The sequence below is a fragment of the Muscardinus avellanarius genome (genome assembly GCF_963383645.1).
Source record: "Muscardinus avellanarius genome assembly, chromosome: 11".
Classification (NCBI taxonomy): Eukaryota; Metazoa; Chordata; class Mammalia; order Rodentia; family Gliridae; genus Muscardinus; species Muscardinus avellanarius.
In genome coordinates this window covers 52,535,376-52,607,464 of record NC_137797.1, presented here as the reverse complement: position 1 = coordinate 52,607,464, position 72,089 = coordinate 52,535,376, and the positions used below count along the sequence as shown (strand labels likewise).

General features: G+C 40.6%; 2 protein-coding genes across 3 annotated transcripts in view; both read left to right on the top strand.

Annotated features, from left to right (window-relative positions):
- Nucleotides 1-16,037: 16,037 nt before the first annotated feature.
- Nucleotides 16,038-57,910, top strand: NUP107 (nucleoporin 107; the record flags this gene model as incomplete). Its single annotated transcript, XM_080705151.1, has 26 exons — nucleotides 16,038-16,231; nucleotides 17,079-17,222; nucleotides 20,585-20,729; nucleotides 25,716-25,819; nucleotides 26,806-26,933; nucleotides 27,799-27,847; nucleotides 32,737-32,808; nucleotides 33,195-33,283; nucleotides 36,263-36,341; nucleotides 40,409-40,522; nucleotides 41,249-41,339; nucleotides 41,695-41,771; nucleotides 44,909-44,968; nucleotides 46,221-46,366; nucleotides 46,478-46,526; nucleotides 47,539-47,608; nucleotides 47,912-48,030; nucleotides 49,256-49,294; nucleotides 49,578-49,728; nucleotides 49,853-49,965; nucleotides 51,538-51,640; nucleotides 52,168-52,328; nucleotides 53,193-53,318; nucleotides 55,590-55,703; nucleotides 57,288-57,455; nucleotides 57,803-57,910. The coding sequence occupies exons 1-26, from the start codon at nucleotides 16,160-16,162 to the stop codon at nucleotides 57,908-57,910; spliced, it is 2,691 nt and encodes an 896-aa protein (XP_080561277.1). The 5' UTR covers nucleotides 16,038-16,159.
- Nucleotides 57,911-63,065: 5,155 nt separating this feature from the next.
- Nucleotides 63,066-72,089, top strand: part of SLC35E3 (solute carrier family 35 member E3) — a gene marked incomplete at both ends in the record, with an annotated part of 12,707 nt that continues 3,683 nt past the window's right edge. Inside the window, 3 exons of one of the 2 annotated variants that reach the window (XM_080706249.1) lie at nucleotides 63,066-63,467; nucleotides 64,279-64,389; nucleotides 65,548-65,706. In XM_080706249.1, the coding sequence (XP_080562375.1) occupies nucleotides 63,066-63,467; nucleotides 64,279-64,389; nucleotides 65,548-65,706 (672 nt within the window). The remainder of the gene's footprint in view (nucleotides 63,468-64,278; nucleotides 64,390-65,547; nucleotides 65,707-72,089) is intronic. The other variant, XM_080706250.1, reaches the window with a different exon arrangement.

Below are 72,089 nucleotides of genomic sequence, written 5' to 3'. Positions count from 1 at the left end.
GGAAGGCAAGAGAGCCAACTTCTGGAATAAAACTCAGCTCTTCCTTTTCTTTCGTGCTGACCAGTTCTTGTTTGTCTCTAGCTATATACCTAGGGCATTGCATTAGGAATGTCTTAGAAGGTGAGTTTCTGCCTGGCAGTTCTGCAAGGGCGTCAGAGGTCACTGTCTTGAGCTTTCTTCTTAGGGCAGCCTCTCGTCATTCAGCAAAGCCCAGGCAATTACAGAACAGAATGAAGTAGCTTAGACAGCAGTGACACAATGCAGTCACTGCCTTCAGTTCCCGCAAGATGGGCAGCCTTCTGCCACAGCAAAAAGAAGCTCATCAATCCTTTAACCAATGCGCTTTAGACTGAGAATAGTTTTCCATAGTCACCCCTCTGTTTACGCCAAAACTTCTCGCTCCTATCTAACTGTACAGATCTCAACGTTTAAATCATGGGTCAGGCCGGGCGTGGTGGCGCACGCTTGTAATCCCCGTGCTTGGGAGGCAGAGACAGGAGGATCGTGCAGGTTCGAAGCCAGCCCCGCGCGCTGGCTTAGGAAACCCTGTTTCCAAATAAAAAATGTACAAATAGGTCTGGGAGTGTAGGCCGGAGGTAGAAGGGCTTCCAGGAACCCCAGTACCACCAAAAATAAATAAATAAATAAATAAATAAAATAAATCATGGTTCAGTCACAAGAGGGTAACCTGAAATAAGACAGTTTTACTTTCCACCCTTTTGCTTCCTTCTTCAAACATAGTTTGAAAGAATTAAAGTATAAAACAATTCTTTAAGGGCTTTTCCTGCTTTTCTGCACCACAAGATTTACATGATAAAGATGGCATTTGATGCTATGTCCATATTTGAAGGTATCACCACCAGCCTCACTAACATGCATAGTGAAGGAGGGAGGGAGCAAGGGGCAGTGGGATGGGTTGTAGAAAAAAAATACACCAAGTGATGTGTACATGTGTGTTTGTGTTACTTAGAGCCACACGACCAGGTATAATTACAGCACCAATAAAAGTGTTAAAAAAAAAAAGAAAAAAAGCTGGGCGTAGTGGTGCACGCTTGTAATCCCAGCATTTGGGAGGCTGAGACCTAAGGATCGCGGTTCGCGGACAGCCTAAGCTAGTTAGTGAGGCCCTCTGCAACTCAGTGAGACCCTGTTTCAAACTAAAAAAATAAAAAATAGGGCAGGGGGTGTAGCTCGGAGGTACATGCCCCTGGGTTCCATCTGCAGACCTGCAAAAAAAAAAAAGGTGTTTATAAAAAAAGCTAGGCATGGTAGTACACACTTGTAATCCCAGTACTTGGGAGGCTGAGACAGGAAGATCATAGTTCTCGGTCAGCCTCAGCTACATAAGTGAGGCCCTCTGCAACTTAGTGAGACCCTGTTTCAAAATAAAGAATAAAAAAATACTTCTGGGGGTGTAGCTCAGGGGAAGAATGACTCTGGGTTCCATCCCCAGAGCCACAAAAAGAAGAAAAGGAGTTAAAAAAATCATTTAAGGTGGTATAGAGTATTGGATGTATCTATACATGATAAAATAAAAATGAAACCAGGGCCGGGTATGGTGGCACATGCTTGTAATCCCAGCATTTGGGAGGCTGAGACAGAAGGATTGTGGTTCACGGACAGCCTCAGCTACTTAGTGAGGCCCTCTGCAACTCAGGGAGACCCTGTTTCAAAATAAAAAAAAATTAAAAATAGGGCTGGGCGTATAGCTCAGAAATAGAATGCCCCTGTGTTCCATCCCCAGTGCCACACACACACACACACACACACACACACACACACACACACACACAGTAGATTTGGCATGATGGTACACAATTGTAATCCTGGTACTGAGACGGAAAGATCACAGGTTTGTGACCAGCATCAGCTATTTAGTGAGGTTCTCCACAACTTAGTGAGACCTTGTTTCAAAATAAAGAATAAAAAGTAGGGCTGGGGGTATAGCTCAGAGGTAGAATGCCTCTGGGTTGAATCCTCAGTAACACACACACACACACACACACACACACACACACACACACACACACACCACAAGGGAAAACAACGAATGTAAGCTATAACCTGATCATACATATGTAGATATTCTTGCTAGAATGTTTGAAGCATTGAACGCAGTTATACTGATTAAAAATGATCCAGTCAAGCTGAGTATGGTGGCGCATGCTTATAATCCCAGCATTTGGGAGGCTGAGACAGGAGGATCGCGGTTCGCAGCCAGCCTCAGCTACTTGGTGAGGCCCTTTTCAACTCAGTGAGACCCTGTTTCAAAATAAAGAATAAAAAATAGGGCTGGGGGTGTAGCTCGGAGGTACATGCCCCTGGGTTCCATCACCAGTGCCTCCCCCCAAAATTTGAGAACCACAGAGAATAGATAAAAGTAAATAAAATAGATATAGTTCTTGGCTTTTTGGAGCTGAATAAAATAGCAACTTCTTGAATATTTAATATATGTTGTGCATTATAACATTAGCCAGTGTTTCTTGAGTGATGATTATATGGTAAGACCACTCTAGGTAGTTTTTATATATGTTAAGTCATTTTATCCTCGTATGAAGAGCTCACTTGTGCAAGGTTGCACTGAGTAGTGGGGGACCCAGTATTCACTCCAAGGAGCCTGTTCTGTGCCACCTCTCATCCGCTACACAAGTATTATTTAATTCTCAGTGCAAAGTTTTCAGGACAATATTCTAATCCTCTTAAAGATGACCTAAGTGGAAGTTTTGCCTTAGGCATTTATGTTCTGCTCTAATTCTAGGAAACTGCTCTGCGAGGCCTCCTCATGCCTTGTCCATTCCGAGACAACATGACATTCTGAGAAGGAACAGCCAGGTGTGGTGGCACACACCTGTGATCCCAGTACTGGGGAGGGTGAGACAGAAGGATGGTGAGTTCAAGCCCAGACTCAGCAACCTGGTAAAACTCTCAGCAACTAAGCAAAACCCAGATATAAAATTAAAAATTAAGCCACACCTATAATCCCAGTGCTTTTGGAGGCTGAGACTGGAGGACCACAGGTTTAAGACCAGCCTCAGCAACCTAGTTGGACCATGTTTCAAAACAAAAAGGGCTAGCAGTGTAGTTCAGAGGTAGAAGAAAGACAACTAAAGTGACAACCAGGCTCCCCATTTAATCTTGGACTCCATTTGGTCTGAGAGTAAAGTATTTTTCTTCAAACCAAACACCTTCTCCTCCCAAAAGTCATGTCTGAAAAGATGTAATGTAATCAGATCAATAGCTTCCCACTATGATCACTGCAACCACATCTTTTTCTACAATACTGTCAGTGTCTCAGCTGGGCACAACAGTGCATATCTGTAATCCCAGGACTTGGGAGGTTGAGACAGGAGGATCACAGGTTCCAGGCCAGCCTTAGCAACCTAGCAAGACCTTCAGCAACTTAGCAAGATCTTGTTTCAAAATAAAAAATAAAGCGAGGCATGGTGGTACAAGCCTGTAATCTCAGTACTTGGGAGACGGAGACAGGAGGATCACAGGTTCAAAGTCAGCCTCAGCAACTTAACGAGGTTCTCAGTAACTTAGCAAGACCATGTTTCCAAATAAAAAAATGCAATAGGGCTAGGGGTGATGTTCAGAGATAGAATGAATGTCAATGCCTCTGGGTTCAATTTCTAGTAATAAATAAATGAGTAAGTAAATACAGGAGCTGGTATGCTGGTGCACACCTGTAATCCCAGCTCCGTGGGAGGCTGAGACAAGGAAGATCACAAGTTCAAGGCCAGCTTAGGGGACTTAGTGAGACCCTGTTTAAAAATAAACAATAAAAAGGGTGAGGGGTGTGGTTCATTGGTAGAATTTTTGTGTGTGTGGTACTGGGGTTCCTGGAAGCCTTTCTACCTCCGGGCTACACTCCTAGACCTATTTTTATATTTTTATTTGGAAACAGGGTCTCTTAAGCCAGCCTCTGAACCTGTGAGATCCTCCTGTCTCAGCCTCCCAAGCGCAGGGATTACAAGGGTGTGCCCCGACACTTGGCTTCATTGGTAAAATATTGGCTTAGCATGTGCAAGCCCTTAGATTCAATTCCCAGTACCATCAAAACTAAAACTAAAACTAACAACACAGGAGAGGTAGGGTTGTCACTGTATGGTTTGGAGGGGAGTGAGGGAGAAGGCCGACCTGAGTTCAGGTCTGGAGTTAGAATGTGTTATGTATATCTGGTCTCCTCACAGTGGATGGCTCCAGTAAGGCACTAGTTGTGTGAGTCTGGAATACAAAATCAAAGTATGGGCCAGACTGTAGTATGGGGGAATCTTTTAGGATATACTTGGTAGTTTGAAACCTGAGGATAGTGCAGAGTTGAAGAAAAGAGGGCTGAGGTCCAAATTTAGGAGATTATCATTTTAAGGGAAAGGCAGATTTTTAGATCCCACTGAGGATTCTAGCCAAGAGACGCCAGAGAGGATTAGAGGCCCACTAATAAAAGTCATGGTATGCGGCCGCAGGAGAGTGGCGAGTGAGAGTGACCAACAGAATCAAATGTCCCAGAGGTGATGAGAAAATAAACTTTTACTCGCAGAAACCATCGGCCACCTTGTTTAGGACGATTTTCATTTAGCAGTGAAGGTTGAAGTCAGACTGTTTAGGCCATGTTGAAAATGAAAGTGGAGATGAGAAAGAACACTATTCTCAAACGCTTGGCTAAATTGCCAGTGATGTAGATTAATAACTTTTATACGCAAAAGTGTTCATATTGTTAAATGAATATACAGATTGTAAAACAGGGAGAAGTATCATTTCACTCCATTTATCTGTTACTACAATAGAAAAGGCCACCACAAAGTGTAGTGGCACACAAAAAAAATGCACAATGTATCATGAACTCTATGGATAACTGGTGGCTTCTCTTTCATTTGTGGAATTTTGTTTTTGTTTTGTTTGTTTGTTGATGTGGTGGTGGTGGTAGTGGTACTAAGGATGGGACCCAGGGGCATTCTACCTGTGAGCTACACCCTCAGCTCTATTTTATTTTCTATTTTGAAACAGGAGCTTGATAAATTGCTGAGGTCCTTGCTAACTTGCTGAGGATGGCCTCAAACCTGCCATCCTCCACCTCCCATATACTGAAATGCTATAATCTCAGTACTCATAATCCGCAGGCTTGTTTTTGCAGTACTGGGGATTGAACCTGAGGGCACTCTACCTCTAAGCTCCATCCCCAGCCCCCCACCTCCTTTTCTTTATAATTTTGACTAAGGTCTCACCAAGTAGTCCAGACTTTCCTGGAATGACCTTCCTTCCATCTTCCCTCCCTTCTTCCCTTTTTTCTTTTTCTTTCTTTCCTTCCTTCTCTCTTCCTTTCTTTCCTTTCTTTTTTTGTGGTACTGGGGGTGGAACCCAGGGGCATTCTACCTCTGAGCAGCACCTCAGCCCTATTTTTTTTTACTCTTTCCTTCTTTCTTTCTTTCTTTCTTTCTTTCTTTCTTTCTTTCTTTTTTTTTTTGCGGGTCTGGAGATGGAACTCAGGAACATTCTACCTCCAAGCTACATCCCCTGCCCTATTTTTTATTTTGAAACAGGATCTTACTAAGTTGCAGAGGGCCTCACTAAGTAGGTGAGGTTGTCTACGAACCGCGATCCTTCTGTCTCAGCCCCCAAATGCTGGGATTACAAGCGTGTACCACCACGCCTGGCTTCCTCCCTTCTTTCCTTTCCCTCTCCCTTCATTGCTCTCATCCTTTCTTCCTCCTTCTTTTCCTTCTCTCCATCCCTTCCTTCCTTCCTTCATTTTTTTTGTTGTTGTTGTTTTGTTTTTTCATTTTGTTTTTTGGTTTTTTGTACTGGGGATTGAACACAGGCTCGTTCTATCTCTGAGTTACACACTTAGACCTATTTTATTTTTAATTTAGTACAAAATAAAAAGTTGCTGAAGGGTTCATTAAATTGCTGGGGCTGATCTTGAACCTGAAGTCCGCCAATCTCAGACTCTCAAATATGAAATTAACAGGCATACACCACCACACCCAGCTTAGGCTGTGCCTGTGTGTATGTGTGTGTGTGTGTGTGTGTGTGTGTGTGTGTGTGTGTGTGTTTACTGGAGATTGAGCCTCCTGTTTACACCCCTATCCCTTATTTTATTTTATTTTGAAATAAGGTTTCACTAAGTTGCAGAAGGCCTTGGCTAAATTGCTGAGGCTGGCCACAAACCTGGGATTCTCCTGTTTCAGACTCCCTACTACTGGGATTTCAAGTGTGAGCCACTATGCCTAGCTCTAACTTTATCTAATTAGTTCATTCATTCATTCATTCATTCATTCATTCATTTACTTTTGGTCCCGGAGATTGAAGCCAGGGACATTCTCGTTCCAAGTTATATTACCAGCCCTTTTTATTTTTTAATTTAAAATAGGGTTTTGCTAGGTTGCTGAGTGTCTTGCTACATTGCTGAAGCTGGTCTTGAACCTGTGGTTTTCTTGTATCAACCTCCCAAGTACTGGGATTTCAGGTGTGCATTATCACACGCAGCCGAGCTGGGTGATTCTTGATGATGGTATCATCTGATGAAACTAAACATGGAAGTATTTAATGGAATCATGGGAATTATTTTATTTTTCCATTTTTCTTATGGTTATTTTCTTAGCTTTCTATAAGAGGCATGTATATTGTACTTACAGTAAGCAACCACTAATATCTATTTTTAATGTACCAGAATAGAAGTTTGGCTAGGAAGGCAAAGAAAGAAACTACAGCAGTTAAAAGGAATACCAATGAAAGGATAATTCTTTGCAGGGGGTTTGAGGAGGGAGTGGGTTCAGAAGATTTTGAAAGTGACCTAATGTGCTATCTAAAGTGATTAAGAAGCCAGGATGGTGGTGCACACTTGTAATCCCAGCATTCAGGTGGCTGAGACCAGAGGATCGTGGTTCTCGGATAGCCTCAGCTACTTAGTGAGGTCCTCTGCAACTTAGTGAGACCCTGTTTCAAAATAAAGAATAAGCCGGGCATGGTGGCGCAGGCTTGTAATCCCCGCGCTTGGGAGGCGGAGACAGGAGGATCCCACAGGTTCAAAGCCAGTTGCGCTGGCTTAAGAGACTCTGTTTCCAAATACAAAGTATAAAATAGGCCTGGGAGTGTAGCCCAGAGATAGAAGGGCTTCCAGGAACCCCAGTACCACCAAAATAAATAAATAAATAAATAAATAAATAAATAAATAAATAAATAAAGCAGGGAGTGTCGCCAGGTGTGGTGGTTCACACTTGTAATCCCTGTGCTTGGGAGGCTGAGAAAGAAGGATTGCACAGGTTCAAACCCAGCCTCAGCTACTTAGTGAGGCTCTCAGCAACTTAGTAAGACCCTGTTTACAAATAAAATATAAAATAGGTCTGGGAGTATAGCCCGGAGGTAGAAAGCCCCTGGGTTCCACCCCTGGTATCACCAAAAAAAAAAAAAAAAAAAGTCAGGGGGTGTAGCTCAGAGGTCAAATGCCCCTGGGTTCCATCCCAAGATCTGCAAAATTAAATTAAATAACTAATTAATTAAATTAAATTAAGTGATTAAGAGACTCAAAACCTATGTAGTGTTTCTGTCACGTGGCCTCAGAAATTGAGTTAAATATGCTTATCATGAGCTGGGTATGGTGGTACACACCTGTAATCCAGTACTTGGGAGGCTGAGACGGATCGCAGGTTCCAGGCCAATGCATGGTAACTTAGCAAGAAACTGTTTCAAAAATACAAACAAAGCTGGGCATGGTGGTGCTTGCAATCCCAGCACTTGGGAGGCTGAGACAGGAGGATTGCGTTCACAAACAGCCTCAGCTACTTAATGAGGCCCTTTGCAACTCAGTGAGACTCTGTTTCAAGACAAAGAAAAAAAGAAAAAAAAACTAGGGCTGGAGGTTAGCTCAGAGGTAGAATGCCCCTGGGTCCCATCCCTAGTACTGCAAAATAAATAAAATAAAATTATTAATTAATTAATTTAATTAAATAAAAAATAAAAAGTGTTGGGCTGTAGTTCAGTGATAGAACACCCTGGGATTCAGTTCATAGTACTCCCCCACCCAACACACACACACACACACACACACACACACACACACGGAACAAAGTGACTGGACAAAACAACACATGATTTGGGTCCTATTACTGGAACATTTTGGGGGATTTGCATTTGCTAATTATGGTATTCTGTCAATATTTAATGTTCAGTTTATCATATTGTGATTAGGTAGAAGAATGTCTTGCCTTCGTGTCGCCGACTAATCTCAGTTGGGTCGTTATTGTCAGCTCCCGGTCAAATCCTCAGAAAGATGGGACAAAAGGCAGGTGGAGTTCTGCAGAAACTTATCTGCAGCAATTCCTTCCCCTCTATGAATTCCCTAAGTTTTTAGGTACGGCGCTTGGGAAAGAATTTGAGGAGGACAAAGGCTTCTTGAGCCAATGACACTTTATTACAAAAACTCCAAGAAATTTATACCTTTCACCAGTAAAGTTAATCGTAAGAGGAGAGGGAGGTGGGTGTAATCATTGTGAAGTAATAATGAATGACATGTAAACAAAGGTAATAAAACTAGTCCTTCAGCTGGCTGTTGATCTTCGAGAGATTGACTCCTGACTCCTGATTCTTTTCCAAGGTCTTTGCAGATAAGCAGTCCCAGGGGGCCACTTCCCAAAATAAACAAGCATGGCCAAGGCTTGGGGGTTTCTCGGGGAATCTTCTTTGGCTTTCTTGGAACTTTCCATCTTTTGGGCTCAGTTCATATAGCAAGTGTGGGGAGACGTGGTGATTCAGGTGGATGTGATAAAGTTTCTCCAGGTGTTGGCATTTTATCTCCTAAATCTGAAAGCTTAAGCAAACTCACAACACAATTTTGCAGACAAAATACCACAAACAACACCACAAAGTTCTTGGTTTTAATTATCAGATATATTTCCTTAACTGCTGAACACTCTTCTTTAGACAATAAGCCTATTAAAAGTCTAACCATCTTTAATAACCCATTTCTCTGTCACAAACCCTCTGCAACCTGCTTCTAACTTTCTAATTCCTTTCTCTCCCAGTTGGGACTTTCTTATGATAAGCTCTTCTTCATGCAAAAATGCTTTTCTTACTCTTACACGGTATTTCCTTTCCTTCATACATATATATTTAGAACGTCTGTCCTTTATTTTGTCATATTCATTAACCATGCGATCAGCCTCTCTGTCTTCAGGAATATTTACACTGGGCGTAAAAGTCACCAATCTTTCTCCTTGAGTCTATTGTATTTGGGCAACTAAGTTGTTTATCAACTAAATTGCTTTAAGGTCACACACAAGGTTTTTATCTTCTCTGTCTCTAGGCAGGATCTCAAGGGTAAACAAAGTTTCCTTAAACTGAACTACCTTACCTGAGTTAATAGCTTAACCTAAGTTAGTGATAGTGAGGGTCAGAGACCCTTTGTAATTGCTGCAGCTGGAATGCTTATCACAGCATCTGAATTTTGGCCAGTTTTTATTATTATTGAACAAAGCCAAGGATGTTTAGGCAAATTATTAGAGGTTTTATTTCCACAGACTCAGTTTCTATTTATAGTCCTAATTTCACATCACTGGAGCAATTCGTGTAGAAAGTTAAAGGAAATATTAATAGTCATGAAGGGTAAAAGTGGGGGATATTTTGGCCAGAGACGATACCTCTTTCTCGGGGCATTCTGCCGATAAACTATGTGGAGTGGGGGTCTCAACACATAGATGCCGAGGCAGCAGGATGTCTTGGCACCTTCGTTTTATTCTTTTTATTTATCTTTAAAATTCTATTTATTTGGTTTTAGTCAGCTGGCTGTGGGGATGCCTCAGTACAGCCTCAGTTGGGAGGCTGAGACAGGAGCATGCAGATTCGAGACCAGCCTCAACAACTTAGTGAGACCCTGTTTAATAAAAAAAGAGCTAGGGGTGTAGTTTGGAGGTAGAATGCTCCTGGGTTCAATCCTCTCTCCCCAAACAAACAAAAGACAAGCATACTTTGTACAGAAAAATTAAGAAGTGAGAAAAAGGAGAGAGCATGCAGGTGCGATGACTCAGGAAAGTAATCGAAACGGAAGGAGCTTTACAATCTGATGATTTACTACAGGGTTCACTTGACATTTTACTTCTAATCCTCACAACTCTGTGATAAGAGAATTACCACCATTCTTCGGAAAATCTGCTCATGTAGAGTTTGAACCTAGCTCAAACCCAAAGCTGTGTTTCTTTTCTTTTTTATTTGTACTTGTTTATTTTGTGGTACTGGGGCTTGAACCCTGGGGCATTCTGCCTCCAAGTTACACTCCTAGCTTTTTTAATTTTTGTTTTGAAACAAGGGTCTTGAGAGGTTGGTGAGGGTCTCGCTACATTGTTGAGGCTGGTCTGGAACCTTCCTCTTAAATACTGGGATTACAGGTGTGCACCACCATGCCTAGCTGTGCTTCTTTTCAAAGTGGTATTTTATCTCCAAATGGGTGAGGTATGAAGTGGCCTTCCAGAGAATACTGTTTGCCAGATTTAGAGCAGAACGTAAATGCCTACGGCAAACTTCGACTTAGTTGCTACTTCCTCCTGGAACCAAGCAGGTTATGGGGGGAAAAAAGGATTCTTAAGAAATAATGAAGGAATTTCACAGAGCTGACGATCAAGTGCCCGAGAAAGAAATCTGTCCAAAAACTGCTTTGAAAGACAAAGAGGAAACTGTGCCTATAGGAAAGTTATCCAATAGTTACGGAATATGGAGCAGAACTGAGATCGGAATGTCTGGGTTGACAAGAAACGCTGGCAACTTCTACGAGCCTGAAGAACTGCCCTGGCCTTTGTCATGAGGATCCCAGGTAGGAGCAGTGTGAGTCCAACAAAAGATCTGACAGGCGTTGCAGTTTCTTCACTTTTCCTAGATCTTCAATGGCACCTGTTAATGAGGCTTCAGGTAACATTCTGAGGATTGAGAACTGTGGAACCCTATCTCGTACAGAGTTACTCAAAGCTACAATCAATAAATGAACTGATCTAGCATGGTTATGGATGGCAAAGTCAATAAGAAGCCAATTAATATTATTATTATTTGTACTGGGAATGGAACCCAGGGGCCTTCTACCTCTGGTCTACACTCCCAGACCTATTTTATGTTTTATTTGAAAACAGGGTCTCACTAAGTTGTTGAGAGTCTCACTCAGTAGCTGAGGCTGGCTTCTAACTTGCACAATCCTCCTGTTTCAACCTCCCAAGTATTGGCTCTCTCTCTCTCTCTCTCTCTCTCTCTCTCTCTCTCTCTCTCTCTCTCTCTCTCTCTCTCTCTCTCTCTCTCACTGGAGATCCAGCCCAGGGCATTGTACTGGTAATGCTAGCACTTTACTACTGAACTATATCCCAGCCCTAGATCTCTTGATAAGTACAGCATCATCTGATTAAAGGATCCGATACATGAGATTTAGACTGTTTCTATACTGTTGGGACAGTCAAATTGGAAGCCAACTTCTTGTGATTCTTCAAGTGTTCTTCTTCATGAGGTGAAATGAAAAATAAAGAGACTACCTATTTTGTAGAAAGCAGAGACATTACTATCAAAGGACAAAATTAGAGTAAATTTGAAGATCTTAGGTGGCTTTGTGATTCTAGAATTAGGCAACACTCCATTCCATAAAATAGAATAAATGTTTCAATTAGCTCAGCAGAAAAAGGTGGCTTTATAGACATAAAAGGGCTGAAGAAAGCAGAAAAAAACCGAACAGAAAGACGACTCTCAAAGTTTCCTTTTTTCCTTTCTTTTTTCTTTACTTTCTTTTTCTTTTGCAGCACTGGGCATTGAACCCAGGTGCATTTTACCTCTGACCTACACCCCCAGCCTGAATATCTGTTTATTATTATTATTATTATTATTATTGTTGTTGTTGTTGTTGTTGTTGTTGTTGTTGTTGTTGTTTTGCAGTACTGGAGATGGAACCCGGGGACATTCTACCTCCAAGTTATACCCCCAGCCCTATTTTTTATTCTTTATTTTGAAACAGGGTCTCACTGAGTTGCAAAGGGCCTAAGTAGCTGAGGAATCCTCCATCCTCCTGTCTCAGCCTCCCAAAAGCTGGGATGACAAGTGTGCGCCACCACACCTGGCTTATCCTTTATTTTGAAACAGGGCCTCACTAAGTAGCTGAGACTGGCTGAGAGGTGGCCTTGAATCTGTGATTCTCCTATCTCAGCCTCCTAAGTACTGGATTTTCAGATCTTGCCCCTGCACTACCGCTTTTAGATTTTTTAAGACTGGTGATGTTTTCTCAATAATGGGAAAATGCCAGGCCAAGGACAAATAGCAATTATGGAAAACAATTTCAAAAACTGTACATTGGCGTTACACCACCATTCAAACAAAGAGGTGAGGAGGAGTCCTCAAGGTGTGGGTAAGATCTCACATATCTATATTCCAAGTCTAGTCTCTTTCTAACGAAAATTATCAGGAAATGACTCCAACGTTTTTTCACACTAATATGCTTCATGCTCCCTAGTAGGGCACCTCAAGGTCTGCATCGCTCAGAGGTCTGCACCACGCTAGTAGATGGGGGTTAGGTAAAGTGCCTGTGCCGCCTCAGGGGTTAAGCCGGACAAGCCCCGCCCTAGTCCTCCAGGCCCCGCCCCTCCCGCCACGCCACGCCCCTCACAGGCAGGATTCCGCGCCTGCGCTCACTGAGTCTGCGGCTGTAGGCGGAAGTGACGCATGCGCCAGGTCGGAACATAGTTTCTTCCTCTCCTTTTCTCTGGGGTTGACTTAACGAGGGCGTGCTTCCGGGTCGAAGGGTTTGCTTCCGGAGAGCGGGAAGGCTGAAACGCGGCATCCAGGCTGGAGTCAAGCTTGCAAGATTCTAGGTGGAAAAGCCTGTAGCCATGGACAGGTCAGTCCTGGTGGTGACAGCCCGGCCCAAAGTCTTGTCCCTCTTTCTAGTTGGCGAAGCCAAATAAGTGAAAACAGACTTCCAAAGGAAGCCGAGGAGGTCCCGGCGGGCTGTGCACAGGACTCCTTTCCCAGACCAGGTGTTTTGGCCACTGATGAGGAAAGGCTGCTTGGCCGAATGGGGGAGGGATACAGATAAGGACCATCCCGTTCCTTCCCACCTCTACCCTGCGATCTATTCGGCGCTTTTACGCAACAACACTGTAAGCTTCTGAGATGGGCGGGGTCGGTGGTGGCCGGGCATTCGGAATGCTAAGCGACCTCCTGAGATCACAGTGCCAGTCAGTGACGTACTGGGATCTGAGCCCAGACTTTGTGATTAAAATTGTCAGCATCGTACAGTTGAGTGTCTCCTATGACTTGATTATACAAGTAGCCTTCAATAAAGGTGATTTATTCAGGGTCTTTGACCTAGGAAAAATATCGTGTAGTGGAGTAGACAGACAACCAAGCAGTGTAAGTGCTTTGTATAGCACTGCGGGGAAAGAACAAGCTGTTAAGTCTCCCTGCCACGGAGGTATCAGGAAAACCTTTCAAAGGAGGTAACTTTATAATTATTTTCTGAATGGTAATAGTGCATTATTAATACCCCAACATTGAAGCCGGCAGGTTAGTGACCCAGACCTGTAGTCCCAGCTACTCCGAAGGCCTAGGCAAGCTCCATTACAGCTAGGCAACTTAACTAGTCCTGTCTCAAAATAAAAAGGACTGGGGATGCAGCTCAATGGTAGAGTACTTGTTTAACATGTGCAAAGTCCCTGAGTTCAGTTCCCAGTACTGAAAAGGGAGAAAGGAGGGAGAGAGATTTCTGCAGTTAAGGAACTCCTCAGTCCAACAGGGGAAAGAAGATTTACCTTCATGAAGCAGTTATTTAAAACAGTAGTATAATATGGATTCCAAATGTTGAAATAATTCCTTAGGACAAAATAACATTGTGAATGCTAGAAAAGTCTTTGTGTCGGTAAGACTTTGAGGAATAAACAGGATTTGTATCTGAGAAGGCATTCTTGACAAAAACATCTAAGACTTGGCCATTGGAATGACCTTTACCTTGAGCTGACTCAGTCTTTGCAAATGCTACATTAAAAGAACTTAATTATACTATTTTAGGAGCGGCTTTGGAGATATGTCATCCCCTGTGATCCGGGAGGCAGAAGTGACACGAACTGCCAAGAAGCAAAGTGCACAAAAGAGAGTCTTAAGTATCCTTTGCATTTTAAGAATTATTATACAAATTGTAGCATGTTTTGAGTCAGTGTTGTAGAATTTTATTTTTTACAGGAAGTATAAAATATTGGCGATAATATACTATAGAAATTAGTTTTGTGCTCTCAGACATTTTATTTGATGAGTTTAATGCTCTCAGTGAGATTAAGATGTGTTTTCCTGAAAACAAGGATGTTCTGTTTTACTGCTATCCTACTGTGGTTAGCTTCTGCTGAGATTAAATTTTCTTTTTTAAAAAAAATGTGAAATCTTTCCAAGAACTCTTGGGTCTGAGACTGGCATCAGAATTTAGACGGCAGAAGAATTACTCTTCTTGTTTTTGTTTTGTTTTTGGCAGTAGGGGGTGAACTCGAGGGCATTCTACCTCTGAGCAAATCCCCCAGCCCTTTTTTATTTTGAAATAGGGCCTGCTAAATTGCTGAAGATTTTGCTAAATTGCTGCGGCTGGCCTGAAATCTGCAATCATCCTGTTTCAGTATTCCAAGTACTAGGATTACAGACGTGTGTGGCCGTACCCAGTTGCATTCTTATGCTTCTCTCCTTTAGCACCGTATAAAAGAGGCGTTTTTGTTGTTGTTGTTGTTGTTGTTTTATCATACTGGGCATTGAACCCAGGGACATTCTACCTCTGACCTACACCCCCAGCCCTGTTTTTTATTATTTATTTTGAAACAAGCTCTCACTAAATTTCAGAGGGCTTAAGTTGCTGAGGCTTGCTGCGCGCACCTGATGTCTCAGCCTCCCAAGTATTGGGATTATAAGCGTTGAGCCACCATTTCTGGCTAAAGAGTCGTTTTCAAATGATGTTAACAGAGCTGTGGTGGAATTTGCCTTTTTAAAAAAATGAGACCAAATTTTAGAAACTTAAATTTCCATAAAGCTCATTTTATTAATTTATTTATTTTTATTTATTTATTTTTGCGGGTCTGGGGATGGAACCCAGGGGCATTCGACCTCCGAGCTACACCCCCTGCCCTATTTTATATTCTTTATTTTGAAACCGGGTCTCACTGAGTTGCAAAGGGCCTCACTAAGTAGCTGAGGCTGTCTCTGAACTGCAATCCTCCGGTCTCAGCCTCCTGAATGCTGGGATTACAAGTGTGCGCCACCACACCCGGCCTAATTTTGTTTTATTTGAGGTCTTCTTCACCCTGAGCCTGTGTCCTAACTTTTTAATATCCTTTCTTTTCTGAAATTGTGGTTAATACATAATAAGGCTACTTCCTTTCCCTACCCTTAATTGGTCTAATAAATAGTAGGCATCTCTCTGTGAGTTTCCCATAATACTTGTGGTTTTTTTTTTTTTTTTTTTTTTTTTTTTTTTTTTCCCCAGTACTGGGAATGAACCCAGGGGCATTCTACCTCTAAGAGACAACCCAACCCTATTTTTTTTTTTTTTTTTTGAAACAGGGTCTCATTGAGTTGCAAAGGGCCTCACTAAGTAGTAGCTGAGGCTGTCCACAAACCACAATCCTTCTGTCTCAGCCTCCCACGTGCTGGGATTACAAGCATGTGACACCATGACTGGCTTGAAATTTTCTTATTTGATAAACCCAAAAGTCCAAGAATGGTTTTTGTGGAGTGAGACCAGTTGGACTATGAAAAAAGAAAGTAGACAATCTGATTGGTTTATCAGCTGACCATTGACAAAAGCCTGTCTCAGCCTCTCAAGTACAGGGATTATAAGCATGAGCCAATGGGCCTGGCTAGTTAGTTACTCTTTGCATAGAAAAGATGATAGCCAAAAAGCCTTAGTCTTAAAAAGTGTATTTGTGCTGGGCGTGGTGGCACACGCTTATAGTCCCCATGTTTGGGAGGCGGAGAGGAGGATCGCACAGGTTCGATAAATCTGGGAGTGTAACCCGGAGGTAGAAGGGTTTCCAGGAACCCCAGTACCACCAAAAAAAAAAAAAAAAAAGGTATATTTGTATATTTTATATAATAAAACCATGGTTAATTCTAACTTTATCTCTTTTTTAAATGGAAGACTTTTCTTAACTCTTTAAAGTCCGGGCCTCCCAAGATGACAATTTTGGTAATACTACACCAAGAAATCAGATTATCCCTCGAACTCCCAGCTCATTTCGACAGCCTTGTAAGATTTTTTTTTTTTTTTTTTTTTTTTACTTTTAAAGCACTTAATAATAGTAGTTAAAATAGCAACTAGCATTAATTGTTCACAAAATAAATATTTGGTTAATAAGTAAGTACAAGTAATGATTATAATTATTTGTTGAATTCTTATCATGACCAAGGCACGTATCATGATAAAACACTTGTAAAGGTACCTTACATAAATACACAGTAACTCTGACATAGACATCATGATCTCTATTTTACCAAATGGGAAATGATATTTAGAGAATACAGATAATAAGTTCCAATAGGATTCAAACAGTAGTCTGGTTACTCTACAGCACAAGCCCAGTATACTCTATTGCCTCCTTATGCCTTATAAAATAAGAAATATGAAGGAGTCATTGACTAGTATTTAGCTGCTTAGTTCCAGTATATGGAAAGCATCTTTATTGTAGCAGTAAAATTTTTCCTGATAAGGTCATTAGTTTTGTTTTGTTTTGTTTTTTGTGGTACTGGGGGATAGAACCCAGGGTCATTCTACCTCCAAGCTATGCCCCCTTTTTATTCTTTATTTTGAAACAAGGTCTCACTAAGTTGCAGAAGACCTCACTAAGTAGCTGAGGCTGGCTGTTAACTTCGATCCTCCTGTGCCAGTCTCCCAAGTACTGGGATTATAAGTGTGTGTGCTACCACACCTGACTAGGTCATTAGTTTTAAAAATTCAAATTTGGAAAAATAGTCAAATCTTCATATCATGGAAATAATTAACATTTAAAGTATTTATTTGGTTAGAATCTAATTTAAACTGGAAACTTATTTTTCATTGTTTGTTTTCTTGTTTTGATGATCATCGTTCATGCAACATGGGTTCTTTTTACTATCCTTTTTTAGTTACTCCACAGAACAGAAGCTTACTAAGGCATCCAGATATTTCTTGCATTCTTGGAACAGGAGGGAGGTCTCCCCGGCTTGCACAGTCTTCAGGGTTCTTGGGAAATCTGTCTATGGTATGTATAAAATTAGGGCTAGCTATGTATGGTGGTATCTGACTGTAATCCCAGCTATTCAATATAGGCTGAGACAGAAGGATTACAAATTCCAGGCCAGTTTGGTAATTTAGTGATACCCTGTCTCAAAATTACAAGGGCTGGGAGCTGGACACAGTGTTGCATACTTGTAATCCCAGTATTTGGGAGGCTGAGACAGGAGGATTACAGTTTGTGGACAGCCTCAGCTACTTAGTGAGGCCCTCTGCAATTTAGTGAGACCTTGTTTCAAAACAAACAATAAAAAATAGGGCTGGGGGTATAGGTTGGAGGTAGAATACTCCTGGGTTCCACCCCTAGTACTGCCTTAAAAAAGAAAAGGCTGGAATGTAGCTCAGTGGTAGAGCACTCCTGGGTTCAATCCCCAGTACTAGTTAAACACTTCTTCCTTTTTAACCTGGGCATGGTGGCACATGCCTGTAATCCTAACATTTGAGAGGCTGAGGCAAGAAAATTACAGGTTCAAGGCCAACAACATGTGATAACTTAGCAAGACCTTGTTTTAAGATAAAAACTAAAAAGGGCTAGGTCTATAGTTTGGAGATAAAATGCCCCAAAGTTTAATCCCCAGTACGAAAAAAAAAAAAAAAAGGTTCTCCTTTTTATAATTGGTTTAAAAACCTTTTACTGAAATTTGAAGTCATATTTATCATAAAAGTAACTCTAAGGTATGTGAAATTTATTATAAAGTTAGCCTGATATGGTGGCTCGCTCCTGTAATCCTAGTACATGGGAGGCTAATACAGGAGAATCACATTCCAGGCCAGCTTCAGCAACTTAGGCTCTTGTTTTAAGGTTAAAAAAAAAAAAGTTGGGTTTCACTCAGAGGTTGAATGAACCCTATGCTCAATCACCAGTATCAAAAATTTTTTTTCTTTTTTTTTAAATTATAATCTTGGAGCCAAGCGTGGTGGTGCACGCTTGTAATCCCAGCATTCAGGAGGCTGAGACAGGAGGATCTGGGTTCGCGGACAGCCTCAGCTACTTAGTGCCACCCTTTGCAACTCAGTGAGACCCTGTTTCAAAATAAAGAATAAAAAATGGGATGGGGGTGTAGTTTGTAGGTAGAATTACCCTAGGTTCCATCCCCACTACCACATACACATACACACACATACACAAATTATAATCTTGGGGCTGGAAATGTAGCTCAGTGGAAGTGTGTGCTTAACATACATACAAGGCCCTGGATTTGTTCTCCCAGCCCCCAAAAATGGGAGGAAAAGAAACTTATAATAGTCTTGTGGATTTTCATAATGTTAAAGTAAAACTTACTCTGCTTAGAAAACTTTTTTTTACACGTTATATTGTTTTACTTAAAAACATGAGTGAGCCGGGCATGGTGGCGCATGCTTGTAATCCCTGCACTTGGGAGGCAGAGACAGGAGGATCGCGCTGGTTTAGAGCCAGCTGTGCTGGCTTAAGAGACCCTGTTTCCAAATAAAAGTATAAAATAGGTCTGGGAGTGTAGCCCGGAGGTAGAAGGGCTTCCAGGAACCCCAGTACCACCAAAAAAAAAAAACAAAAACAAAAAAAAAAACAACAACAAAAAAAAACCATGAGTGAATTGTCTACTTTTGGGTTTAAGCAAAAGAAAATGGCTTTTATTAACTACTGCTTCAGAACGCCAAGGTTAATAGTAAAATTGTTGCTTTGTTAAAGTCAGAGAAAATGTGTATTATTGATTGTTATAAAATGCTTGAAAACTTTATAGCCAAAGGTATTTTTTCTAATTTATTTTGCCAGTTTTAATGTCAGCCATGAGAGGTAGTATTGGATATTGGTTGTCAGAGTAAGTATAATTATTTGTTGGAATTTGTACTGCATGTCTACTACCCAAAAAAAATTTTTTTTTGTTTTACTGGGATGGAACCCAGAGACATTGTACCTCCAAGGTACATTTCCGAGCCATTTTTATTTTGTATTTAGAAACAGGGTTTCAAGCCATTTATAAAGAATAAAAAGTAGGACTGGGAGTGTTGCTTGGAGATAGAGTGCCCCTGGGTTTCATACCCAGTACCACACACAAAAAAGCAAAGTTTCACTAGGTTGTTGTCTCACTAAGTTGCTGAGGCTGTCCTCGAACTTACAATCCTTCTGTCTTAGCTTCCCAAGTACTGGTATTACACGTGTGCACCACCACACTCAGGTATCCCAGCTCTTTTTATTTTTTATGTTGAATCAGGGTTTGGCAAAGTTGCTTAAGGTCGCATTAAGTTGCTGAGGCTTGCCTTGAACCTGTGATCCGCCTATCTCAGCCTCTTAAGTACTGGGATTTTTTTTGTTTTGCAGTACTGGGGATGGAACCCAGAGGGATTCTACCTCCAGGCTACACCCCCAGCCCTAATTTTATAATTTATTTGGAAACAGGGTCTCACTAAGTTGCTGAGAAGCCTCGCTAAGTAACTGAGGCTGGCTTTGAACCTGTGTGATCCTCCTGTCTCAGCCTCCCAAGCGCTGAGATTGCAAGCATGCACCACCATGCCTGGCCATCAAGTACTGGGATTATAGGCATGCACCACCATGCCAGGCTCTACTATCAAGATTTGATTGTGGTGAATGTATTTTTCTGAAAGCAAAATATCATTGCTGTTTAGGATTTATTCAGTTTGATCCTTTTACTAATGATGGTAAGTACTCAGAAGAAAGTAAACTGTCATTAGTCACCAGTAGCCTTATCTAATCTTTTTTTTTTCCAGTACTGGAAATGGAACCCAGGGGTGTTCAACCTCCGAGCTACATCCCCATCCCTATTTTTTATTCTTTATTTTGAAACAGGGTTTCACTGAGTTGCAAAGGGCCTCACTAAGTAGCTGAGGATGGCCACGAACCTCAATCCTCCTTTCTCAGCCTCCCAAGTCCTGGGATTACAAGTGTGCGCCACCTCACCTGGCTTACAGATGGCTAATTTTATTCATCAATAGCCACATTAATTTTCACTACATTACGTTAGAATGCTCAGATATTTTACAATTTTATCCAAAAACACTTATATTCACATCTCTAAGGCATAATAAGGATATTTAATAGAAGCACAATACTATTAACACATCTGACACATATACAGAGTAATTATTTTTGTGTGCATGTGGTACTAGAGATTCTACCTCCAAACTAGGTTGCTGAAAGACTGGCCTCAAACCTGCAATCCTCTTGTCTCAGCCTCTCAGGTACTTGGATGAGAGGCGTGCTCTAGCATGCCTGGCTCAGCTCTTTTTAAAATGAAAAAAACATAAATGTAGGAAGTTTTTTAGGCCTTATTCATATTAAAATATTAAGATGCTCTTACAGCAATAACTCCATCGTGTTTCTGTATTTTTTAGGTAACTAATCTGGATGACAGTAACTGGGCAGCTGCGTTCTCATCCCAGCGTTTAGGGCTCTTTACAAATGTGGATCCCCACAATGTAACCGAAGATGTAAATCTCAGTGCTGTTATGTTAAGGGAAGATGATCCTGGAGAAGCTGGTAAGATACCTTTGAGCTTTTCGACAATGTAGCTTTTTAGTTTACAAAGATTAAGGGAGCTATCTCCTCCTATTCCTAAACATTATTTTGTTATGTTTTGTTTTGTTTTTTGCAGTACTAGGGGTAGAACCTAGGGCCATTCTGCATCTGAGCTATACCCCCAGCCCTATTTTTTATTCTTTATTTTGAAACAGGGTCTTACTGAGTTGCAAAGGGCCTCACTAAGTAGCTGAGGCTGTCCGTGAACTGAGAGCCTCCTGTCTCAGCCTCCCAAAGCTGGGATTACAAGCGTGCACCACCACACCCGGCTCCTAAATAATGTTCACATTATTATAATGCATATTTTTTTCTTTTGGGGGGGAAGTGGCTTAAAATATTATTTTTTTCAAAATTCCAGAGACTAGAAATCAGGATAAAGGTATTGGCAAGGGTTAGTTTATTGTAAGGCCTCTCTTGACTTGCATAGTCTTCCCTCTGTCTAATAGCATTATGACAGGGGTTTTTTTTTGTGGTTTTTTTTTTTGTTTTGTGGGTCTGGGGATGGAACCTGGGGGCATTTGACCTCTGAGCTACACCCCCAGCCCTGGTTTTGATTCTTTATTTTGAAAGAGGGTCTCACTAAGTAGCTGAGACTGCCTGCAAACCACGATCCTCCAGTCTCAGCCTCCAAATGCTGGGATTACAAGCGTGCGCCACCACACCTGGCTTATGACAGGTTCTTCATCATTTGAGCATCCTAAGCTAACACAGAAGAGTGCTAGTCAATGAGCTTAGCACTGTACAAGCACTAATTCACATAATACTTGACCATGCTACTTTCTGTAGTCCATTAAAGAGTTGCAGTAATCATTCCCACTTTTTTAATTTTTTTATTTTTATGGTACTAGGGATTGAACCCAAGGGCATTCTACCTCTGATCTGTACCCCCAACCCGATTTTTTTTTTTAAACAGGTTGCAAAGGGTCTCATTAAGTTACTGAGGCTGTCCTTGAACCTCTAATATCCTCCTGTCTCAGCCTCCCAAGTATCAGGATTACAAGCATGTGCCACCACACCCTGCTTCATTCTTGCCTTAGAGGAAAAGAAATGCTCAGACAGATTAATTAGCTTGTTTAAGATTGGCTGACTGGGAAATGATGGCACCAGGATTTGAAACTAGGCTATGATCTTTGTACTGTGGTAACCACTACTTTCTTTTTGTTTTTAATTTTATTTATTTATTTACTTATTTATTTTTTGCAGTACTGGGGATGGAACCCAGGGCCATTCTACCTCCACGCAACACCCCCAGCCCTATTTTTTATTCTTTATTTTGAAACAGGGTCTCATTGATATGCAAAGGGCCTCACTAAGTAGCTGAGGCTGGCTTCAAACCTGCACAATCCTCTTGTCTCCGCCTCCCAAATGCTGGGATTACAAGTGTGCGCCACCATGCCCGGCCACTACTTTCTTAATAGTATTTGCAATAATATGTACTCAGATATTAAAATGATTCAAAAATACTTTGTACTTAATGTATAAAATATAAGAATTCTATTTTAAAGTTAAGACATCAAGTATTGTGGTAGTGAATTAATTTTTACCCTGTATAGAACATACTAGTATCAAGTATGACTTTCAGTTACTTTGTTAAGGTTTGCTTTTTTTTTTTTTTTTTTTGCAGTCCTTGGGATGGAACCCAGGGGCATTCTACCTTTGAGCTACATCCCAGCCCTGTTTTTTATTCTTTATTTTGAAACAGGGTCTCACTAAGTTGCAGAGGTCCTGAGGCTGGCCATAAAACTGTAATCTTCTCTCTTAGCCTCCCAAGTACTAGGATTATAAGTGTGGCATACCACACCTGGCTCTAATTTGCTTAAAATGTAATTCAGATGTTCTAAACTTTGAACTATGTACTGATTTTCATACTGATGTTGATAATACAGAAAAGCTAATAACTAGTACATCTTTGGGATTTTTTTTATTTTGGCGGAACTGGGGATTGACCCCATGGGCATTCTACCTCCGAGCTACACCCCAGCCCTATTTTTTTATTCTTTATTTAGAAACAGGGTCTCACCAAGTTGCAGAGGGACTCACTATAAGTAGCTGTGGCTGACCGTGAACCTTCGATCTTCCTGTCTCAGCCTCCTAAGTAATGGGATTACAAACATGCACCACTATGTTTGGCTTCATCTTTGGAATCTTAAAGGACTTATCGATAACAAAAGAAAAAATTAAATAAACTGGACTACATGAAAATTTTAAACTTTTACCAAGTATGGTAGTACACACCTGTAGTTCCATTACTTGGAAGACTGAGAGAAGGATTGCAAGGTTTGAGGACAGCCTCAGCAACATTTTGAGATCCTGTTTCAAAATAAAAAATAAGAAAGGCTGGGGGTGTAACTTGGAGGTAGAATGCCCCTGGGTTCAACTCCCCAGTACCAAAAAAAGTTAAGCTTTTGTGCATCAAAAGATAGAATCAAGCCAGGCGCATACTTGTAATCCTAGCATTTGGGAGGCCAAGACAGGAGGATCAGTTTGAAGACAGCCTCAACTACTATTTAGTAATTCCCTCTGCAACTCAGGGATACCCTGTTTCAAAAAAAATAAAAAGTAGGGCTGGGGTATAGCTTGGAGGTAGAATGCCCCTGGTTCCATCCCTAATACCGCAAAAAAAAAGATCAATATAGTGAAAAGCCGTTGAGTGTGGTGGTGCACGCTTGTAATCCCCATGCTTGGGAGGCAGAGACAGGAGGATTGTGCAGGTTCGAAGTCAGCCTTGCTGGCTTAAGAGACCCTATTTCCAAATAAAATATAAAATAGGTCTGGGAGTGTAGCCCAAAGGTAAAAGGATTTCCAGGTACCCCATACCACCAAAAAAAAAAAAAAAAAAAAAAAAAAAAATATATATATATATATATATATATATATATATATATATATAGTGAAAAGCAGTTGATGAAATGGAAGAAAACATTTGAAAATTCTGTATCTGATAATGATTTTTTATCCAAAGTATTAACTCCTATAACTCAATAACAAAACATCAACTCAGTTAAAAAAAAATTGACAAGGAGCCAGGCACAGTGGTATATACCTGTAATCCCAGCTACTTAGGATCCCAGCTACTTAGGAGGCTGAGGCAGGAGGATCTCAATTTCAAGGGTAGTCTGGGCAACTTAAACTCTGTTTAAAGATATAAAGAGCCGGGCGTGGTGGTGCACGCTTGTAATCCCCACGCTTGGGAGGCAGAGACAGGAGGATCGCGCAGGTTCGAAGCCAGCCACGCACGCTGGCTTAGGAGACCCTGTTTCCAAGTAAAAATAGGTCTGGGAGTGTAGCCCGGAGGTAGAAGGGCTTCCAGGAACCCCAGTACCACCAAAATAAATAAATAAATAAATAAATGATAATAATAATAATAATAATAATAATAATAATAATAATAAAATAAAGATATAAAGGATGTGTCATGATGTAGCTCAGATCACTTTTATTAGCATGTGTGAGGACCTGGGTTCCTTCCCCAAGTATCATTAAAAAAAAAAAGCGAAGGACTTAATAGACATTTCTCCAAAGAAAATATACATGTGGGCAGTAAACTCATGAAAATCTACTCTTCTTCATTATACTCATTAGAGAAATGTAAAGCAGAAAATAGCAACTATTGACAAGGTTGGAGAAATTGATACCCTTGGTACTGTTGGTATGAATATAAGATGGTGTAGCCATGTGGAATGGCAGTGCCTCAAAAAATTAGAAGTAGAATTACCATATATTCCACCAGTTCCATCTAGGTATACCGAGAATTGTAAGTGGGGTCTCAAAGAGATGATTGTATACCCATACTATAGTGGTATTCTTCATAGTAGCCAAAAGGTGGGAGCAACCCTAACATCCATTGATGGATGAATGGAGAATAAAATGTGGTGTGTAGCCAGGCATGGTGGTGCGCTTGGGAGGCTGAGACAGAAGGATTGCACAGTTTCGAAGCCAGCCTCAACTACTTAGTGAGGCTCTCAGCAACTTAGTGAGACCCTGTTTCCAAATAAAATAGAAAATAGGTCTGGGAGTATAGCCTAGAGGTAGAAAGCCTCTGGGTTCCACCCCCAGTACCACACACACAAAAAAATAAAATAAAATGTGGTGTGTACATAAAATGGAATATTATTCAGCCAGACAGAAGGATTTGGGGGAGGGGGCGGTACTCAGGACGCAGGAGCATTCTACCTCCGGGCTATGCCCACAGCCCTTTTTATTTTATTCTTTATTTTGAAACGGGATCTCACTGAGTTGTAAAGGCCTCACTGACTAGCTGAGGCTGTCCGCGAATCTGGATCCTTCTGTCTCAGCCTCCCGAATGCTGGGATTACAAGCATGCGCCACCACGCCAGGCTAGGATATTCTTTTTATGGATATTGAACCTTAGGGGCATTCTACCTCCAAGCTATAACCCTAGCCCTAATTTTATTCTTTATTTTGAAACAGGGTCTAAGTTGCGGAGGGCCTCACAAGTTGCTGAGGCTGACCCGGAACTTGTGATCCTTTTGTCTCAGCCTCCCAAGTACTATGATTACAAATGTGTGCCACCACTCTAACATATGTACATGGATGAACCTTGAGGACACGCTAAGTGCAATAACCCAGTCACAAAAAGATAAATACTGTGTACTTCCACTTAAATGAGGTACTTAGAGTAGTCAGACATATAGGTACAAAGTATAACAATGGTTGCCAGGGTCCAGGAAGTAGAATAGGGAGTTTATCATGTATATTTTACCAATTATCCTATTTTCAGGGCTGGGAATGTTGCTCAGTGGTAGAGTGCTTAGTATATGCAAGGCCCTGGATTGGGTTCCTAGCATAGTAAGAAAAAAAAATTGTTTTTTAATACAGCATTTTAAAAAAGACTTGTAGCTATGTTTTTGTTTTCAGAATTACCTAAAGTATGTCACTTTTCTTTGTTAACTATTCTTTGTTCCTTTTCTCTTTAATATATTTTAGCATCCATGAGTATGTTTTCTGATTTCCTGCAGTCTTTTTTGAAGCACTCTTCAACTACAGTTTTTGATCTTGTGGAAGAGTATGAAAATATCTGTGGTAGTCAGGTAAGCTTATGTTATTCCATCACTGGTCAGTTGTCACTATTTTTTAGTTTTAGTCAACAATATTAACCTGCTAATTTCCATACTATATTTAAAATGTTTTAAAGAGTAAGCTGCAGTAGTGCATGACTGTAATCCCAGCTACTTGGGAGCTGATATTATTCCAGGTAAGGCAGGAGGGTCACAAACTGGAGGCCCTCCTGGGCAATTTAGTGAGACAGTCTCAAAATAAAATAAATAAGGACTGGGGAGGTACCTCAGGATGTGAGGCCCTGAGTTCAGTCCCCAGTACAAGAGGGAGAGGGAGAAGAACACGCAGTCACCAGGGATGTGGTGGCAGGAGTGGTGGGGAATTGGCCAGAGCACCTCTGCTCTTTACATAATAAGAATCCATGTAAGATTTCCTTGGGGGAACAGAAGGAATCTGCTGCTTCAAAAAAGAAAATCCAAAATATACAAAGAACTTTTCATATTCAACAATAAGAAAGCAAACAATCAAACCCATCACTGCTATTATTGACCCTGAAGCCTAAAGTATGTTAAACTTTTATGGGTATACTCAGATAAACACACCTTGTTCCAAATTAGGGTCATTTCTAGTAGGAATGTTATATTAGATTCAATTAAAAATGCACAGAATAAGAAAAATTTATAATATATGTATACAACCAAGCATGGTAGCGCACGCTTGTAATCCCAGCATTTGGGAGGCTGAGACAGGAGGATCGCGGTTTGTGGACAGCCTCAGCTACTTAGTGAGGCTCTGCAACTTAGACCCTGTTTCAAAATAAAGAATAAAAAATAGGGCTGGGGGTGTAGCTCGGAGGTCAAATGCCTCTGGGTTCCATCCCCAGACCCACAAATACAAAAAATATATGTATATATTACATATAATATCCTTTTAGCACTGTATTCATAAAGAGCACAAAGTTAGTTATAACTCAGAATTGTAGAAAATAAACCTCCTTCCTTTTCTGTTTTTAATTCAGGTGAATATACTGAGTAAAATAGTGAGTCGGGCAACACCTGGACTACAAAAGTTTTCAAAAACAGCCAGCATGCTCTGGCTTCTTCAGCAGGAGATGGTGACGTGGAGGCTGCTAGCTTCTTTATATAGGTAAAGTTGTATATAACTCACGAATGAAATAAATGTAAAGTAGAAGCAATAGGAAAATTAAGTTAAGGGTGGGCTTGGAGATACGTTTTACCAGTTTTGAGGCTTATCATTTCTAATACCTTATTTGTCAGGTGTGAAGTACAAAAGAAGAGGGGCTATCATGCTATAAAGCTGGTAACTACCAAAAACTGGCTCTGTATAAATGTTTATAAGCAGTAAAAGTAGAGCCTTTCTTAGGCAAGGATAAATGGAAAAAAAGAACTGAAGGTTGATTTCATGCAGTGGAAGTTAAACCAGTTTTCCATCTCTCAGCTGCTTGGTGGTTTGGGTTGTTATTTGTTGCTTTCTCGTGTTAATGAGGAAATATTGAAAAGACATTACTCATTTGTTTTTTGCCATCTGAAAATATTGTTCTGAAAAAGCTGTATACGCTAGCACACATGAAAGACTTTTTGCAGTGTATATTTTTAGTAAAAGCCAGTTTTGTTCAGGTGTCAATACCAGATTTAACAGACGTTTATTAGTATCTTGTATTTAAAGTTTGATGACCAGCCAGGTATAATCCCAGCTCTTGGGAGCTGAGATAGGAGGATCACAGGTTTGAGGACAGACTCAGCAATGTAGAGAGACTCAGCAACCTAAGGAGACCCCGTTTCAGAACAAAAAAAAAAGGCTGTGGGTGTAGCTCTGGGGTAAAATACCCCCGTGTCTCATTGTTAGTACCAAAGAAAAGTTTGAGGACTAAGTTAATTGGAAACTCATTGTTTACAACAGATAGAATGCAGGTTTGCACATGCAGTAGCTTAAAAGGTGAGTGCATTTATGTAAAATAAGGCTTTTTCATTTTCTGTTCTTTTTTCCTCAGAGACAGGATACAGTCTTCATTAGAAGATGAAAATATGTTTGCAATTACTGTGAGTTTTGTATTTTCTTTAGAAATGCTTAAAAATTAAAATGCTTTTTAGTAATAAGATATGATTCTTAACCCTTCATCTTGAATTTCTGCATTTTAAAAATTTTATAAGTACACCGGGCATGGTGGTACATGCTTGTAATTCCGCGCTTGGGAGGCTGAGACAGGAGGAGCACACAGGTTCGAAGCCAGCCTCAGCTACTTAGTGAGGCTCTCAGCAACTTAGTGAGACCCTGTTTCCAAATAAAATATAAAATAGGTCAGGGAGTATAGCCTGGAGTGTAGCCTGGAGGTAGAAAAGACCCTGGGTTCCACTCCCAGTAACACACACACACACACACACACACACACACACACACACACACAAGTACATGAAAGATACAATCATAAAATGGTCAATTTTTTTTTTTTTTATATTAGGGAATACAGGTAAAAGTTCTTTTATATCCCTCTGACTAGTCAAAGTAACAGTTTGGTATGTGTCTTTCCAGATATTTTTCTGTGCATCATTATTTATTTATTTTGTGTGTGTATATAGTACTGGGAATTGAACCCTGGGGCATTCTGCCTTCAAACTATACCCCTCAACTCTATTTTACTTTTTTATTTTGAGACAGGGTCTTGAATTAATGAGGCTGGCCACAAACCTGTGATCTTCCCATTTTAGCCTCCCAGGTACTGGGATTATAGGCATGCACCACCATGCCTGGCTTATTAATTTATTATTATGTCAATTTGCGTAGATTTACCTTCTTTTTCACAGTATATCAAAATATAAGTATACTATAATGTTTCTAGATATTCGAAATATATTTAGGTTGTTCAGTGTTTTTGTTGTAGAAGTCAATAAAGCCATGAAAATTCCTTATACTTATGTATATATGCAAGTATTTCCTATATTTCTAAAAGTAATATGGTTAGGCCAAAGTTTGAGATTAGAGTGTTGCCTACTTATACCAATTTAAAATCTCAATATATATATATATAAGATGTTTGCTCTGATAGGATATTAGCAGTCATTTGATACTTACCTTTGGAAAAGATCTCATTGTTTTAATATGCAAACCCATGGTCACTAGTGAGATGGCATGTCATTGGTATAGATTTTATTTTTGTGGTACTGGGGATTGAACTCAGGGGCATTCTACCTTCAAGGTACAACCCCAGCCCCGTTTTATTTTTTGTTTTGAAACCGAGTCTTTTTAAGTTACCTTTAGCCTCAAACTGGTGATCCTCCTATCTCAGCCTCCTAAAGACTGGAATTCAGGCATGCATCACAGTGCCTGGCTTATTTCTGTTTCTTATGTGAATTTGTATTTATATCCTCTGCTTATTTTTCTGTTAATTTTTCTCTTATACATGTTAATTCTTCTGTTACTTGTCTTTCAACTTTATTTAAGAGTTCTGTTTTTATCTGATCACATCTCCCATGGTTTCCTTTTGTATTTATTATCTTTTGTAGTATAGTGTTATGTGTATATGGTACTCGGACTTGAACCAGAGGCATTCTACCTCTGAGCTACACCCTCAGCTCTTTATATTTTTTATTTTGAAACAAGATCTCAAGTTACCACACACTGCCCCCCAACCTGCAATCCTTCTGTCTCAGCCTCCCAAGTGCAGGATTATAGATGTGCCATGCCAGGTCTAGCCAGATGCTTACTTTATATAGATCTTGTACTCTATAAAGTTCTTTGTGATTCCATTTGTTATTACTACTAAATATTTTCTAATTATTACTACTAAACTTACTGATTCATGTGTAGAACTCTTATGTAGCTATCTTTCTCAACTCTCGTACTAGCTCTAGTAGAATTTTCATTTTGATTTTTTTGAGTTTTCTTTAATCCTTCCTAATCATAATCCCTCTTATTTCTTTTACTTGCCTCGTTCCATTGATTAGGAGCATCCATTCAGGTTGAGTTATATCAGTAAGAGCAGACATTCTTTCTTGTTCCTGAAAGGAATGTATTTGTTTCACTGTAGATCAAGGATTTTCTCTAACTTACTAAAATACGGAACAGGCACTGAATGCAACCAATTTTTTTTCTTAGCTTCTATATATACTTGCTTTATTTATTACTGTACATTTTTTATTTTGAAACAGTATCTCACTAAGTTGCTGAGCCTCTTGAGTACTCTTGAGTACCCAGCTTTATTTCTTTACTTTGAAACAGAGTTTAAGTTACTAATGCCAGCTTCAAACCTCCTGTCTGAGCTTCCCATTTACTGGATTACAGGCATGCACCATCACACCTGTCTTAAATATATATTTTATAAGTAATTTCAACTATGTCTATAAGTCTACTTTTTAAAATATTTTTACTGTATTTCCGATCGCTTAAGTGAAAAGATTTCAAAGGTCCTAAATGTTATTTTCTCTTTCTTTCTTTCTTTCTTTCTTTCTTTCTTTCTTTCTTTCTTTCTTTCTTTCTTTCTTTCTTTCTTCCAGGTCTGGGGATGGAACTCAGGGGCATTCAACCTCTGAGCTGTACCCCCTGCCCTAGTTTTTTGAAACCGGGTCTCATTGAGTTGTAGAGGGCCTCACTAAGTAGCTGAGGCTATCCACAAACCACAATCCTCCGGTCTCAGCCAATCCTCCAGTCTCAGCCTCCCGAATGTTGGGATTACAAGCATGCACCACCACGCCCAGCTTCTAAATGTTATTTTCTTAAAGGCCTAAATGTTATTTGCTATACCCCTGGCTGTTTTTTTGTTTTGTTTTGTTTTTCTTTTTTGTGGTATTGAGGATTGAGCCCAGGGGCATTTTACTCTGAGCTATATTTTATTCTTTTTTTCAATTTTTATTTTATTTTATTTTATTCGTGGTATTGGGGTTGGAACCCTTCTACCTCCAGGCTACACTCTCAGACCTATTTTATACTTTATTTGGAAACAGGGTCTTTTAAGCCAGCGAGGCTGGCTTTGAACCTGCGTGATCCTCCTGTCTCAGCCTCCCAAGTGCAGGGATTACAAGCGTGCACACCATGCCCGGCTTTTCTTTATTTTGAACAGGGTCTCACTAAGTTTCAGAGGGCCTCACTTCAGTAGCTGAGGCTGCCTGAGAACCTGCAGTCCTCCTGTCTCGCCTCCCAAGTGCTGGGACTAGAAAGCGTGCGCCACCACACCTGGCTTTTATTTTTTATTTTTATCTTTGGTTTGGAAACAGGGTGTCACTAGGTTACTGAAAGTTTTACTGCATTGCTAAGGCCGTGCTCAAACATGTGATCCTCCTGTCTCAGCCTTCCAATACTGGAATTACTGGTGTGTGCCACCATGCCCTTTTTTTTTTTTTTTTTAATACTGGGGATTGAATTCAAGATGTAGTCTGCCTCTGAGCTTTATCCCCAGCACTTTTTTATTTTTTTTATTATTTATTTATTTATTTATTTGGTGGTACTGGGGGTGGAACCCAGGGGCTATTCTACTTCCAGGCTGTACTCCCAAACCTGTTTTATACTTTATTTGGAAACAGGGTCTTACTAAGTTGCTGAGAGCCTAAGTAGCTGAGGCTGGCTTTGAACCTCTGTGATCCTCCTGTCTCAGCCTCCCAAGTACTGGGATTACAAGCGTGCGCCACCACGCCCATCTCTTTGTTTTTTTTTAAATTTTGAAACAGGGTTTCTATAAATTGTTGAGTGTCAGGCCGGGCATGGTGACGCACGTTTATAATCCCGGCATTTGGGAGGCTGAGACCCGAGGATCGTGGTTCGCAGACAGCCTCAGCTACTTAGTGAGGCCATCTGCAACTCAGTGAGACCTGGTATTCAAAATAAAGAATAAAAAATAGGGCAGGGGATGTAGTTTGGATGTCGAATGCCCCTGGGTTCCATCCCCAGACCCGCAAATAAATAAATAAATAAATAAATAAATAAATAAATAAATAAATAAATTGTTGAGTGTCTCACTAAGTTGCTGAAGCTGTGGAGTTTCCATCTCAGCCTCCCAAGTACTGGGATTACATGTGTGTGTACTATTACGCCCAGCTTAAATGCTCTTTGTGTAGTACTGAGGATTGAACCTGGGGCATTCTACCTTTGAGCTACACCCTAGTCTTATTTTGCTTATTATTTTGAAGCAGGGCCGATACCTCCAGCCCTATTTAATTTTTTTAAATTTTGAAATAGGGTCGCACCACATTGCTGAGGGCTTCGCTAAGTTGCTGAAACTGGCTTCAAATCAGCAATCCTCTTGTCTCAGCCTCCTGAGTATTGGGATTACAAGCAGCACACCATTCCCAGCTAAATGTATTTTTTTTTTTTATGGTACTGGAGAATATTGGACCTAGGGACATTCTACCTTCGAGCTGTACCTCCAGCCCTATTTTTAATTTTTGAAACAGAGTCTCACTAAGTTGCAGAACGCCTCACTAAATAGCAGAGGCTGTTCGCAAACCTGTGATCCTCCTGTCTTAATATCCCAAGTACTGGAATTACAAGCATGTGCCACCTTGCCTGGCTTCATTTTTTAATAAGTAACATGACTACTTACAGTTATTTTTTTCATCTTATTTTTGCTTATTTTTCCCTAAAACTATCTCTGGGGAAATATAATTTTTAAATTCCAAGTATAATTAACTAAAATATCGGATAAGAGCAACTGAATTTTAGCTAGCAGTTTACAATTAATTTATATATTCTTCAAAGATGGATATATAGGATTGGGGGTGTAGCTCAGTGCTAGAACACTTGCCTGGCACACGCCATGCCCTAGGTTCAATCCTCAGGATATCAAAAATCCCACAGGAATATAGGTGAATATAGGTTTACTATATGGTAAAAATTTTATGTGTGAATGATTAGATACACTTCTTATTGGCATTTGCCTTTCTGTTGAAATAATATTCTTAGAGCATTTTCTTTTCTTTCCTTTAAATAATTTTTATAATAGGCCATTAATGCCAGTGAAAAAACAGTTGTGGAGGGCTTATTTCAGAGAGACTCACTCGTCCGACAAAGTCAGGTATGAATGGAATATTTAACTTTTTTTAAAGAAACATGGAAAAAAGGTAACCTACAAAATATTAAAGTTTTCTAAATTTAAAGCTCTTTCTGAATATTCTTTCATTTGTTATTGAAAAGAATTTAGAAACTTACTCTTTAATTTTTAAATAACAGTCCTACTATTTCCAAGGATAGTCTATTAAAAACTATTGTTTTATTGTTACTTTTTATGATAAATACATACTTAGCAAAGGAACAAAATTTTCTATCGAAACAATAGTTTTTAATTGTAACTTGATCATTTTGAAATCATAAACTGCTTGAACTGAGTAGAAGTACCACTACAAGTAAATCACTCAGATTTTATAGTTATACTAATCTTATTTTTTTTCTTTGTTTTCATAGCTGGTAGTTGACTGGTTAGAGAGTATCGCTAAAGATGAAATTGGAGATTTTTCTGATAATATTGAGTTTTATGCAAAATCAGTATATTGGTAAGTCACCAAGTATTTATCCTTGAATTTACTTAACTTATTTTGTTCACTCATCTTTGAATACTATTTAGTTTTTACTTGGTTCAAATAGAGTTATGCTGTTATGGGATTTATAATTGTTTAATAGAGTTAAACATTAAATAAATATTTAGTTCAGAATTAAAAGTGAGGAAAAACAAATTGGAGTAGATAGAGGATGACACTGAGTCTTGATTATTTTAAGTCAGAGGTGGCCAGAGAAAGGCTCTCCAAGGAAGTAAAAGGTAGGCTTTTAAAAAATAAGGAGGTGGAGCCGGGTTGTGGCGCATGCTTGTAATCCCAGCATTGGTAGGCTGAGACAGGAGGATCATGGTTCATTATCCTCATGGAGAGCCTCAGCTACTTAGTGAGGCCCTTTGCAATGCAGTGAGACCCTGTTTTAAAATAAAGAATAAGAGTCGGGCATGGTGGCACACACTTGTAATCCCAGTACTTGGAAGGCTGAGACAGGAAAATCACACAAGTTCAAAGCCAGCCTCAGCTATTTAGTGAGGCTCTCAGCAACTTAGTGAGACCCTGTTTCCAAATAAAGTATAAAACATGTCTGGGAGTATAGCCCAGAGGTAGGAAGCCCCTGGGTTTAATTTAATAAATTTAAAACAATTAAAAACTTCTTTTTCTTTTATGTGTTTTTGGGAAGGTGGATACTAGAGATTGAACCCAGGAGGTATTCTATATCTGAGCTACCCCTATAGCCCTAGGTTTTGTTTTGTTTTTGTTTTTGTTTTTTGGATTTTGTTTGTTTGTTTGTTTGTTTGTTTGTTCTGTAGTACTGGGGATGGAAACCAGGGGCATTTGACCTCCGAGCTACATCCCCTGCCCTTTTTTTAAAATTTTATTTTATTAATTAATTAATTAATTTATTTATTTATTTATTTATTTATTTATTGGTGGTACTGGGATTCCTGGAAGCCCTTCTACCTCCGGACTACACTCCCAGACCTATTTTTACATTTTTTATTTGGAAACAGGGTCTCCTAAGCCAGCGCGCGTGGCTGGCTTTGAACCTGCGCGATCCTCCTGTCTCTGCCTCCCAAGCGTGGGGATTACAAGCATGCGCCCATGCCCAGCTTTATTCTTTATTTTGAAACAGGGTCTCACTGAGTTGCAGAGGGCCTCACTAAGTAGCTGAGGCTGTCCGCAAACCACGATCCTCCTGTCTCAGCCTCCCAAACGCTGGGATTACAAGCATGCGCCACCACACCCGGCTATTCTTTCTCTTGAAACAGGGTCTCACAGAGTTGTGAAGGGCCTAAGTAGCTGAGGCTGTCCACAACCCGCAATCCTCTAGTCTTCGCCTCCCGAATGCTGGGATTACAAGCGTGTGCCACCACACCTGGCTTATCATCATCATTATTATTACTGCTATTTTGTGTGTGCGTGTATTGTGTTGGGGATTGAGCCCAGGCACATTCTACCTCAGAACTCCATTAATAGCACTTTTTTTTTTTTTTTTTTGCAGTACTGGGGATGGAACCCAGGAGCACTCTACCTTCGAGCTACACTTCCAGCTCTATTTTTTTTTTTTTTTAATTCTTTTTTGAAATAGGATCTCACTGAGTTGCAAAGGCCTCACTGAGTAGCTGAGGCTGTCTGCGAACCCAGATCCTCCTATCTCAGCTTCTTGAATGTTGGGATTACAGGCGTGCACCACTATGCCCAGCTCACACGTTTTATTTATTTATTTATTTATTATTATGGTACTATGGATGGAACCCAGGGGCTTTCTATCCCTGGGCTACACTCCCAGACTTATTTTATATTTTTTATTTGGAAACAGGGTCTCACTAAGTTGCTGAGAGCCTCACTAAGTAGCTGAGGCTGGCTTTGAACCTGCGCAATCCTCCAGTCTCAGCCTCCCATGTGCTGGGATTACAAGTGTGTGCCACCACGCCTGGCTCTTGCACTTTTTATTTTGAAATAGGATCTCATTAAGTTACTAAGGCCTAAGTTGTTGAGTGTGTACTAATTTCTGAGGCTGGCCTGAAACCTGTGATCCACCTGTCTCAGTCCCCCTAAGTACTGCGATTATAAGTATGCACCACCACGCTTGGATAGAATTTCTTTTTTGTGTGTGGGTCGGGTTAGAACCCAGGGGCATTTGACCTCTGAACTACACCCCCTGCCCTATTTTTTTTTTTTTTATTCTTTATTTTGAAACAAGGTTTCACTCATTTGGGGAGGGCCTCGCTAAGTACCTGAGACTGTCTGCGAACTGTGAACCATGATCTTCTGGTCTTAGCCTCCCGAATGCTGGGATTACAAGCATGCGCCACCACGCTCAGCAAAATTTTTCTTTAAAAGATGTCATTAAGCCGGGCATGGTGGCGCACACTTGTAATCCCTGAGCTTGGGAGGCGGAGACAGGAGGATTGCGTAGGTTCAAAGCCAGCCTTGATGGTTTAAGAGACCCTGTTTCCAAATAAAATATAAAATAGGTCTGGGAGTGAGGTAGAAGGGCTTCCAGGAACCCCAGTACCACAAAAAAAAAAAAAAAAGATGTCATTAAGGAAATAAATGGGAGCAGGCCACAGACTGGTAGAAACATATAGAGTATATAGTTCATAAAGAACTACAACTCAGCCGGGTGAGTTCCTATTTCAAAATAAAATATGACTATGGATTAGCTCAGAGGTAGAATGCCCCTGGGTTCAATCGCAAGTAACACACGTACACACAAAGAACTACAACTCAGTAGTATAAAAGATAATACAGTAAAGAGGTCAAAGATACTGCATAAAAAAAAGCACATAGGTGAAAGACATAAACACATGTAAATGTGTTCAATATCATTAGTTCTCCTAAGTTAAATTGGCCTTCCATATTAAGAGTTTTTGTATTTTTCTAGGTTTAGAGTCTTTTTTCTTTGACTTAATTTGTTTTATTGAGCCTATTTAAATTTCTCTTTTTAAACTAGTCTTTTTTTTTTTTTTCTTTCAGGGAAAATACTCTCCATGCCTTAAAACAACGGCAGCTAGCTTCTTACATAGGAAGTGTGCGTCCTCTTGTCACTGAATTGGTAAGTGTTCTTTGAAATGAAGAAATTTTTTTTTTTCGGGTCTGGAGATGGAACCCAGGGGCTTACCTCCAAGCTACACCCCCTGCCCTATTTTTTTATTCTTTACTTTGAAACAGAGTCTCACTAAGTTGCGGAGGGCCTCACTAAGTAGCTGAGGCTGTCCACGAACCGCAATCCTCCAGTCTCAGCCTCCCAAATGCTGGGATTATAAGCCTGCACCACCACGCCTGGCTAGGATTTTTTTTTTTTTTTAAGGCGGATAATTTTTTTTATTTTTTATTTTATTTATTTACTTTTTTTGTGTGGTACTGGGAATGAAACCCAGAGGCATTCTACCTCTGAACTACATCCCCGGCTCAATTTTTTTATTCTTTTATTTTAAAAAAGGGGCTCACTGAGTGCAAAGGGCCTCACTAAGTAGCTGAGTCTGTCCACGAACTGCAGTTCTCCTGTTAAGTCTTCAAATGCCAGCAACAAGATATATCTGTCTGTCTGATCTTGTCCTGAGGCCTAGAATCCCAGGGTGGGCAGCAGGGACCAAAAAACCCACTTGCCTGCCTCTCGGCCAGGTACTTATACATAAAAAGTCCCACTCCCAGAGAAAGAAAGCATTATTGACATGGCCCGTAGTCTTCGGAAAACTAGGTACTGTGATTACAAGTGCGCACCACCATGCCTGGCTAAGGCTATAATTTTCTTTTGGATCATTTTTTTTAGTTACTTGAAGGCTTTGTACTCTCTGACAACTAAGTTGCATTTGAATTTGGTGGAATGTATTTGAATATATCCATGGCCTATAAATTGTTAATATGAAGTGTACCTAATACATCAACATTAAAAGCAAATTAATTTTGTCTCATAGTGAAGTTTGACTCTTCAACTATGAGGTAGTGGTGTAGGAAAACTCTTCTCTTATGAAAAGTAGGGGGGAAAATACATCCTTGTGAATTAGCTTAAGGTTCGAAGATTTTTTTAGGATACGAATGAATAATAGTGGATTCAAAAAGAACAAGAGCTGAACTTTTTCAGAAATAAAAGAACTTCTAAAGGCATGTTTATAGTGACAAGTAGAGAAATAAGTAGCAACTGAAAAAATTCATAAAATGTCTTTTGGTACCAAAGGTGGTTTTGATGAAAACTACCTAAAAATCTTGAAATAAACTGTAGCTTAAATTAACCTGTAGTAGGTAACAGCCAAAAATTATTTATTCTTAAGAGAACGTGGTGGTTTCTTTTTGCCAGAAAGAGACCACATTCTAAAACAAATGATTGTGTCTGCAAAATATTTGTGAAAGCAGCCAATTGGCCTCTGATACAGTCTGGGTTTTTTGTTTTTTTTTTTTTTTTTTTGGTGGTACTGGGGGTGGAACCCAGAGGCTTTCTACCTCTGAGCTATACTCCCAGACCTTTTTTATATTTTATTTGGAAACAGGGTCTCACTAAGTTGCTGAGAGCCTCACTAAGTAGCTGAGGCTGGCTGCGAACCTGCGCAATCCTCCTGTCTCCGCATCCCAAGCGCAGGGATTACAAGTGTGCGCCACCACGCCCGGCCTGTTTTCTGAATGAATTGATCTTCATGCTACCATATACTCAGTAACATTTAGAATAATTACTTTTTTAATATTAAAATAACTTTTTGTTTGAAATTTTTCATGTGGATTGTATGTGCTATTTGTTGCTAAAATAAAGGTAGTATATTATACTAAATGTTTAAAAACACATGGAGTGTTCGGGCATGGTGACACATGACTGTAATCCCAGTACTTGGGATACTGAATCAGGAGGATCCACAGATTTAAGGCCAGCCTGTGCAACTCATGAGACCTTGTTTCAAAATAAAAAATAGGTCTGGGCATATAGATCAGAGTTAGAAGGCCCCTGAGTTCAATACCCAGTATTAAAAAAAAAAAAAAAAAAATGGAAGGTAGCAGGCAAGAATAACTATTTTAGGGGTTTTTAACTTATTAGAAACCTGTTTAAGCTGGCCATGTTGGCGCATGCTTGTAATCCCAGCATTTGGGAGGCTGAGACAGGAGGATTGTACAAGTTTGAAACCAGCTTCAGCTACTTAGGTTAGAAAGGTTAGAAAGATTTTTTTTTTATTATACAAATGAATGAATAATAGTGGATTCAAAAAGAATAAGAGCTGAACTTTTTCAGAAATAAAAACTTCTAAAGGCATGTAAAATGTTTATAGTGCAAGTGAGAGAAATAAGTAGCAACTGAAAAAATTCATAAAATTTCATTTGGTACCATTTGCATATCACTGAGACCCTGTTTCAAAATAAAAAATAAAAACAGGGCTAGGGGTGTCGCTTGGAGGTAGAATGCCCCTGAGTTCCGTCTCCAGTGCCCCTAAAAAAAAAAATTGTCTCTTTCTGTATGCTTTCAGAAAGTGCCAGCTAAACACTTTTTAGTCATGGAATAGATTCCCTTAGTTTTTCCTCTGTGTTGTCCACCATGTAGAACTGTTTGTTTAGAATTACTTTGGCCAAGCCGGGCATGGTGGTGCACACTTGTAATCCCTGCATTTGGGAGTTGAGACAGGAGGATTGTGGATCGGGGACAGCCTCAGCTACTACTTAAGTGAGGCCCTTTGCAACTTAGTGTGATCCTGTTTGAATATAAAAAATAAAAAATAGGACTGGGGGGTGTAGCTCAGAGGTAGAATGCCCCTGGTTTCCACTCCCAGTACTGCAAATAAATAAATAAATAAATAAATAAAGTAAGTAAGTAAGTAAGTATAGGCCACGGAGATAGCTCTGTGGTAGAACATTTACATAGCATGCGCAATGCCCTCCAACATAAATAAATGTATGTATAAAAGATTTAAGTTAGCTGGGCGTGGTGGCGCATGATTGTAATTCCAGCACTTGGGAGGCTGAGACAGGAAGATCACACAGATTCGAAGCCAGCCTCAGCTACTGAGTGAGGCTCTCAGCAACTTAGTGAGACCCTGTTTCCAAATAAATTATAAAATAGGTCTGGGTGTATAGCCCAGAGGTAGAAAAGAGAGAAGCCCCTGCGTTCCACCCGCAATACCACCAAAAAAAAAAAAAAAAAAAGATTTAAATTGTGTGTGGTGTTGTACGCCTGTAATCCCAGTACTGGGGAACTGAGACAGGAAGATTGCAGGTTCCGGGATAGCTCAGCAAGTAGTGAGACTATCATCAATCTAGCCAGACCCTGTTGCAAAATAAAAAAGTAGGGCTGGATTGTAGTTCAGGGGTAGAATGCCCCCTGAGTTTGAACCCCAATACCATACACTAAATAAATAAATAAGTTTATTTTAGTTTATTTTTTTCAGTACTGGGGATGCAACCTAGGGGCATTCTACCTCTGAGCTCCACCCCCAGCTCTTCCTTCCTTCCTTCCTTCCTTCCTTCCTTCCTTTCTTTCTTTCTTTCTTTCTTTCTTTCTTTCTTTCTTTCTTTCTTTCTTTCTTTCTTTCTTTCTGTGGGTCTAGGATGGAACCCAGGGGCATTTGACCTCCAAGCTACACCTTCTGCCTTATTTTTTATTCTTTATTTTGAAACCAGGTCTCACTGAGTTGCAGAGGGCCTCACTAAGTAGCTGAGGCTGTCCGCAAACCGCAATCCTCTGGTCTCAGCCTCCTGAATGCTGGGATTACAGGTGTGCACCACCACGCCCGGCGTTTATTTTTTATTTTGAAATAGGATTTTTACTGAGTTGCAAAGGGCCTCACTAAGCAGCTGAAGCTGTCCATGAACTGTGATCCTTTTGTCTCAGCCTCCCAAATGCTGAGATTACAAGCACGTGCCACCACACCCGGCTCTAAAAGATTATTTATTTATTTATTTTTGCAGTACTAGGGATTGAACCCAGGGGCTTCTACCTTCGAGCTACACCCCCAGACATAATTTTTATTCTTTATTTTGAAACAGGGTCTCACTGAGTTCCAAACAGCTTCACTAAGGAGCTGAGGCTGTCCTTGAACCGTGATCCTCTTGTCTCGGTCCCCCAAATGCTGGGATTAGAAGCACGTGCCACCACACTCGGCTCTAAAAGGTTTATTTTTTTTTTAATTTGGTTATTTGCTTTTATAGGACCCTGATGCTCCCATAAGACAGAAAATGCCACTCGATGATCTGGATAGAGAAGATGAAGTTAGATTACTAAAATATCTTTTCACTCTAATTCGTGCTGGAATGACAGAAGAGGTAAATCGCATGATACTCTGCTTATTCAGTTTCAAAGAGCCATAGACTTTTAAGTTGGAAGAGATCTTTGTTGCCACCTAGTATGTTCCTTCCATCCAGTAATTTCATATCACATTCTTTATCGTTCTTGTTGAACATTTCCAGTGATAAAATGCATATTACATAAGAGAGCAAAACACTCTGGTTTGTACAACTCTATTAAATAATTCATCAACAAATCACATTTTGGCTCTCTATATTACTCTGTATACCATAGGTATATCTTGTTACTTCTACTCAGTTTTAAGAGTTCAAAGTAACTCTGGACTATTTAGGCAAGTGACCTCTCTGTTGGCCTCATTTTTTTGGGGGGGTCATGTTGAGTATCAGTAGACTAAATGAGCAGTAGCACTCTGGTCATTATAGAGATTAGCAGTGTTGGTAAAGTTTTATATGAATCATGAGTCATCAGTCTCTTTAGCTCCATTTGTTTCTAGCAGAATTAAATTCCAGTGGGTGCCATGGGAACCTATTAATGTCTAAAATCACAGAAAAAAAGGGATTGTTAGTAAAACAAAGGAAGAAACCACAGAAACACGTGTACGTTGGTAAAGTGAAATGTATTACTAATCGCCGGTGTTGTCCTCTGTAACACTTGTGCCATAAGTCATCCAGTCTTGTCAACTCATGCTTTACCGTGAGGCACAAGTACTTCTTGGTACTGACTGTTCTTCCTTGTTTCTGAAGGCACAGCGACTCTGTAAACGTTGTGGTCAGGCATGGAGAGCTGCAACACTTGAAGGCTGGAAACTGTATCATGACCCCAATGTTAATGGAGGTATTTGAGTAGATTTTATTCTAAGGGTTGGGGGTAAAGGTATTTAGCTCAAAATACCAATCTTTGTAAACTATAGTTCTTCTTTTTAGAAATAATTTAAATAACACTGGGCGTGGTGGCACACGCTTGTAATCCCTGTGCTTGGGAGGCGGAGACAGGAGGATCGCGCTGATTCAAAGCCAGCTTCACTGGCTTAAGAGACCCTGTTTCCAAATAAAATATATTAAAAAAAATAGGTCTAGGAGTGTAGCCCGGAGGAGGCCCCTGGGTTCCACCCCCAGTACCACCAAAAAAAAAAAAAAGAATTGAAATAAGATCTCATTCTAAATGACAATTTTTTTTTGTTCTTTTATAGGAACAGAATTAGAACCTGTTGAAGGGAATCCATATAGACGCATTTGGAAAATTAGTTGTTGGAGAATGGCAGAAGATGTAAGAGATATAAAATATTCATTGATACTGATTTTTTTTATTTCCGTTTAATTAAGTGAATTCCTTCTGAGAATCTGTGAAACACAGTAACATGAGACTAACATTCCTATTTTCAAAGAAGTTCTAGTGAAATTGAAGAATAAGTTTAATTACTTATCAGACACCAAATAATAATTAAAAATATAAGCTGGGCGTGGTGGCGCACGCTTGTAATCCTAGCATTTGGGAGGCTGAGACCTGCGGATCTCGGTTCGCGGACAGCCTCAGCTACTTAGGCCCTCCGCAACTCAGTGAGACCCGGTTTCAAAATAAAGAATAAAAAATTGGGCAGGGGGTGTAGCTCGGAGGTCAAATGCCCCTGGGTTCCATCCCCAGACCTGCAAAAAAAAATAAATAAATAAAATATATATATGAGTATCAAATGGGAAAAAGAATTGGACCAAAGAGAAAAAGCATTGGACTAGAGCTTAAAGCTGGCTTCCTTCTATGAGAGATGGTTGAGTGGTTGAATTGAACTTTTTCTTTTCCCCACATAGTGTTGGGGATCAGACTTGTGCATGCTAGGCAAGCGCTCTAACACTGAATTGAACTTTTCAAAATTAACAGGATTTGAGTTATTAGGAATGAAAACAAGAAGGAATTCTAGGTAGGATGCATATAAAAAGAGATTCAGTCCATTCTATTAGGACATGGCGTATGCAGTACTAAAAGTCACTACAACACACAGAATTGAGCAGACACTCACAGGACTTATAGGGAAATGGAGTTAATAGAATAATACTTTAAAACTTCACAGTGATCTATAAAAAGGTAAAAAGTCATCCGGATGTGGTAGCATACTCATGGAATCCCAGTACTTGAGAGGCTGAGGCAGGAGGATAACAGGTTTGAGGCCAGCCTCAGCAACTTAATGAGACCCTGTTTTAAAATAAAACAAAGCCAGGCGTGGTGGCACATGCTTGTAATCCCAGCATTTGGGAGGCGGAGACCGAGGAGGATAGCAGTTCGCGGACAGCCTTAGCTACTTGTGAGGCCCTTTGCAACTCAGTGAGACCTTGTTTCAAAAACAAAGAATAGCCGAGCATGCTGGCAGACACTTACAGTCCCCACGCTTAGGAGGTGGAGACAGGAGGATCACGCAGGTTCGAAGCCAGCCTCGCTGGCTTAAGAGATCCTGTTTCCAAATAAAAAATATAAAATAGGTCTGGGAGTGTAGCCCGGAGGTAGAAGGGTTCCATCCCCAGTACCACCCAAAAAAATAAAATTAAATTTAAAAAAAAGGGGGTTGTTGGCCCGGGCCACCCTCCCCCTCATGCCATTTTGGCATGGAGCTGTAACTATTTTCTGTATTTCTATTTTCTGTATTTCTATCTTTTTAATAAACTTCTTTAAATCTTAAAAAAAAAAAAAAGAATAAAAACTTAGTGCAGGAGGTGTCACTCAGAGGTAGAATGACCCTGGGTTCCATCCCCAGTACTGCAAATAAGTAAATAAATAATAAAACAATAAAATTGGGCTGGGAATAGAGGTCAAGTAGAGTACCCCTGAGTTCAGTCCCTAGTGCCACATACATACACATGAAAAGGTTAAATGTCAGCAAAAATAGCACACATTTATATCCGTCAAATAATTAGTAAATACTGTCATAAATTTGGGGCTTCATTGTGAAGAAGACCTAAAATTTATTTGTTGAATTTGTTGTCAGAAGGGTTGCAGAAGCTTGGAGGCATATGGTAGCAGTGTCTTAAGATTAGTATGGCAGTTGAAAAAATAGGACTAAAGGCTGAGAAAGTAATTAGGAGCCTAACTTATTCAGCTACTAAATAAGAGCCTGTCTTTGAATATTATTAATGGGAATGGAAAGAAAGGGAGCAAGACTGGTCAGGATCAGTAATTGGACACAGATGATAGAGCTAGACTCAGTTATTTAGTGTCTCTGAAGTCTCTTGTTTGGATGACAATAAAGTCAGAAATGCCATCAACAGAACTCCAAAACTAAAATGAGGTAATCAAGTAAATAAAATTAATTCTACTTGGGGATCAGTTGCAACCTGGTGTGTGTGTGTGTGTGTGTGTGTGTGTGTGTGTGTGTGTGTGTGTGTGTGTTTTACTGGGGATGGAACCCAGGGGCATTCTACCTCTGAGCAACATGCCCAACCCTGTTTTTTTTTTTGGTTTTTTTTGGTGGTACTGGGGTTCCTGGAAGCCTTTCTACGTCCGGGCTACACTCCCAGACCTATTTTTATATTTTAATTTGGAAACAAGGTCTCTTAAGCCAGCGAGGCTGGCTCCGAACCAGCGCGATCCTCCTGTTTCTGCCTCCCAAGCGCGGGGATTACAAGCGTGCGCCACCACGCCCGGCTCGCCCAACCCTGTTTTTTATTTATTTTGAAAGAGGGTCTCATTAAGTTGCAGAGGGCCTCACTCAGTAGCTGAGGCTGGCCGTGAACCGCGGTCCTCCAGTCTCAGCCTCCCGAATGCTGGGATTACAAGCGTCTGCCACTATCCCGGATCTGATGCATGCAGATTTGACGTTGTTCTTAGGTCAGCATCATAAAACTATCATGTTCTTATGAGATTTACTAGGAGAAAACACATATGCAGCTCTGGAGCTACAATTTAAGATTATCAAAACATCCAATAAAATAGGTTCTGCTTTCACCCTGGTTTGTTTTGTTTAGTTTTGATTTTTTTTTTTTTTTGGTGGTACTGGGACTTGAACCTAGGGGCATTCTACCTCCAAGCTATACCTCCCAGTCTCATATTTATTTATTTGTTTGTTTGTTTGTTTGTTTGTTTGTTTTGAAATAGGACAATGCTAAATTGCTGAGGCTGGCTGTGAACTTGTGATCATTTTATTTCAGCATCCCAAGTACTAAGATTGTAGGAGTGTGCCACCATGCCCCACTTCACCCTGTATTTGAAATTTAAATGTGTGACTTTTTCCTGTAGACTTAAGTATCAAACTAAGCGTTACCTCTTATTACAGCACTAGATTTTTACTGAAGTTTAAAACTATCAAGTGAATAGTTTCAGTCTTGATTCTTTAGACAAAATTGCAAAATGATAAATTATGAGGAAAATTAACATAATAAAAACAGTACTTCAAATCTTTCTTTATATTCATTGTATTTTAGGAGCTTTTTAATAGATACGAGAGAGCAATTTATGCAGCTTTAAGTGGAAATCTCAAACAGGTATGTAAAATCTTTTAGTATTTTTTCTGTGAAATAAAACCAGATGCATATAATAATTCTAATTGTATACAACAAATTTTACAAACTGAGGCTACTTTTTTTTTTTTTTTTTTTTTGCGGTTCTGGGGATGGAACCCAGGGGCATTCTACCTCCAAACTACACCCCCTGCCGTATTTTTTTTTTCTTTATTTTGCAGAGGGCCTCACTAAGTAGCTGAGGCTATCTGCGAACCACAGTCCTCCAGTCTCAGCCTCCTGAATGCTGGGATTACAAGTGCACACCACCACACCCAGCTTAAACTGAGACTACTTTCTTTTTTTTTTTTTTTTTTTTTTTTTTGCGGGTCTGGGGATGGAACCCAGGGGCATTCGACCTCCGGGCTACACCCCCTGCCCTATTTTTTATTCTTTATTTTGAAACCGGGTCTCACTGAGTTGCAGAGGGCCTCACTAAGTAGCTGAGGCTGTCCGTGAACCGCGATCCTCCAGGTCTCAGCCTCCCAAATGCTGGGATTACAAGCGTGCGCCACCACGCCCGGCTGAGGCTACTTTCTAAAAGTGCAGTCACAGAGAAAATCCTGAAACAGAATAGTGACTTGTGCTATGTGTAATTTGCTCCCACATATGCATGTTTTTAACGAAAGAAATCAGACATTAATTTCTAAAAATTCTCAGTTACAAAACATGTTTATTGAACTTTTAATACCAAAAGCTATATCCAGAAATGTACCATTAAGGCACAGTGGTTGTTCAGGTTGCCTTATGTATGTGTGTGTTTCTCATGACTTCTTCCACCCTTTACATTTTATAGTTATTTTGAGATATGCTATAATAATCATTTGAAATGCTATCAGCCAGGCAATGGCGCTTCGTGCCTGTAATTCAAGTACTTAGGAGGCGGAGACAGAAGAATCACAAGTTCTTTTGAAGCTGGTGACAGCAACCCAGTGAGGCTGTTTCCAGAAACAAAACAAAACATTAAAGGTGTGGGGTATAGCTTGTTACTAAGTTGCTGAGGCTGGCTTTGAACCTGCCATCCTGCTGTCTAAGCCTTCCAAGTACTGGGATTCGAGGCATGTGCCACCACATCTGACCTGGTGGTATTTCTTTTAACCTATGGTGTTTTGTTTTATTATAAAGTGACTTTATGGTCCATATCAATGGATGTAATTGCTTTTCTTTTTTTCTTTCTTTTTTTTTTTTGTTGTTGTTTAATATTTCTGTGTGTTTCTGCTTTGGAATGGGGGAAAAGCTTCTTCCTGCCTGTGACACATGGGAGGACACAGTATGGGCATACTTCCGGGTAATGGTGGACAGCCTAGTGGAACAGGAGATCCGGACATCAGTCATGACTTTGGATGTAACTGAAGAACTCCCAAGAGAGTATTTAGAAGCAAAGTGAGTGTGATGATTTTTTCCTATTCATGGTGATTTACATGTGCTTTGAAGTTTTATTTTACAGATCTTTCTCATATTGTTAATATCTATCCCTTTTCTATTTTTTTTAAGTTGGACCTTAGAAAAGGTTTTTGAGGAACTTCAAGCTACTGATAAAAAGGTAAATGTTAATATGAAATTGTTTTGTTTTATTATTGTTTTTGGTACTAGGGATTGAACCCAGAGGCATACTATCTCAGAACTACATCCCCAGCTTTTTAAATTTTGTTTGAAACAGGGTCTCACTAAGTTGCTGAGGCTGGTCTTGAACCTGCAATCCTCCTGTTTCAGCCTCTCAAGTACTGGCATTACAGGGACATGCCACCATCCCTGGCTATGAACTTGTTAATATATGTGGAATAATAAATAAACGTTAAACTGTTGTGCACCATAGCTGAAAGTTTATTTTGCACAAGTCGCTTGGGTCCTTCCTTTCTGATCTACAGAAGTGTTAAAATATAAAAGATAATACTTGTGTTTGTGGGACTGAGGTTTGAACCCAGGGGCATTCTCCCTCCAAGCTACACCCCAGCCATATATTTTTATTCTTTATTTTGAAACAGGGTCTGAGTTGTGAAGGGCCTCACAAAATAGCTGCAGTTGGCCGTGAACCTGTGATCCTTCTGTCTCAGCCTCCCAAGTACTGGGATTATAACCTGTGCCACCACGCCCTGCAAACGATAAGATTTTAGTAGCATTCTGAGAAATTAAATTGCTATAATTTTCATGTTTTTTTAGTCTTAGATCTGTTAGCCTTGAGTATATTCCAAAGGCAGTATCCTTCTCTTATTTATTTTGTTCTCATCTTACTAAGGTCCTTGATTTCCAACTTTATATATATTCCTTTAGAAGTTTGATATTTTTTTGTTTTTGTTTTTGGTGGTACTGGGGTTCCTGGAAACCCTTCTACCTCTGGACTACACTCCCAGACCTATTTAATATTTTTATTTGGAAACGGTCTCTTAAGCCAGAGAGGCTGGCTTCGAACCTGTGCGATCCTCCTGTCTCCGCTTCCAAAGCGTGGGGATTACAAGCGTGCGCCACCACGCCTGGCAACATTTTTGTTTGACAATAAGTACATACTTCAGAATGACCACTGGAAAATTTATGGAAAATGTAAAATTTTTTTTCAGAGAGTTCTAGAAGAGAATCAAGAACATTATCATATAGTTCAAAAATTTCTTATCCTGGGCGACATTGATGGTGAGATACTTGTTTTACTTTGTTACTTTCTTAAGTGATTTTTTATAAAAGGTATCAAAACAATACATCTGCCGCACTACATTTTTGAATCTTTATAAATATCTACCTATTTGAATGTCACTGTTTACTTAATTGTTAAGTTTGAATTTAACCCAGAGTCTGTTTAAGAGGAAATAGAGGGTTATTTGATGGCTTCTAACAATGAGGCAGTGATTTAATAGCACTTTAGGACTGGGGCGAATGTTTATTTCTCTCTTTCTGATTTTATTGCTATTGCTAAATTTTTGCTTTGACGGCTTGTAGGACTGATGGATGAGTTTAGCAAATGGCTTTCCAAAAGCAGAAGCAATCTACCTGGACACCTCCTCCGCTTTATGACTCATCTCATTTTGTTTTTCCGTACTCTGGGACTACAGACCAAAGTAAATAAAAGAGAATAATTTATCCTTTCTCCAGGGTTAATGCTGTATATCTATCATCAGGAAAATATGTTCCATTTTATTGTTTTCTATAAATGATAGTGTGTAGAAATCTTCTGTATAATTTCTTATGGTCACCCAATGATATCCCCGCGCTTGGGAGGCTGAGACAGGAGGATCGCACAGGTTCGAAGCCAGCCTCAGCTACTTAGTGAGACTCTCAGCAACTTAGTGAAACCCTGTTTCCAAAATAAAATATAAATGGGTCTGGGAGTATAGCCTGGAGGTAGAAAGCTTCTGGGTTCCACCCCCAGTACCACCAAAAAAACAAAAAAAAGAAGAACTTAATCCTTTTTGGTATCCAACTTTAAATCAATCAACTAAATCTACTGAGTCAGACTAAGTTCTATGTGAAACTCTGAGCCTTTCTTTTCTCTTTTGGAGAGTGGGGATGTAATCAGGGATTGAGCCCAGGGCCTCACACATGCTAGGCAAACACTCCCACAGAGCAACACCCCCAGCCCTTTTTATTTTAAGACTGGTACAGTACACAGGCTGGCCTTGAACTCGTGATCCTTCTACAATGGCCTTCTCTTGAGTAGTTAGGATTACAGGTGTGTGCTACTACACCTGGTTTGTTTCTTTTTTCCAAAATGATAACATTTGATCAGAGTACAAGTGGAGGCAGAATGATAGAATAGTTGCAAGCCTGAGCTTTGGAGTAAGAGTTTGTTTTGGTGGTAATGGGGATTAAACTCAGGGGCTTGCTACTTTCAAGATACACCCATTGTCCTATTTTAATTTTTATTTGGAAATGGAGTATTGCTAGGTTGCTAAGATTCTTGCTATGTTGCTGAGCCTGACCTCAAATCTGTGATCCTTGTGTATCAGCCTCCCAAATACTGGGATTATAGGTGTGCACCACCACACCTTGCTTGGAGTAAGAATCTTGCATTTACATCCTTACCTAGCAACTTCAACCTGTATAATTCTGGGTAAATATAACTTCCCTGGGTCTTTGTTTCTTCCTCTCTAAAATGTGAACAGCAACAGTAATTACCCATAGAGTTATGGAACAGTAAAATTAGGTGGTATGTGAGCTTTGCCAAATACATAGCGTGGTGTCTATTGTTCAATAATACAATTACTAAGTGATTTGATAGTAGAATTTTTATTAGAAAATTTATTACTGGTACATATAAGCAGTTTTATCTTTTTTCTTATGCAGGAAGAAGTTTCTATTGAAGTTTTAAAGACATACATACAGGTAAACTTTGAGAATTCACAGCTTGGTCCTTTTTTTGCTATTGTAATGAAAACAAAAATCAGAATAATATTTTAATGTTCAGTGGTAAGAAAGTTATCAGAATCCTTAAGATAGCTTTGAATTAAACTGAATACATTTTTGGAATTTAAAATTATTGGTTAGCAGAACAAATCCATGTCCATTTGAATCTCTCCTTAATATATTTAAAATTTTAAAGTAAACTTTTAAAAAAGCACTGTTGATCTTATAACTTATTGACCCTTGATCTTTTTTTATTTTTTAGCTTTTAATAAATGAGAAACATACAAATCTCATAGCATTTTATACTTGTCATTTGCCTCAAGACCTCGCTGTTGCCCAATATGCGTTATTTTTGGAAGGCGTTACAGAATTTGAACAACGCCACCATTGCCTGGAGCTGGCTAAAGAAGCAGGTAAAAGTGGCTGAGTATATCATCTGTTGGACTGTATAGGTAAATTTTCATTTTGGCTCTTAACAGTGGTCCTTCAAGTTGGTCAGTGATTATTCTTTGTTTTTTGTGACTTTAAAAACTTTAGATTTGGATGTTGCAGCAATAACAAAAACTGTGGTTGAGAACATTCGAAAGAAAGATGATGGTGAATTTAGTCATCATGACCTGGCCCCAGCACTAGATACTGGCACTACTGAGGTAATTTGGAGTGGAGGTGTATTGTAACTTCGAATAATTAATCTTGTTCCTGTGAACTTTTAAAATATACTAGTTTCTGCCCCCACTCCCACCCAGCAAGAGCATTGTTTTAAGAAGTTTCTTTGTCAGCCTAGGCCTTTCTAATGAAAGTTGGTAGCAAATTATAGTAATATTGTGTAAAAGGTTGTTAATTCACCCCAGTAGAAGAAATTCACCCCAGTAGAAGAAGTATGTTAATTCACCCCAGTAGAAGAAACCTGAGCACAGGCTTTTTGTTTATCAGTCAATTCTAGCTACTTTTTAAGTTGCTAACTCTTCTATTTGCAGAAGAGAAGTTATATCTACGAAAGAAAACTTTTTTTTTTTTTTGGTGGTGGTGGTACTGGGGATGGAACCCAGAGGATTTCTACCTCCAGGCTATACTCCCAGACCTTTTTTATATTTTATTTGGAGACAGGGTCTCACTAAGTTGCTGAAAGCCTCACTAAGTAGCAAGGCTGGCTTCGAATCCGTGCAATCCTCCTGTCTCAGCCTCCCAAATGCGGGGATTATAAGCGTGCGCCACCACACCCGGCAGAAAGAAAACAATTTTTAAGTAGCTCTTTAAAAAAAAATCATGCCGGGCATGGTGGTGCATGCTTGTAATCCCAGTGCTTGGGAGGTTGAGACAGGAGGATCACGTAAGTTTGAAGCCAGCTTTAGCTACTTAGTGAGGCTCTCAGCAACTTAGTGAGACCCTGTTGCCAAATAAAATATAAAAAATAGGTCTGGGAGTATAGCCCGGAGGTAGAAAGCCCCTGGGTTCCACCCCCAGTACCACCAAAAAATAAATCACATGGTTGCCAGGCCCTATGGTGTATGCCTGTAATCCCAGTACTTGAGAGCCTGAGGAAAAAGGATCATAGGTTTGTGGCCAGCACAACATAAGTTACCAAGGCTCTGTTTCGAAATAAATAAAATAGGGCTGGGAGTGCAGCTCAGTGGTAGAATATACCTGGGTTCAGCCAGTATCTATCTATCTCTATCTCTATCTCTCTCTCTCTCTCTCTCTCTCTCTCTCTCTCTCTCTCTCTCACACACACACACACACACACACACACACACACACACGGTTAAGTCAATGGGGTATACAGTATATAATTACAGATTTCATAGTCCAGTGGGTTTTTTTTATAATTTAGTAGAGATCTATTAAGTAGGAAAAGGTGAATTCTTTTGTAATTTTATGTAACTTGAGGGAAAAGGTTTTCTAAAAATGCAGTATTAATTTGCAGAATATTGATGTACCTTTTCCCCATTAAATTGATGTTTCTTTTCTCCTTAAAAGAATAAATAAGCCGAGTGTGGTGGCACACACTTGTAATCCCTGCACTTGGGAGGCGGAGACAGGAGGATCGCGCAGGTTCAAAGCCAGCCTCTCTGGCTTAAGAGACCCTTTTTCCAAATAAAAGTATAAAAATAGGTCTGGGAGTGTAGCCCAGAGGTAGAAGGGTTTCCAGGAAGTCCAGTACCACCAAAAAAAAAAGTATAAATTAAATAAATTGATGTTTATTTTTCCCCTTAAATGAACAGGAGGACCGTTTAAAGATCGATGTAATTGACTGGTTGGTATTTGACCCAGCACAGAGGGCAGAAGCACTGAAACAAGGCAATGCCATAATGAGAAAATTCTTAGGTATGTTACATTTTTATATTCTGTAATCTCCTAGCCCTGAGACTTTGAAAAATGTAATTGTTTTCTTTAAGATACAGAAGTTTGTGAAAGTAATTGCATTTAATGTATCCTTTTGTGTGTCTGTTACATTGAGATAAGGAAAGAGCCAACTCATTTGGTATTAAGATCACTGACACCTCTAATATTTAAGAGAAGTACCTTGGGGTCTGAAATGGTGACGGCTCGCTGCAAATCAATGATCTGACTCCTTCAGAAACCATTACCAGAAGCTTTTATATATTGAAATTTGTAGCCAGGCATGGGGGTGCACGCTTTTAATCCCAGCATTCAGGAGGCTGAGAATGGAGGATCACAGTTCGCAGTCAGCCTCAGCTACTTAGTGAGGCTCTCTGCAACTTAGTGAGACCGTTTCAAAATAAAGAACAAAAAAATAGGGCAGGAGGTAGCTTGGAGGTGAAATGTCTCTGGATTCCATCCCTAGACAAGCAAAAAAAAAAAAAAGAAATTTGTATATCTTTTTTTCACAGCATCAAAAAAGCATGAAGCTGCAAAAGAAGTGTTTGTGAAAATTCCGCAGGATTCTATAGCAGAAATCTATAATCAGTGGGAGGAACAAGGAATGGAAAGTCCACTTCCTGCTGAAGATGATAATGCTATCAGAGAACATTTGTGCATTAGAGCTTATCTGGTGAGACTGAAAATAAAACCAGTCTTTGTGATGATTTTTCTGCTCACTTTCAAACTTTGAACTTTTTTTCCAGCAGTGGTGATTGATTCATCTTATCTCTCTTGTAAGGGACTGAAGTCAAGACTTTGTCTTCATTAGTGTGGTTCTCTATTAATGGCTACTTATCAGGATCTGATAGTGTGCACGCACTCTGGAAATTTTTTTTTTTAATATTGACAAAAATTATTTATTATGATCCTTAGAGTATAATAGCTAAAACACACAATACTATATAAAAAATTGGCCTGAAATACATTGAAGTATATAGATAATGTAACAAGTATAAGGAACTTATGCTTTCTTAAGATTCTCAGAATACTTGTCTCAACTTTAGTATTTCTGGTTTTAGTAATAACTGAGAAAAGCAAAGTATTCTAGTTTTGTTGGGACTGCAATAACAGCGTATTCATTCAAAATTTATTCAACAGTCAAGTGATTATAGTGGGCTAAGTAGTAGGGCTAAACTTGAGGATAACATTCTTTCCCCTCTAAATACCAAAGGGTAATAAAGGAGATGGGCAAGTAAATACTTCATAGAGTGATAAATGTCAAGATACATTGTAATGAGGATACTGAGACAGTAGTACATGTCAGGAAAAAATACATATAAAATATATATACATATGTACATACATTTTTGCTAGTGTTTATTGCTATATTTACATTGTTACTTAAATATACATTCAAAATGATTTTTTGAATTTATGAAAGTAAATACTCAGCAGTTTTGATTTTGATGTTGCAAAATTATTTCTAAAAACCAAGCCTTTTAAAATATTTGTTCAACAGGAAAAGTGAAAACTTTTTCTTTTATTTATATTTTAGGAAGCCCATGAAACCTTTAATGAGTGGTTTAAGCATATGAATTCAGCTCCACAAAAACCTACTTTGATACCCCAGGCAACTTTTACTGAGAAAGTGGCTTATGAACATAAAGAAAAGAAATATGAAGTGAGTATTTTAAAAGACCATTTTTTTCCAGCAGCTCTACTCTTATAACAAATGCTTTTCCTGTTAATATTCTGCTTTGAAAAAAAAGCCATCTTGCCAGGCATGGTGGGGCATGCTTGTAATGTCAGTACTTGGGAGGCTGAGACAGGAGGATCGCATATTCTCAGCCAGCCTCAGCAACTTACTGAGGCCCTTTGCAACTCAGCAAGACCCTGTTTCAAAATAAAGAATAAGGCCAAGCGTGGTGGTGCATGCTTGTAATCCCAGCATTTGGGAGGCTGAAACCAGAAGATTGTGGTTGGGGGACAGCCTCAGCTATTACTTAGTGAGGCCCCTTGCAACTTAGTAAGACCCTGTTTTAAAAATAAAGAATAACAGGATCGGAGCCTGCTGAGAGTTTAGGCCGGTGCCGGGGCCAGCGAAACTGGGATCAGAACCTGCTGTGAGACAAGGCTGGTGCTGGGGCCTCCGAGACCGGGATTGAAGCCTGCCGAGGGGTTAGGCTAGTGCCGGGGCCAGTGAGGCAAGGATCAGAGCCTGCCGTGAGGCAAGGCCAGTACTTGGGTCTCCGAGGTTGGGATTGGAGCCTGCCGAGGGGTTAGGCCGGTGCCGGGGTCAACGAGACTGGGATCGGAGCCAGGTGTGAGGCAAGGCCGGTGCTGGGGCCTCCGAGGTTGGGATCAGAGTCAGCTGATGCGTTAGGCCAGTGCTGGAGCCTGCAAGGCCGGGATTGGAGCCTGCCAAGGGGTTAGGCCAGTGCCGGGGCCATCAAGGCTGGGATCTGAGCCTGCTGTGAGGCAAGGCCAGTGCTGGGGCCTCCGAGGCCTGGATAGGAGCCTGCTGAGGGGTTAGGCCAGTGCCTTGGCCACCGAGGCCGGGATCCAAGCCTACCTTGAGGTATGGCTGGTGCTGGGGCCTTCGAGGCTGGGATTGGAGCCTGCCGAGGGGTGAGGTCAGTGCCAGGGCCAATGAGGCTGGGATCGGAGCCTGCCGTGAGGCAAGGCTGCTACTGAAGTTTCCGAGGCAGAGATCGGCGCCAGCTGAGGGGTTAGGCCGGTGCCGGGGCCAGCAAGGTTGGGATCGGAACCTGCCGTGAGGCAAGACCAGTGCTGGGACCTCCAGTGTTGCTCGGAGGTAGAATGTCCCTGGGTTCCATCCCCAGTACTGCAATAAATAAGAAATAGGGCTGGAGGTAGAATGCCTGTGAGTTTCATCGCCAATACCACATTATTTGTTTATTTTTCTGGTACTAGAGATTGATCCCAAGGACACTTGACTCACTGCGGTACATCCCCAGCCCATCTTATTTTTTATTTTGAGATAGGATCTCACTAAATTGCCATAGCTGGCCTACAGCTTGCAGTCTTCCTGTCTCAGCCTCCAGAATAGGCATGTGCAATGACACGTGGCTGGCTGTTCAGTTACTTTTCTCCAGCCAATTAACTAATCTTGAAAAATCCCATCAAATCATAACACACTTATAATCCCAGTACTTGGAGACTGAGACAGGAGGATTGCAGGTACAAGGCTAGTACATGGTAACTTAATGAGACCCTTTCTCAAAATAAAAAAATAAAATAGAGCTGGAGGTATAGCTCAGAGGTAGTATGTCCCTGGGATCAATTTCCTAGTATCACCAAAAGAAAAAAGCCTTCAGATGATATTAACATTTATTTATAAAGTTAGCATTTTGATACTTATTTTAATAATAAGTATTAACATTTATTGATATTTGTTGATATTTATTTTTATATCTGTTTGAATGAAATACCAGCTCTTGAGAATTATGTTCCACATGTATAGGTTTGTACTTTAAAAATACATTTTTGCCAGGTATGTTGTTGCATGCCTATAATCCCAGTACTTGGCAGTCTGAGACAGGAGGATCTCATGTTCAAGGTTAGCCTTATCAACCTAGTGAGGTCCTATTTCAAAATAAAAAGTATGCCAGGTGTGGTGGTGCATGCCTATAATCCTAGTACTTGGGAGGCTGAGACAGGAGGATCACAGGTTCAAGAACAACCTTAGCAAGTAGTGAGACTCTCATCAACCTAGTGAGACCCTGTTTCCAAATAAGAAATAACATTGGGCTGGGGGTATAGCTTGAAGGCAGAATCCCCAGTACCACAAATAATAATAAATAAATAAAAAGTAAAAAGGGCTAGGAGTGTAATTTAGAGGTAGAATGTCCTGGATTCAGCTCCCAGTACAAAACAAAAATTCATCATTTATTGATTTTGTCATTATATCTGCCTTATGTTTGTTTTGCAGATGGATTATGGGATTTGGAAAGGACATTTGGATGCCCTAACTGCTGATGTGAAGGAGAAGATGTACAATGTCCTGTTATTTGTTGATGGAGGTTGGATGGTAGATGTCAGAGAGGTAAGCTGTGTGCAGTGTTTATAGCTTCAAAACATACATTATATCAAGCTAGGTGTGGTGGTGCACACTTGTAATCCCAGAATTCAGGAGCCTGAGGCAGGAAAATCGCATTTGTAGACACCCTCAGCTACTTAGTGAGGCCCTTTGCAACTCAGTGAGAGCCTGTTTCAAAATAAGGAATAAAAAATAGGGCTGGGGTGTAGCTCAGAGGTAGAATGCCCCTGGGTTCCATCTCCAGTACCACAAAAAGAAAGAGAGAAAGAGAGAGGGAGAGAGGGAGGGGGAGAGAGAGAAAAAAAGAAAGGAAAGAAAGAAAGATACATTATGTCTTTTTTTTTTTTTTTTTTTTTTTTTTGTGGTACTGGGAATGGAACCCAGGGGCCTTCTACCTCCAGGCTATACTCCCAGACCTATTTTATATTTTATTTGGAAACAGGGTCTCTTAAACCAGCTGAGGCTGGCTTCGAACCTGCGTGATCCTCCTGTCTCAGCCTCCCAAGCACGGGGATTACAAGCGTGCGCTACCATGCCCGGCTACATTTTGTCTTTTTAAAGATGTTCTTTTAGCTAGGCGTGGTGGTACATTCTTGTAATCCCAGCATTTGAGAGGGTGAAACGGGAGGATTGTGGTTCGCAGATAGCCTCAGCTACTTAGTGAGGTCCTCTGCAATTCAATGAGACCCTGTCTCAAAATAAAGAAAATTAGGGCTGGAGGTGTAGCTCAGAGATAGAATACTCCTGGGTTCCATCCCCAGTACCCAAAAAAAAAAAAAAAAAAATGTTCTTTTGCTGAATAGATTACAAGCTTGTGACACCATGCCCAGCTTGGTTTTATTTTTAATAGTGATAAGGATGATACAGTACCAACAAAGTTCTGGAAGGTGCTGTCAATTTTACCTTAAAGTGAGAATGTTGTGTTTCTGCATTTTATCTGTATTTATGAGTTTTGAGGTGAGGGGGAAAAAATTCTAGACCTAATTATGAACATATGTTTGACTGAGAGATTGATAAGCCCAGTAATATAGGTAATATATGCAAAAAGCAATAGCTTTCACCCCTGAGCTGACCATTTAAATGATCTAGAGCTTTTAAAAAACACAAGATTGCTGGGTGTGTCAGTGCATACCTGTAATGCTAATACTTGGGAGGCTGAAAAAGAAGGATTGCAGGTTCAAAGTCAACCTCAGCAATTTAGCAAGACTCTCAGCAACCTAGTGAGAACCTGTTTCAAAACAAAAAAATGCAAAAGGGCTGGAACCCTTAACTTAAAGGTTGAATGCCCCAGGATTCAGTCCCCAGCAAAACACACACACACACACACACACACACACACACACACACACACACACACACGCTGGAACTCTTAAAGGTAGAATGCCCCAGGGTTCCGTCCTTTCTCTCACTGGGGTCTCACTGAGTTGCAAAGGGCCTCACTAAGTAGCTGGGGCTGGCCAAGAACTGCAATCCTCCTGTCTCAAATGCTGGGGTTACAAGCGTGCACCACCACGCCTGGCTTGTACTTACCTTTTCTATTTGTCAGAGTATTTAAAGTTGTTAAAATGAATACTTGATGTCTGTGTGTAGGATGCTGAAGAAGACCATGAAAGAACACATCAGATGATTTTGCTGAGAAAGCTGTGTTTGCCAATGTTATGTTTTTTGCTTCATACCATATTGCATAGTACTGGTCAGTATCAGGAATGCCTACAGCTAGCAGATATGGTCTCCTCTGAGCGCCACAAGCTGTATCTGGTAAGTTTTAGAGCATTTGTGGCTTTAAATATTACTAATTTTATTGATAATGTTGTGTGATGATATTAAAGTTTTTGAAGACATGCTTACATTATTTAGTTGTTCTTGGATTTTCTGAAAGTAGTTCAGTTTTAATGTATGTGCATTTTTTCCGAAAATATATATGTACAGATAAGCTAAAGTATAAGGACTGACTCAGAAATAGCCTGAAGATCCTGAACCACTCGAATTTACTAGCTTCTGGCAACAAATCCTAAGGAATTTCTTCTTCTATTCAGATTGATTAGGTAACTATAAGTTCGTATTCTTTTTTCTCATTCTTAATTTTTTTTCTTTTTTAATATCAGGTATTTTCTAAGGAAGAACTAAGGAAGTTGCTGCAGAAGTTAAGGGAATCCTCTCTAATGCTTCTAGACCAGGGACTTGACCCATTAGGATATGAAATCCAGTCATAAGTATTCACTCTGTATTGTCACTAATTGTCATGATAAATGGAGTTCTTTTTTAATATAATATACATATTTGTAATTACTGGCTTTATCTTTTTTATTATTTTGGGGAGGAAATGTAAAATTTGGGCATTTGAATTCTCTACTTGGTAGATTATTGCTGGGAGTGTAAGCTCACTGGTAGAGCACTTGCCTAACATATGATATGAGGCTATAGATTCCATCCCTGGCACCACAGAAATAAAAACAAAAAACAGAATATTATGTTGACACTTTGAAAACTTGATGTATGCTGGCATGATGGTACACGCCTGTTAATTTCAGTACTTTGGAGGCTGAGACAGGATGATTGTGCTGGTTCAAAGCCAGCCTTACTGGCTTAAGAGACTCTGTTTCCAAATAAAAATGTAAAATAGGTCTGGGAGTGTAGCCCAGAGGTAAAAGGGTAGAAGGGTTTCCAGGAACCCCAGTACCACCAAAAAAAAAAAAAAAAAAAAAAATTACTTCTGATTTTGTTCCAAATCTTATTTTTCTTTGTAGTGTTGAGGGTAAGCCAAGGGCTTTATAGTTCATCCTGTCTCCGCCTCCCAAGCGCGGGGATTACAAGTGTGCACCACCATGCCCGGCCAGAAGTAATCTTGAAACAGCTGGTAAACAGACAGGTTACTGGCAAGGAAGATCAAGGCATTGTGTTTTTTTGTTTTTTGTTTTTTTCAGGTCTGGGAATGGAACCCAGGAGCGTTCTACCTCCAAGCTACACCCCCTGCCCTATTTTTATTCTTTATTTTGAAACAGGGTCTCACTGAGTTGCAAAGGGCCTAAGTAGCTGAGGCCGTCTGCGAACCGCGATCCTCCTGTCTCGGCCTTCTGAATGCTGGGATTTTGTTACAAGCATGCACCACCAAGCCCAGCAAGGATGATCAAGGGACAAAAAAAAAAAAAAAACCTAGTGTTTAGAATAAAATGAAAATAAGCTGGGCATGGTGGCACACCTTTGTAATACCAGTACTTGGGAGACGGAGACAGGAGGACTGGAGATTCGCAGACAGCCTCAGCACCTTGTGAGGCCCTCTGCAACTTAGACCCTGTTTCAAAATAAAAAATACAAAATAGGGCTGGGGGTATAGCCTTGGAGGCAGAATGTCCTGGGTTCAATCCTCCGTACCAATAAATAAATAAATAGCTACAAATCAAGAGCAGAAAGTTTCCATTTCTTTTTGTCAAATTATTGAAGATAAACCAGGCAAGGAGTTGCACGCTTGTAATCCCAATACTTGGGAGGCTGAGACAGGAGGATCGAAGGTTCACCGCCAGGCTCAGCTACTTAAGTGAGGTCCTCTTCAACTTAGTGAGACCCTATTTCAAAATAAAGAATAAAATAGACTGGGGGGTATAGCTCTGAGATAGATGCCCCTGGGTTCAATCCCCAGTGCCACACACACACAAAAAAAATATCGCAGTTGGGTGTGGTGGTGCATGCTTGTAATGCTAGTACTTGGGAAGCGAGACAAGAGGATTGCAGATTCAAAGACAGCCTCAGCAACCTAATGAGACCCTCAGCAATTTAGTGAGACCTTGTTTCAAAATAAAGATTAAAAAATAGGGCTGGATCCAGCAGGAACTCCACCCCAAGGCCTCTCGTCTGGGTCGTCCCTTTGCTGCTGGCTGTGGCCCTGGTCCTGGGGGTTGGTGTCTTTGTGGGCCTAATGCAGGTCTGGGCTCAAAAGCACCTGGAAGATACCAGCCAGTGAATGGGCTCAATAAACCATGTTCAAACCTACTTAAAAAAAAAAAAAAAATAGGGCTGGAGCCAGGCATGGTGGTGCATGCTTATAATCCCAGCATTTGGGAGGCTGAGACAGGAGGATCACAGTTTGCAGACAGCCTCAACTACTTAGTGAGGCCCTTGGCAACTTAGTGAGACCCTGTTTCAAAATAAAGAATAAAAAATAGGTCAGGGGGTATAGCTCGGAGGTCAAATGCCCCTGGGTTCCATCCCCAGACCCGCAAAAAAAATTGGCCTGGGGGTATGACTCGGAGGTAGAATGCCCCTGGGTTCTATCTGTCTCTAGTACTGCCATAAAAAATGATTAATGTGATAATAATGATAGGTGAAATAGTATAAAATATAGTAAGATAATATACAACTCTAACCAAGTATATTAAAACGCTAAGTTGATTTTCTAGAAAAATAAACAACACTGATTCAAAATGAGGAAGAACCTACTGTGCCTCCAAAGTATAAAAGTTCTTATTACATATCAATTAGAAAATGCAAGCACTCTTATAGAAAATGAGGAGAGTCTAGAAACAGGAAATTCACCAAATAATTTGTCTAAGCCTATGAATGTTCAAATAATTAGAAATCAAAAAGCTATATATTGCCGGGCATGGTGGCGCACACTTGTAATCCCAGCATTCGGGAGGCTGAAACCAGAGGATCGCAGTTCGCGAACAGCCTCAGCTACTTAGTGAGGCCCTGTTTCAAAACAAAGAATAAAAATAGGGCAGGGAATGTGGCTCAGAGGTCAAATGCCCCTGGGTTCCATCCCCAGACCTGAAAAAAAAAAAAAAAAAAAAGGCTGTATATTATCTGGGTATTGTGGCACATGCTTGTGATCTTAGTACTTGGGAGATTGAGATAGGAGGATCATAGCAGATTCGGGGACAGTCCCAGCTACCTTGGCCCTCTACAATTTAGTGAGATCTGTTTCAGAATAAAAAATACAAGCCAGAACCAGGCGTGGTGATGCACGCTTGTAATCTCAGTGCTTGGGAGGCTGAGACAGGAGGATTGCATAGGTTCAAAACCAGCCTCAGATACTTAGGCTCTGAGCAATTTAGTGAGACCCTGTTTCCAAATAAAGTATAAAATAGGTCTGGGAATATAGCCCAAAGGTAGAAAAGCCCCTGGGTTCCACCCCCAGTACCACCAAAAAAAAAAAAAAAAAGAATACAAGCCAGATGTGTTAGAACATACTTGTAATCCCAGCATCCGGAGATGGAGACAGGAGAAATGAGGTTCGTGGACAGCCTCGGCTACTACTTAGTAAGGCCCTTTGCAACTCAGTGGCTCCCTATTTAAAAAAAAAAAAAAGACTAAAAGTTGAGTAAGTGGCACACACTCTTAATCCCAGCATCAGGAGCTGAAACAGGTGGATCTTGGTTCATGGACAGCTCAGCTTCTTAATAGGTCATTTGCAACTCAATGAGACCCTGTTTCAAAATAAAAAATAGGACTGGGAGTGTAGCTTGGACGTAGAAAGCCCCTGGGTTCCAACCCTAGTACAGCAAAAAATAAAGAACTAAAAAAACTAAGCTGGGCATGGTGGTGCAGGCTTGTAATCCCACTTTTGGCAGCCTGAGACAGGAGGATCGTGGGTTTTGGCCAGCCTCTTTGCAACTCAGTAAAACCTTGTCTGAAAATAAAGAATAAAACTTAGTGTAGCTCAGAGGTAGCATGCCCCTGGGTTCCATCCCCAGTACCTTAAAAAAAAAATGGGGCTGGGGGTGTAGCTCAGAGGGACAATGGCCCTGGGTTTAATCCTCAGTACCATACACACACACAAAATTTTTGAAGATAAATCATACATGATTTTGTAGAATAAGGAAAGTCATTCTGATACTGTAGCAGTATGAATATAGATTTTTTTTCTTTTTATATTTTCTTTTTTTTTTTTTTTTGTTCTTTTGTGAATGTTGTTTTTTGTTCTTTTGTAAATTTGAAGTTCTGGAGACTAATTAGATGACATAATCCCCCCCTCCAGAAATTTGAACTTGGCTTTTTTTTTTTTTTTTTTTTTTTTGTGGTACTGGGGATAGAACCCAGGAGCATTCTACCTCGGAACTATACCCCCAGCCCTATTTTTTTTTATTTTGACACAGAGTCTCACTGAGTTGCAAAGGGCCTCACTAAGTAGCTGAGGCTGGCCAAAAACCATGCCCGGCTTGAATTTGGCTATATGATGGAGATGGTTTTGTTAACTGTAATCCCAGCTACTTGGGAAGCTGTGACACGATTGTAGATTCCAGACCAGCCTGTGAGACCCCTGTCTGGGAAAAAAAAGGGGGGGGGTAGAGGATGTAGCTCAGTGGTAGAGCTCTTCTCGGTTCAATTCCCAGTACTGCAAAAATATAGTATTGTTAAGCCTCTTAGTAAAATGGCATTGGAATGTGGGAGAATTTTTTTTTTTTTTTTTTTTTTTTTTTGGTGGCACTGGGGTGTAACCCAGAGGCTTTCTACCTCCGGGCTATACTCCCAGACCTATTTTTTATATTTTATTTGGAAACAGGGTCTCACTAAGTTGCTGAGAGCCTCACTCAGTAGCTGAGGCTGGCTTCGAACCTGTGCAATCCTCCTGTCTCAGCCTCCCAAGCGCGGGGATTACAAGCGTGCGCCACCACGCCCGGCTAATGTGAGAGAATAAACCTACCTTTTATGTTCACCGAAGTATTTAGGAGTAAAAAGTTGTGATAATGAAAGTAAAAACGTTGAAACAAATATGCCAGTTCGTCGTTCTGTCTACATTAGGATTAGATGGCGTTTCATGATACTGTCTACTCTTCTGTACATTCGGACACTTTAAGTAAAATATGCTTTCAGTAAGTAACAGCAAAGACTTGGAATTGGTCAGCATCTGCCGCTTAGGTAAAGTTGGCCAGCATAGCCCCCTACGCAAGCTTGAGAAAAGCTGTCTATAGCGAGTCGGGCTACTGACACGGGAATCAGACCGAGAGGAGGTCCCCTATTGGCCGGCGGGGGTCGGAGTTAGGCTAGGTAGGAGTGCTGGACCGGGAAGATAGAGCCAAGGGAACGACGTCCCGCCCAGAGCCCCACGCGCCTGCGCAGGAGGCTGTTGGGCCGGGCCCTCGGGGCGGAAGCGCGGGCGCCCCGAGTCACGTGGCTCCGGGGGCGGGGCCAGGCGAGCTGCCGCGTCCCCCTGGCTCACCCGGCGGCGGCGGAGCATGTACGGTCCGCCTCAGCTGCTGCCGCCTCGGGACCCCTCCGGTGCAAGCCTATCCCCGCCTGGACGGTGAGGCCGGCGTCTGCGGGGACGCGAAGGTGGAGGGGACGGGCCAACGGAGACAGGCCGGGCACCCCTCTAGGGGGCCGGACGGCCCCGGCTTCGCTGGGGTCGCCGCCGGGCCAGCCGCGGGGACCATGGCTTCGCTGGCGGACCGAGTACGGCGCCACGGACAAATCGCCGCAGGGCTCCTGTTCAACCTGCTGGTGTCCATCTGCATCGTGTTCCTCAACAAATGGATCTATGTGCACCATGGCTTCCCCAACATGAGCCTGACCCTGGTGCACTTCGTGGTCACCTGGCTGGGCTTGTTCATCTGCCAGAAGCTAAACATCTTTGCCCCCAAAAGTCTGCCGCCCTCCAAGCTCCTCCTCCTGGCCCTCAGCTTCTGTGGTTTTGTGGTCTTCACCAACCTCTCTCTGCAGAACAACACCATAGGTACCTATCAGCTGGCCAAAGCCATGACCACACCGGTGATCATAGCCATCCAGACCTTCTGCTACCAGAAAAGCTTCTCCACCAGAATCCAGCTCACGTTGGTGAGTAACTCCAGCTGCGGGTGATGGTCTCTAACCACCCACCTCCAGAATGTTTTTCTCCCCGGGAAATTTGAATGCACACTGTTTAACCTTGCGCCAAGTAACATCATCTTGAATCCGCGAGGCGTGCTCTGTGCTTGTGAACTTCCGGCTTAATTTTGGGAAGAGGGGAAAAAGCCATCCTGGCACTCTGTTGGGCTCTTAACCCAGAAGGGTGTGCTTGTGTGGGATTTAGCAACTACTCTTCGATGGAGCCTTTAAATGCTGTGATTGGCGAGAAAAGAGCTGTAATGAATGATGCAATCCCATGTATCAGAATAACTGAAAAGCAATCCTCCTCCACATGGCATCAAAGCACTAATGATAAACTTGAAAATATCTAGCATAAAATGTCTCAGAATATATCTGCCCCGACATACTGCAGAAGTGTCAGTGTCCTTACATAAAAGGACATCCACTAAAATAGCTTTAGCATTTAGTAACTTCTAACATTTAAGATCTTAGTGCTTTTCTTATGTTTACACTTATATGTGCATATATATGGTATTTGCTTACAAAACACAGTGCCTTGACTCATTGTTTTGCCCCAAAATAAAAATAGAATTAAATGTGAATATTAATATGGGATTACCATATTGTATATTCAGGAAATAGGATTAACAGTTTTCCCAAATGAAAAAAGAGTATTTATGCAGGTTTATTGTCTCCCAGTTATGTATTTGTGATTCGTATTGTAAGACACCATGAAAAGAATACTAAAGTTATGTTTCTTGAATTTCATCTGAACAGATTTACCTCTTTTTCTTTACAGATTCCTATAACTTTAGGTGTAATCCTAAATTCTTATTACGATGTGAAGTTTAATTTCCTTGGAATGGTGTTTGCTGCTCTTGGTGTTTTAGTTACATCTCTTTATCAAGTGGTTGGTAATTTTTTTTTTCTTTATGTGCCTTTTTAGCAGATTTCATAAATTTTGAAGCTGTATCCCAAGGTTTAGAAAATACAGTATAGAGACAATAGACTATTGGGAAGAAAGCATAATTGCATAAATTGTCTGACTCAAGGTGAAGAGAAGAAAAGAGAGAGAAACTTGGGTGTATGATGCTCACCAGATACCTCCCTGTTTGTAAGTGTAACATACCCATGCTTAAGAGTCTGAATTTGGGGTGAAGTTACATTATTTTTTGGGAACTCTCTACAAAATGAGGAGGAAGACTACTTCTGAAGTTTTTTAGTTTTATTTATCGTTTTCCCTTTAAGCATAAAATTGCTGTAAAGAAGTGATTATACTTTCAAAAACTTGAATGGGGAAAAAAATCAAACCTACAGATTTTTTCCTCAAAAAATATGTTGCTGCTACAACACTTATTTTGGCTTTTAGTAATTTCTTGATAGCAGTAGAATATTTTATAGAAATGAGTATTTCACATCTTGTTCAAGCACAGTGCCTTGCCTATAGCAGCATTCATTAAAAACTTGTTCATATACACTTAACTTTATGACCATAAAATCCCAATAAGTGTGTTTTTTGTTTCTTATATAGTGAGGGGGAGGGGACGTGGTAAAGGATGCTTTGAAACAGTATTTTCTCTATACTGAAAACCTTGGTCTGGAAATTCTGGGTGTGCCTGCATGGGGAAATCAAAGCCTAACTGTGTAACCAATTTGCAGATTTTTTCACAAATATCCACCGGTTATAAATGGAGGCATTTCTTAGGAATGGCTCCAGCCATCTCTAAAAACTCTATTCCTACTTGTCACCTAGATTTCCACTCCCACCTTATTTTCCCAAGATTTCTAATACATGCAGGCCCCTACACGCATTTACTTTTCCATTAGTAGGATCGGGAAGGTAGAGAAGATTTCTTCCTTTCAAGGAATTGAGGGGGAAAAAATAGATTATCAGAAGTTGAATTTGAGCTCCTTTTATCCAGGTGCTTACACTTACTGATCTTGTAGGCTGATTCAGCATTTCCTTTCCCACAGCACCTCACGTTTCCATCGGTATTTCTAGAATTTCATCTTTGATTAAGTGATACTTTTCTTTAGTGGCTGACTTGTTTTGTCTCCTGATTTCCAGTGGGTAGGAGCCAAACAGCATGAACTGCAAGTAAACTCCATGCAGCTGCTGTATTACCAGGCACCAATGTCATCCGCCATGTTGCTGGTCGCTGTGCCTTTCTTTGAGCCAGTGTTTGGAGAGGGAGGAATATTTGGTCCCTGGTCAGTGTCTGCTTTGGTAAGTTCTAATTGTTTTGGTACCTAAGAATCTTTTTTTTGTAAGTGTGGTACTGGGGATGGAACCTAGGAGCTTTCTGCCTCTGGGCTCCACTCCCAGACCTATATATTTATTGCAGTACTGGGGATGGAACCCAGTAGCATTCTACCTCCGAGCTACACCCCCAGCCCAGCTCTATTTTTTCTCTTTTCTTTTTTGAAACAGGGTCTCACTGAATTGCAAAGGGCCTCACTAAGTAGCTGAGGCTGTCCGCAAACCGCAATCCTCTATAAGTAGCTGAGGCTGTCCGCAAACTGCAATCCTCCCGTCTCAGCCTCCCAAATGCTGGGATTATAAGCATGTGCCACACCTAGCTCTATTTTTTTATATTTTATTTGGAAACAAGGTCTCACTAAGTTGCTGAGAGCCTCACTAAGTAGCTGAAGCTGGTTTCAAACCTGCACGATTCCTCTGTCTCAGACTACCAAGTACTGGGATTACAAGCGTGCGCCACCATGCACAGCTTCCTGAGAATGTTTTTTTAATTTTTTGTGGTATAGGGGGTGGAACCCAGGGGCTTTTTTTTTTAACCTTGGGGCTATATTCCAAGACCTATTTTATACTTTATTTGGAAACAGGGTCTCGCTAAGTTGCTGAGAAACTAAGTAGCTGAGGCTGACTTCCAACCTGTGTGATCCTCCTGTCTCAGCCTCCCAAGCACTGGGATTACAAGCGTGCGCCACCACGCCCAGCTTCTGAGAATCTTTTTCATATTGAAGGCTGAACCCATTCTACCTCTGAGCTATACCTCCAGCCCTATTTTATTTTTTATTTTGAAACAGGCTCTTGCTAAGTTGCTGGGGCTGGCCTTGAATTTCTGATCCTCCTGTCTCCACCTCCAAAATACTAAGATCATAGGCATACACCACCACACCTGGCTATTAATCCCTTTTAATCCTAATTACTATAATTTCATTTTTTAGTTTTCAGAGCACTGTCTGAGATCCAGTCTCATGTTTAGTCTTTATAATCCCTCTTTAAGGAAAGCAAAATAAGGATTCGTTTGCAGGTGAAGAAACTGAGGCTTGGAAGGTGAAGGGACTTGATAGGGTTCAACAGCTATTTTGCCATCAGTGGTAAAATAAGGACTGCAGTTCAGATGTTCTTATGCCTGGTTACTGTTTTCACTATGCCAAACTGTAGCCCACAAATAACTGGGCATTTAATTTTAATTTTGTTTTTCTTTTTACATATGGGGTATGTGTGTCTGTCTGTCTATAGCCAGAGATTGAACTGAGGGGCATTCCACCTCTGGGCTATAGCCCCAGCCCTATTTTAATTTTATCTTGAAACAGGACCTTCCTAAGGTGCTGAGGCTGGCCTCATCTACCATCATCCTGTCTTCAGCCACCCAAGTACTCTAATTACAGGAATGTGCCACCATGCCCAGCTGGCCTTGTTTCGATATAGTGTGTGTTTGTTGTATAGATTTTGAACATAAAAATATGGAAAGAGTGGAGGCCCCTGGAATCCTACCTCCACACTAAGTGTTACCATTTTGGTGATGACCACTTCATGAATCCCTTTTTTTAAATTATTATTGTGGCCGGGCGTGGTGGCGCACACTTGTAATCCCCGAGCCTGGGAGGCTGAAGACAGGAGGATCACAAAGGTTCGAAGCCAGCCTCAGCTACTTAGTGAGGCTCTCAGCAACTCAGTGAGACCCTGTTTCCAAATAAAATATTAAAAAGGTCTGGGAGTATAGGCCGGAGGTAGAAAGCCCCTGGGTTCCACCCCCAGTACCACCAAAATAAATAAATAAATAAAATAAATAATTATTGTGTTTATCTTACTTGTTTTTGTGTATGTATGGTTCTGTGGGATTAAACTTAGAGGTGTTCTATCTCTGAGCTCTACACTCAACTCTTTTTATTTTTTGTTTTGAAATGGAGTCTAAGTTGCTGAGGCTGGTCTCAAACCTGCAGATCCTCCTGTCTCAACTGTCCTAGTACTGGTTAGAAATATAAGTGTGCAGCACCACACCCAGTGAGTCTCTTTTTAAAATATAGACATAGATAAACATGCATATGTGTGTGTTTAATTTTATATAATGGAATCATATCATACATTTTTTTTTTGTTTATTTGTTTTTGTTTTTGCCATACTGAGGATGGAACCCCAGGGCATTGAGCTACATTTCCAGCACTATTTTTGTTTCTCTTTTTTTTTTTTTTTTTTTTTTTGGTGGTACTGGGGTTCCTGGAAGCCCTTCTACCTCCGGGCTACACTCCCAGACCTATTTTTACATTTTTATCTGGAAACAGGGTCTCCTAAGCCAGCGCGCGCGGCTGGCTTCAAACCTGTGCGACCCTCCTGTCTCCGCCTCCCAAGCGCGGGGATTACAAGGGTGCGCCACCACGCCCGGCTACTATTTTTGTTTCTTTATTTTGAAACCGGGTCTCACTGAGTTGCAGAGGGCCTCACTAAGTAGCTGAGGCTGTCCGCCAACTGCGATCCTCCTGTCTCAGCCTCCCGAATGCTGGGATTACAAGTGTGTGCCACCACGCCCGGCTTTATCTTGTATTTTAAACAATATCTCATAAAAATCTCTCCACACATCTTTCTTTCCAGTGTCTGTATAATAGTCCCTTCTAGATATATTCAGTGTTTCCATGTTATTGAGCACAATGAACAACACTATAATAAACATGTGTGTTCTCATGTACTGATACTGTTTTTTCTCCTGTAAAATAATCCTAGGAGTAAGTTGACAGATCAAAAGTATATATGCTTTGGGCTCAGTTGAGTCAGAAATTATAATTCCCTTGTCGTGGTTGACACCATGGATTGGGCGGCTTAAACACCAGCTTGTTTCTCACACGTCTGGAGGCTGGACGTCCGACCTCTGGGTGTAGCGCACGGGTTCTTGGCGAGGTCCTTTCTGCTTGCAGACGGCAGTCTCCTCCTCTCCTCACCTGATAGGGAGCCAGAGGAGGAACAAGGTTCCCCTGCCTCTCTTCAGTCACAAAGGACTGACCAGGAAAGCAGTAGTTGTTTCAAATATACATACTTTGGCCTATATGCTTTTTCCTGGGCCACCTCTCAAATAATTATCTTCTTACTTTACCAAAGTCTTAGCCATCTGGATTATCTGGTCTTCAACCATTAAAGCATGGACACTACAACTAGGCGCAGAGGGGCTTTTTTGTGATAGTCTTCTGACTTAAAAAGGACAAAAATGCCGGGCGTGGTGGCTGGTGCACACTTGTAATCCCCATGCTTGGGAAGCTGAGATAACCGGATCACGCAGGTTTGAAGCCAGTTACCAAATAAAACATAAAATAGGTCTGGGAGTATAGCCCAGAGGTAGAAAGCCTCTGTGTTCCACCCACACACACACCCCGGTACTACAAAAAAAAAAAGAAGAAGAAGAAGAGGAGGAGGAGGAATGCAGAAAGTCTATGAAAAACTCAAGAAGCTGAGTGTGAAGCTAAGACTGGAGGATGGCAGTTTGCAGGCAGCCTCAGCTACTTAGTGAGACCCTGTTTCAAAATAAAGAATAAAAAATAGGGCGGCGGGGGAGTGGGTGTAGCTTGGAGGTCGAATGCCCCTAGGTTCCATCCCCAGACCTGCAATAAAAAATAAAATAAAAACTCAAAAGATAGAGCACAGGAGTTGGGGCTATTTAGTATAAGAACAAGTCACATTCAGTCCTTCATGCCCCTAGGGGGCATCACTGACTCAAAGTAGAGCATGTAATTGGCTTTTTAATCATGTGCTAAGCCATCAAAAAATAGGTTTGTGACGTTCTATGAACTGAGTAAAATTAAAAATGATATATTTGAATATTTTTAGAAACAATGTTTTTAAAATCTTTTAAGGAACAAGTTTACTTGACTATCTAATTTCTCTTGAAAGATAGTAGACAATTCTAATTTAATAAAATCCTGGGATAGGTCTGAACAGAACATGTTGTATGCAACCCAGTTTGTCCCGTCCTCTGCCAAGTTGGTATGTTTCCTGTCCCATAGACACACCCCGTTCCTTCATGACTCTACACTTTGACCTGGGCTTTCCCTCTGCTCGGAAGCCTACTCTCTCTCTCCTTTCTTTAATCCATATATGCTTTTAAGATCCAAAGATTTTTCTCTGGCCTACCCAGAATGGCCTCTCCTGCCTCAAGATTCATGTAGAACCGTCATCTCTTTTCCTGCTAATGAGGTAGAATTGAAGATTCATTTTCTTTCATTGTCCAAGCTGTAAATCTCATTACTGCTCTATTTGGGTTTGTTTTTTTGTTTGTTTGTTTATTTTGGTGGTACTGGGGTTCCTGGAAACCCTTCTACTTCCGGGCTACACTCCCAGACCTATTTTATACTTTTTTATTTGGAAACAGGGTCTCCTAAGCCAGTGCAGCTGGCTGGCTTCGAACCTGCGCGATCCTCCTGTCTCTGCCTCCCAAGCGCGGGGCTTACAAGCGAGCGCCACCACGCCCGGCCTGCCTGGGTTTAAATCTCAGCACTGCCCTTGGTTAGCTTGGTGATCTCAGGCCAATGACTTTATCTTTCTGTGCTCTCTTCTCTTATCTATAAAAAGAGCTAATTTAGCTGGGCATGGTGGCCACAAGCTTGATATCCCTGTACTTGGGAGGCTGAGACAGAAGGATGGCAGGTTCTACTTACTGAGACCCTTTATCAAAATAAAATAATAAAATAGAGCTGGGAGTATAGCTTGGAGGTAGAATGCCCTTGGATTTCATCCTCAGTACCACAGAAAAATGAAATCAAAAGGGATAATATTTTTATTCCTATTTTGTGACTATTTGTGAGGATTAAGTGAGATAATGTAAAATATTTAGAAAAATCTTGGTAAATAATAAGTGTTATATAAATACAAAGTTTGATGGCCTTCATGATTTGTAAGGTAGTTTCCAAGCTCTTTGAGGACGGAATGCTTGAAAATATTGTGTTCCTCACAAGGCCTGGCCTAATTCTGTAGGTATCCAGTGTATGTATTGACTTAACTTAAATAAGAATTAAATTAACTAAATTGATTAAATTTAAATTAAGAACAGTTCAACAGAAAAAGACCTGGAAGGATATATTCCAAGATCCTAACAGGTATGGTGGTTGGAATTATAAGAATTCCTTAATTGGTTTTTCTGATTCTTTATCGTGTGTGTATGTGTGTGTGTGTGTGTTTGTATAAACTTTTCATAAGTTATAGCCAGGTGTGTTGGTGCATACTTATAGTCCTAGCTACCTAAGAGACAGGAGGATTCTTTGAGTCCAGGATTCAAGGCCAGCCTAGACAACATAACAATACTGTCTCCAAAAAAATAATTACAAAATATTTCTTCCTTTGGTTAATAAGGAAAATGAAGCTGGATGTGGTGGCACACACTTGTAATCCCCATACCTGTGAGGCTGAGACAGGAGGATCACAGATTTGCATCCAGTCTCAGCTACTTAAGTGAGGCTGTCTGCAACTTAGTGAGATCCTGTTTCAAAGTAAAGAAAAAAATAGGGCTGGGGATGTAGCTCAGAGATAGAATGCCCTGGGTATCACAATCCCCAGTGAAAAGCCTAACACCAGTACTGCAAAAAAAAAAAAAAGAAGAAGAAGAAGCTAAAATTTACATGTAGAGACAAGTTATTATTTCAAGATTTTCCGTTGATTCTTGTGAACAATTACTTTGCATGGAGGGTCCTGGAAAATTGCACCCAGGGCATTCTACCTCTGAGCTACACCCCCCAGCCCTTTTTGTTTGTTGTTTTTTATTCTGTTTTAAAATAGAATCTCACTAGGCTGTTAAGATTCTCCAGATGTTGCTGAGGCTGTCCTGGAACCTGAGATCCTCTTGTCTCAGCCTCACAAGTATTGGGATTACAGGCGTGTCCCACCGTGGCTGGTTTAAGTTACATTTCAGTGACTTTTTTTTTTTTGCGGGTCTGGGGATGGAACCCAGGGGCATTTGACCTCCAAGACACACCCCCTGCCCTATTTTTTATTCTTTATTTGAAACCGGGTCTCACTGAGTTGCAGAGGGCCTCACTAAGTAGCTGAGTCTGTCTGCAAGGCGCGATCCTCGGGTCTCAGCCTCCCGAATGCTGGGATTACAAGTGTGCGCCACCACGCCCGGCTGCAGTGACATTTTTTTTAACACTATTCATTCTGCTTACTCCCATGTTTTGCTGTCTCCTAAATTGCTTCTACTTTTCAATCTAGTTTTGTTGTTGTTTCTGTTGTTATTGTTGTGATTGTTTTGGGCAGTAATGGGGAGTGCCTCTGGGGCACTCTACTACCACTGAGCTACACCTCCCAGTTCTTTTCTTTTTCTCTTTGAGACTAGATTTCACTAAATTGCCCATCTTCTTACCTCAGCCTCCCAAGTAGCTGATAAT